Here is a 70,932-nt window from a genome sequence, read left to right on the forward strand (position 1 = left end):
CAGTGCAAGAACATTAAGAGTGTTAAATCTAACGTATAATAATCCCACATGGTAAAGCCCTGTGCACCCTCAGAAACATGTATTTAGTCTCATTGGCGTCTCCAGTTCACTGACCTAGTACACCAGTTTTAATGCTTAAACAATAAATGCAGTATACTCTGTAACTCTGTGATGCATGTTTAGAGACTGGTCAGCTCATACTTACAGCAAAGTGGCCATTGTACAGCACATTGAGGCTTATCAATGTATTTGATCAATTGCAGTGCGTTACCAGCTAGTTCTTGACACTGGTTTTTCAAAACACAGTGACACTTATCAGGCAAATATTTATGGAGTTATTGTATTTAGTGGTTTACCAGTAGTATTGTGCTGAAACGTTGACCCCCAAAACTTTAAAACCATAAATGTCTACTTTTCCACTTTTGGAACGGTCATCATTAAACCATTGGCCAAACTCCAGTCTTTGACCCAGAAGCCCTCAACCACGAAAAACTTTAACAAACATTTGTTAAAGTTTGAGAGTCCTTACGCAAGTGTACGTCTCTCATCTCACAGCTCTTCTACACTTGTTTGGTTAACAGTTAACCTTTCCTGGATCCCTACAGACATCGATTGTGGATACAAACTTCTACACAATAGGATCCTTTCTGAAGATGCTTGCTCAAACTTCCCCTTTTGAGGTTCTTCATGTTCTTGTTCCTTATTTTCATATAACGGCTATACCTTTATGTATATATACACAATTAAAGTGGTAGATTAAATCTATTAAAAGACCAGAGCATTTTGTTACTTTATTAAAAAACAATGACAAGAACAGTGAATCATCGTACAGAGACATGTAATGCATAAATATAAACACTTATAATTTAGGTATCGGGTGCTGAAAAGAAGCCTTTCTAGAAAACGCATGTAGGACATACTACAGGCAAAGAGACGGGCAGCAATTTGTCCGTGGAACCTCAAGCCTAGACAGTTTTTCTCAATTGCTAGGACACAAAAAGTAATACTTATTGAAACCTCAAACTCGTGCGGCCTATTTACTAATCAAGTATGCAAAATTATAAGCACATTGTCCGTTTTACACTGCTTTTCCAAATAACTACACAGCTATTTCCATCAAACACATCATTCAAACGTAAAAAGTCTATGCGTGTTGTTTGCTGAACACTGTCACTGAAATGGAACCAATCAGATAATTTCCTCAATCTCAGCTTCAAAATTATAATTGGATAGGAGCTGGACGTGCATGTGGACAGAGCTATTTAATTGGTGTGTAAAGTTGTGACGCTAAAATACCATTATGAGACAGTTTATATAGTTTGGAGTGAAGATATTTGTATTTTTTGTCTTTTGAAAGCATTTCTGGTTTTTGTGTGTATACCCCAGTTTAGAAAATTGTTTAGAAAAAAGTTTTAGCAATTGCAAAGCAGGCTAAGCTACGTTTTTACATGCAACACCTTCAAAAGCCCATACTGACAAAGCACATTATTGAATAACCGACTGCCAAAATGTTATTGATTAATGGAAGCAGCTACTAGACGTTAGACCTATTTCAGACTTTTCGGAACAGAGTAACCATCAGCATACGCCCACTCAGATGAGCATGCAGACCAACAAAGTCAGTGCTGCTTGCATCTTTGCTGGATTTCTGTTCAATTCCAGTGTGTTTAGTTTGAGCTCTTAACGTCCCACCATGAAGTTTACGAGGAAGCAGACTGCAGTTGACCTTTGTGTGCGTACTCCAGAGCGGTGGCAATAGTCCTCATGTCCATCTCTATGCTGCGGGCCCAGTTTTCCACATCTCCAATTTCCTGTTCAAAACAGTACGGACACAGAATTAGTAACACCACTCTGTCCATCAACCAGTCTAATCTATTACGAGGACCAGCAACAGGCGACATTTCCAGGTTAAACAAAGTTGATAGCAGATTACATAGAAAAGCTTTGTTTTTTGATTAATTTCTTGCAGAGAAAGTGCATCCTACCTTTAGGGCCTGATTGAAACCCTCCACCATACTGATCCACTGAGCAGTTTGTTTGGAGAACTGGCTCGCCTGCACTTGCAGAGTTTTTACCTCATGATCGAGCTTACGCTGGTTTACGTATGCCTGGGCCACTCTAAAGTAAAAAAAGGAAACAATAGTCAGAAGTGCTACAATATCATAAATACATGAAAATATAGCATATTATTTTAGCCATTGTGGTATGTGAGAGCGTATTTAACAGTCTAAAGTATTACCAGTGCTGGAATTTCTCCATTTATACTGAAAAACTATAATGTTCAGACTAAATCTTACAGTCACTCAAGGATTTTGTTCATAATCTTTTTCATAAAGTACCACAACAATGGTCTTTGCATCCCACTCTTGTACTTTAAAGCTGATTGTACTGGTTTCTTTCACAATGTTAACAATCTTAACGTACTATTTGTGGTTGTGTCACACATTAGGCCAAGTCTGCCATGCTAAAAATGGACTGCTTTATTTTATTGGCTGAAATCTATTGTTAGACCATGATACTGATTCAATCTATACCAGTCACTTCAAGGAGCATGTTAATGACAAAGAAGTACATATTTATTACATATCACATGGCTTGTATCAGAACTTCAGAAGTGCAGTACTCATCCATTTTTCTTGACCAACACAATGAGAATTTGCTGTTAACTTATTTTCAGTCGCAAAAATGAAAATGCTGAAATGTATAGTCAATTGAAAAAAATGAAAACAGTGTCTTCAACAGTGTTATCATTAAAGGCACTTGTAAAGCATGTATATGTTAAACATTTGCTGTTACATCTTCTCAAAATTGAGAATTTGCTGTCTTTTCTGTTTATTATTATTATTTTGACTTCAATACCAAACAATTATTAGAAATTCCACTTGGTATTTTTCACTATTGTCAGACATTTTACTGACTACATATATAATCTTAGTAATCTGCAGATTAATCAGTATGATAATATCGATTCATCTATACTAAAAACCTAACAACGCTAGAGTTGACAATATTAGTCTATCAACCGTAGGCAATCAACAGAAAATAAATTGCTAACTATTGTAATAAATGATTTATCATTTTAAATATAATTGTGTAAGCAAAAATATCAAACATTCTCATTGCAGAGTGTCAGAATGTTAGGATTTGCAGGTTTTATGTTATTGTAAGTTAATAGATTTGGGATTTTGGACTATTTGTTGGACAAAGCAAGACATTTGAAGACCTCAACTGGGGCTGCGGGAATAGCAGGATGTCAGGATGTTAACACATTGCAAATCCCAGACCGCCACCACCAAATACTCCACAACTATGAAATGTAACAGCAGCATGTTTGCCAAACCCCAGGAAACAAAAACAGTTTTCATACCCAACGTTGAGGTGGTCTACCAGGGCTTCTGTCAGGCTGGTGGCTGCACATATAGCTTCACGCCTGCGTCTCTCTGTGCAAGTAAAAACAGCAACAAACACAGGTAAATCGTCAGTATCTACGGGGCACACTCAAATAGCTTTGTTTTTAGCATCTCTTAGCACGATAGCTAGCTAGTTGGCCAGTCAGTCACCCTGCTGCTCCTTCCGCTCATTCTGCTTCGCCTGGTGCTCCTTCAGGAGACGAGACAACATTTTCAGTGGTCGGTGAGATTAATTCGCTAAAGTAGTTTTCCCTTTTAACTAACGTTAGCTGAATAACATGGCTTTTATTAACAGAGAGACGTTGGAGATGCTGTCAGCTGACTTGTGGCGCCGCGATCACGAGACCGAGCTCGAGAACTACATGAGTGGGCGTGGCTAAAATGGCGTCTCGCATGCCGCCATTTATCATCATCAATGTAATGTTATTATTATTGTGTAATTCATAAATGCAACACACAAGATATGAATCGGATTAGCGAGTACATTGAATTCCAATAAAGCATTTAAATGCATGTAATCGGACTTAATTTTGTCATTGAATTCTGACTATTAGTTTTATGGTGACGTCATTATCGTCACGTCATGGCGTCTTAGCCTTCAAAATAAAAGTGTAAATAACACTCCTACTACTGCTACTGCTACTACTACTTATAGTACTAATAATATATTAACGCAATATAGTAGTCGAAAGTATAGTAGCGTGTGGATAGTTTATTTGCAAAAAATGGTAATTCAAAAAGTGGGTACTGTCAAGATACTATTCTATTGTGAAAAACTCGCACCGGAAAAGCTGATCCTGTTCTTAGCGGAACGCAGAGCTGTGCTGATGGCAGGCGGCTACCTGTCAACAACCTAGGCTTAGCCGAAACTGAAGTCTGGTTGGCCCTTTATCGTCTGCTCCTGTCAGGTATGGACATCTTATCGCTAGTCTTTAAACGAAGGGAGTGAGATTCCTCGACTGAACGATCGAAGCCGCTCGATGAGCCGGATGGCGTTAGCATTGGTAAACGGTTGTTAACGGTTAGCTCTTACGTGGGTGTTCAGGACGTCGGACAAAGTTGCCCCAGGTGGTGGAACTTCTCAGTTTCTCCTAGTTATTCACAAACATTTCAATTACAGCCAGGAATCCGTGTTGGCAATGTCACGGTCGACACCGTTACCTTACTAAAGGCTAGTGTTTGAAGTTGTCTTGACAACACATCTCCTGCTGGCTGGCTAACTCCCCTGCTAACCTGACAGATAAAGCTATTAAGCTACACTGCCTGTATGTTGTGGGTAGCGTGGAGCACGTCGCCTCTTTGATAACTTTGTGTTACTGTCTGATATAATCAGCTTTCTGTTGAATTATAACATGTTCCCATTGCCTACCACTTAACCTTCTCGTCCTGTAAAAGGATATTGTCAAGATTAGCACGGAGGGTTTAGTGAGACTTGATTTAGCCAAGTTAAGGATGGGATTTTCTGTTATGGAAGGTACGGTGGTTTCTTGAAATAGCTAAGCTAACCATGTCACTGGGTAACATTTGTATTACAGTTGTGAAATCATACTGTATACGATGAGCGAGAGAGTGCAATGGAAACAAATGTCAGCCTGGTCGTAATGGAGAAATAAGACTTGTTGGTGGAAAAGTACAACCTTGCACGTTAAATCACCATCTTGGTATCGATGAAGAACTTGCCTAATTCATTCATTCATCCGAAGACTACACGTCTCCCCACTAGGTCATCCTGTTCTATGACTGTTTTATCAGTCAGCCTGACACTGCGTAGCTCTCTGTACTGTACTGATCCTTTTGCAGAAGGATTATAAACCAAACAAAACACAAAGTCGCTGTAAACATCTTTTATTTTCAGATTTCCAACAGTCAAGCCATAAAGAAATAAAATAATACCATTAAATTGCCTTTCAATGGGACTGTATACAGTCAAAATGTTGTTCAAATGTGTTCACAGTTTAGTTTAAATTCATACTAAACAGCAAATCCACCAGGATTGTCCAGCATACCTTGTAAAGATCAAAAAGTTAGGTTCAATCGCTATAAACATACAATTTTTAATGTCTCCAGATACCCAAACCAGTGATAGATGCCCCTTCCTTTTATTTTAGTTAATCTCATCTATCCATACTTGCTGTTGTGTGTAAAGCCAGGCTATAATTTCCACTGACAGTAGCAGCCTAATAGTCTAATCACTCTGTAAGTAGGTCACCTGTGTCTTCCGTGTTTACATCTGGTGTCAATGGTTGCAGTTGTCACAGGTCCCTTCGGTGCAGCCAGACAAGGCTGCAGTGTTATGGATCAACCATGAAGGCCCAATTACAAGTCACAGGTTAGTTATGAGTTATCATTGCAACATTTGTAAATTTGTCAACAGCCTTGATCATCATTCATGCACATTTAACAAATAAAGTAGTGTTTAGTATTGTTTGATTATGGCAATAGGAAGCTACGGGTAATTGGTTGTTAAGTTCCTGTACTGAAAACAATGCCTTAAGAGCTGTCACAGACCGTTTTTGGGCTTCAGTACAGGGAGTCTACAGGCAATCAAATCTACAGAAAGTAATACCACCTACAATTTTCACTGTGGTGTTTCCCCCCCCCCTACATGTAGTGCTGTCAGCCAAGCTGAAGGAAAACAAAAAGAACTGGTTTGGTCCCAGTCCATATGTTGAGGTCACTGTGGATGGCCAGTCAAAGAGGACGGAGAGGTGCAACAACACACACAGTCCCAAATGGAAGCAGGCTGTCACTGTGTGAGTTCAACTGTTGTGTTTGTCAAAGGAGGGAAAGCGGTGTAACAAATAGCTGATTACTTACTGGATGGTGTGTGAGTTCTTAATATAAATATTCATTTAAATGTAGTCTTAGTACAGAGTGTAAGCATCTATTTTTTTAGGTGCATGTTGTAAGTGTAGAGTCAACGTTTGTTGTCTACATGGTAGATGTCTCAGAACCAGTTAAAGTTACTGAGCTGTGTGATCAGTATCAATAAGGGGCAATTAAATACTTGGGAGGGAATAAATATTTGATGCATCTGTATGAAAATAGCATGCGACTTCACAAAGTTCATACGCCTAACACTTACTGCTTTACTGTGGTTGCTGTGCCATTGAAGTAGGGCCTAGTGTGTTCAAATAAGTTAGTAACTGGTAAAACTAATAACCCACCCAGGGGGCATTCTAGAAGTAAGCATAAATAATTAGAGCACCATATCTCAAAAACATAAGATTGCATCAAATCTTATCTTTAATCCTTTCACCATTAGTGCAGCCTTGAACTCCTTTTCTCTGGTGTTGACTTGTAACTTATAATTTTCTCCCTTATCTCCAGAATTGTTACTCCGGTCAGCCAGCTGATCTTTCGTGTTTGGAGTCACCAGACACTGAAGGCAGACATCCTGTTGGGAATGGCCATGCTGGAGATCAGTGAGAGTCTCAAGGCTAACGACCTGAAAGGTGATTTGACGCTACCTTCTTCCTCCAGAGAGGTTACCTTGTGTTTTCTCTAAGTCAAACAAACAATGTTGTGCTACAGCAAATCGTGTTATAGCTCAAGGCTATTTTGTAGAGTTTACTTAGACTGTTAGAAAATATGTGTTGTCCAAGCAGCAGAGTAAGGAGCTGTAAAATGTCATTTATAATTGGAGCTAATATCTCTGGGCTCTTGGGGTTGATTCCCATTTTTGTGTGTGTTTGTTATGAGAATGGTGGTTTGGGCTTAACAACAACACGCATAGTAGTCACTGGGTTGTCTTCTTCCTGGGATACAGGCCTCAACTAAACTTCTGACCTTCTGCTTGCTTACAGCCTTTATACAATGGGTCACATTCACATGTGCAAACCATGTGACATAAAAGTGTGGTCCACATATTCCTTTTCATCTGGCAGTAATAAACACAATTTAAAAACACTGTAGGTATGGGACAATAGAGGATTTAACCGCGGATCGCAAGGTATGAAAATGTCATGTCACGATTATGACATGACATTTTTGTCATACCTTGCTAATAGCACCTTGAAGATGAAGGCGGGGCCAGTGAAGGAGCCCTCCTTAGGAAAATGTCGCTTCAATTTAATCTCAGATTCTTCTTTAGGAAAAAGTGCATACATTCAGTGGTAAACTTCAGTGCATCTTTTTTTAATTTTCTTGTGACAAGGTGTGATGTCAGTCTTGCAAAGGATGAGCATCAGTTCGACACTGTATTCTGTACCCCCCTCCCCCCCTAGTGTGTGAGGTGGTGCAGACGCTGCAGCTGTGCTCCGACCGAGACCCTCGGGATGTTGTCGGCGACCTGTCGGTCTGTCTGGACGGCATGCAGGTAGACCCAGAAACCTTCGCCCTGGCGGAGAGAGAACATGGTAAGGAACCACACATAGACAGAAATCCACCACAGGAACAATTTGAGAACGCAAACTCTGCATAGATGTGCAATATTCCCTTCCTTTCTTGTCATAGTTTGTCTGATAATCAGTGGTGTGGGTGAAAAAAAGTCAACTGCAACGGCAAATGTTTTCGCTCCTGATCAGAGCTCTTTGTACAACTGATACATCGGCCTACTTCGCTTACCACAGAAATACAGAGATTCATTTATATGTAAGCTGTTGAGTAACAACACATTGTAATGCAGAAATACAGAGTACAATACAAGTATTTTTGAGGTATTCGACAATTATATCCTTAACTTTTCAAGGGCAAAATGGTCCTCTTTGTACATATCTTGGTTACATTTCTTAAATATCCAAATGTTGCAGTAACACGTTATTTTTACATAAATGTTATTATGTTGTTCTCCGTCATTCTAGCTACTGTTCCGAATGGGAAAGCAAGACACAATGGAGACACCGGCAACAGGTTCAGTAAACTTTTATTTATAGGCCTATACATCCCTTTCTCATGCTAATCTTGGGTTAGGGTTTTGTTTTTGGTTTCACATTGATTAATAAAACACTTGCATGGCTTAACTGTCGAAAACATCCTGATCCACAGGTCAAGCAGAGATACGTCTCCCTCCAGTGACTCAGAGGAGTGGGTTATTCTACCTATTGGTCAAACCCTCAATGGTACGGGTTCTCCTTCCCGATCTCCAGGGGGCTCCAACGCCTCGCGTCCTCCCAGACCAGCCCGACCTCCTCCTCCTACGCCCCGCAGACCAACAGCCTCACCAAGTAGGAAAAGCACTATCAAAGACCTTAGAAAACATTAGCCACACTACATTAGCTATTACAACTTGACATACCAGTCATTTCACATTCCCCCCCATCAATTTTCTTTCCCATACGGTGTGTGACTTAAAGGTTTTCTTCTCTGCCTTCCTCCCACTCCTTGCCCTAGCCTCTTCTAGCAGTTCCTCTCCTAGTGAGCTGAGTGAGGGTCCGGCTTCTGAGGGTTCCTCTCAGGCTTCAGCTGGCGGCTGCTCAAATCAGCAGGATGATTCAGGCGCCGGAGCAGCAACAGCAGGTTCTTCACAGACAGCAAGCGGCCCCAAACCAGGGGCCGAGGCCCCAGCAGCCCCGGCCACGGCGACTCCCAGAGTCACACCCATGAGCAACGGTCCCTTACCACCAGGGTAAAAGAGCAAGGCACTACACTCGGTTCTGCAAGGCTTCACAATAGTTACTGCAGCAACAACAATACATATCTGTTTTGTTATTGCCATATTCTTTAGGGATTTTAAAGAATTTTAGTTTTTCAATGACAGACAATCAGTTTGCCTTGTGGGTGACTTCCAACCGGATCCTGTTTCCTGAGCTTTGCCTCTGCTCACTCATGTGTATCGTCTCTGCAGGTGGGAGCAAAGGGCGGACCAAAATGGACGGGTGTACTTTGTGGATCACATCGAGAAAAGGACAACCTGGGAAAGGCCTGATCCTCTGCCTTCAGGGTACCTGCACACCTGATTCATCTGTTCTACTATGAATATATATATAAGGCGATTCTTTCTCTGGTTTGGGTGCAAACTATAAAATGATCTGAAATGACTACAGCCATATTCTACTTGATGTTTGCACAAGTAAAGGCTGCAAATGAATCAGTGTGATCTAGTTCCTTTTTTCACCTCAGCACCTGTTAACTTCCCCTTCCCTTGTAGGTGGGAGCGCAGGGTGGACCCGATGGGTAGGGTGTACTATGTGGACCACATAACCCGGACTACTACGTGGCAACGCCCCACGCAGGAGTCTGTGCGGAACTATGAAGAGTGGCAGAACCAGCGCAGCCAGCTGCAAGGAGCCATGCAGCAGTTTAACCAGAGGTTCATTTATGGGGTGAGAGCATCCGGTCCCAAACTCTATTGTTTCGTGCATTTGTGACTGTCTGTGCATGAATTTGAGTGGTTTATTTGTTTGGATTTACGACTTGCAGAACACACATAAAAATGAAGCCATAACACCTCAAGGGTTTCCCAGGGAGAAACAGCTGCTTATTTTTGTTACTTGACTTCACGTGTGACATCATAACTACTTCTCAGTGCAAGTCTAATTTTATTCTCAGGTCTAATGAGCTCGACTCTGTATGATCATACATGTTTAAGTCACATGTTAACACCCAGTGGGAACAGAAATAGGAATGCATTGAGGTCAATTACACTCGCTAAATGATGCATTTGAACTATACTACAGTTCTGCCTGTATGACAAAAGCAGATTACTAAGATTTCTTTTGTCCCATTTTCTCTCCGGCTCAGCTCCAAGACCAGTTGGCAGCCACGGCCAACAAAGAGTTTGACCCGCTGGGTCCACTGCCACACGGTTGGGGTAAATATAACCGGGCATTTATTTTGCTGTACTGAAATGTTATAAAAAAAACAGTGCATAGAGACTTATACTTAAAATATAATGTTTGATATATGTGTTTTTAATGTCAGAGAAGAGAACAGACACCAATGGCAGAGTGTATTTTGTTCATCACCCGACGCGGGCGACACAGTGGGAGGACCCCAGGACACAAGGGTGAGTGATGCCTGTGTGTTATGTAAAGTGTATTTTTTACATCACCTATTATGTCCTGTCTTTAGGCAGATACAATTCTCATACCCTCCTAATTAAAGGAAAACACCACCGCATTTCTATACTGAACTATGTTCTGCTCTGATCTTAGACGAGGTGATACATACCTCCATCTCCTCTGTGCGTGCACTCAATGGCTCTTGCGCGCACTCCATATATTACTGCGCCGACGTCGAAGTGCTTCCAGTTGTTATTCCGCCATACTATATAGTTATCCTTGTTATCCGCTTAGAAAAATTGGCATGTTTCATTTTGTGTAACCAAACTTGGGTCGTGTAACTACTCACGTAACCGTATTTAAAAAGGGACAACGTGGAAGTGCTTGGTCGCTTCTAACTTCACCCCCCTTTGGATCCTAAGGAATATACTAGGACAAGCTACATGCTAGCAAATTAGCGCTGCGCGGAGTGCGCGCAAGAGCCATTGAGTGCACGCACAGAGGAGAGGGAGGTATGTATCACCTCGTCTAAGATCAGAGCAGAACATAGTTCAGTATGGAAATGCGGTGGTGTTTTCCTTTAAGATGTACATTTAAGTACTTCTGTGTTCTGTTTTCCAAACTTTAAATAGAGACCTTCGTAGAGCAAAATTATTATTCCCAAGCTCTTGAATGATTTATTTTGATACAATATACTGAATATTAATATCAGTCTGAATATCAATCACATATTATCATGTATCAATAGATAAATGTACCATACGTTGTATCTCTTTGGTTTTTTTTTAAATTGATGTATTTAATGTGTATAGTTATGTGTATTTGTATTGTTCAGGCTGCTGAATGACAAGCCCCTGCCAGAGGGTTGGGAGATGAGGTTCACTGTGGATGGTATTCCCTACTTTGTAGACCACAACAGGCGGACCACAACCTACATTGACCCTCGCACGGGGAAATCCTCGCTGTAAGTTTGTGTTTAAATGTAATACATCTTAACACGCTTAAGTTGAAGACGCCTCTGACCGGAGGAAGGCTCATTTCAGGTCATCAGCCTTTTTTTTTTTTTTTTTTTTGTACAAAACCGATATTTCACCAGGAGCTGTCATCCCTAACAGCGACCCCTTATCGTATTTCACAAAGTAATTACATGTAATGTTAATTTAAAAATGTTGATGAATGCATATTTGGATGTTCCTCGTTACAGTCATGGGGAAAATTATTATTATTATTTTTTTTTTCAAATAACCAGTGACGCACAGTCGCACACAACATACTGTACATTAACTAAATGTTCTTCTGTTTTTTCCCCACAGTGAGAACGGGCCACAGATAACCTATGTCAGGGACTTCAAAGCCAAAGTGCAATACTTTAGGTTCTGGTGTCAGGTATGTGCTACTTGAACTTGAATCACGTGCAAAGATCAAAGTTAATGTTGATGCCGTTTAAAGCCTTCAAACTGTCTTTAATGTACGTTTTTGTTTTCCCCATCTCAGCAATTGTCGATGCCTCAGCACATTAAGATTAACGTCTCCCGGAAAACCTTGTTTGAGGATTCATTTCAGCAGGTAATCATTTCAACACGCCGTCTACTTTTTGTCTTGTTAATGTTTGAGGTGCTCTGACTCTTCTAATTCATTGTGTGCGTTCAAAGATCATGAGCTTCCACCCTCAAGACCTGAGGCGGAGGCTGTGGATCATTTTCCCTGGAGAGGAAGGCTTGGATTACGGAGGCGTGGCCAGGTAATGGCAATTTTTTTTCTCATTTGAGTCGGTTTCATGACTCCTCGCGTGTGTTTTGTTGAACAGATGAATCAGGTTTGACACCACCCTTTTCTCACAAAACTCAAAACCTGTTGTAGTACTATATGGGGTCAGTTCAGTCTCATTAATAATGAATGCACAGAGAAGGATTCACAAATGTATTTTGTGCTTTATATATAAATGACTCTCTTTTCACAAATACATTTCGTTTTAAATGAATGTAATATAAATCCATAAATATATGAATTTAAAAAATATTTTCAATTTTCATCAAAAATGTATTTGTATGTTGTTACATTTATATACAAACTGTTAAACTTGAATTTACAAGACGCTTTTCATTTGTGAACTTGTTTGCATTTGTTCGTGAACTGGTCTGTATTTATTTGTGGATTTTTGAGACTCTCCTGACGTGGCTGGATTCACAAATGCATTTTTTTCAACAAGGATCTCTCTGTAGCCAATCAGATGCCTCCCTCGTTTTCAGCCAATCACTTGACTGCATTCCCACGAGGGGTACCTCACCATGGCCAGAGCACAGCTTTTTCTCTGCGCATTTTGCACATTTGCGTTAGCTAACTAGTTAGCCATAATGCTTTTAGACAACGGATCATAAGCTAACTTAACTAGCATAATATGATCCTACTAACATCAGAAAACATAACCGTATCGGTCATTTGCTTGCGAAACCTTACCTGTTGTTAATGCATGCAAAAATAAGTTAGAAGCAAACCATAATAACTAATAGGTAAATTGCTTACTACATTGGTTTCAAAGTGCTGACTATAAGAGCTAGCTAACGTTAGCTAGCTAATGGATTTAGCTAGCTACAAACAAGCTAACGTTGGCTAGAGAGAGAATAAAATCACTTTTTAAAATACTTTTTGTTCTTATTTCTTTTACCGAAAAGCAACGCAAAATGCGCAGAGAAAAAGCTGTGCTCTGGTCATGGTGAGGTACCCCTTGTGGGAATGCAGTCATGTGATTGGCTGAAAACGAGGGAGGCATCTGATTGGTTACAGAGAGTTCCTTGTTGAAAAAAATTCATTTGTGAATCCAGCCACGTCAGGAGAGTCTCTAAATTCTATAAATTCAAGTTTAACAGTTTGTATATAAATGTAACAACATACAAATCCATTTTTGATGAAAATTGCAAGTATTTTTTTAATTCATATATTTAAGGATTTATATTACATTTATTTAAAACGAAATGTATTTGTGAGAAGAGAGTCATTTATATATAAATCACATAATACATTTGTGAATCCTTCTCTGTGCATTCATTATTAATGTGACTGAACTGACCCCATATAGTACAGACCCACTGCAGTAGAACACCACTTCTTTTTTCATGATCTACAAGATTTTGCCTCCCACTTAATATTTTGTCTCTTGTGTGGTTTTATTTTTAGGGAATGGTTCTTCTTGCTGTCTCATGAAGTACTGAACCCCATGTACTGTTTGTTTGAGTATGCTGGCAAGGACAACTACTGTCTGCAGATCAACCCTGCCTCCTACATTAACCCGGACCACCTGAAGTACTTCAAGTTCATCGGACGCTTCATAGCCATGGTACCTACACGATGATTTATTGTGCCATCAGTATTTGGAATGAATGCGATGGCATGATGACTTATTATCTATTTGTTCTGTATTAGTTTTGTTCACCCGGCTGTCCTACATTCTTCCTCGCTAGGCCTTGTTCCATGGAAAATTCATCGACACAGGTTTCTCCCTGCCGTTCTACAAGCGGATTCTAAACAAACCTCTGGCTCTCAAAGACCTGGAGTCCATCGACCCAGAGTTTTACAACTCACTCATCTGGATCAAGTAGGTCTGGGGATACAGGAGATGATGTGTAACTTGGTTGGGGGGAGGTTTGCTAGAGGGGATGGATATTTGTCACTTAAAATTGCATGGTGGTTCTACTGTATACACATTGTTGAATTTGAGTATTTAAGCAGCACATTCTTTACATATAAGATGAATTAGTTGTGCATCTTGGGAAATGTGCTCATTTGCTTTCCTGCGAGGGGGGCTGCACGGTGGTGTAGTGGGTAGCACTCTCGCCTCACAGCAAGAGGGTCCCGGGTTCGATCCCCGGGTCGGCCCGGGTTCCTTCTGTGTGGAGTTTGCATGTTCTCCCCGTGTAAGCGTGGGTTCTCTCCGGGTTCTCCGGCTTCCTCCCACAGTCCAAAGACATGCAGGATGGGGATAGGTAAATTGGTGACTCTAAATTGCCCGTAGGTGTGAATGTGAGTGTGAATGGTTGTTTGTCTCTACATGTCGGCCCTGCGATAGACTGGCGTCCTGTCCAGGGTGTACCCTGCCTTCGCCCAATGACAGCTGGGATCGGCTCCAGCCCCCCCGCGACCCTGAATACTGGATAAGCGGTAGAAAATGGATGGATGGATAGTTGTGCATCTTGGGAAATGTGCTCATTTGCTTTCCTGCGAGGAGTTGAATTTAGATCGATACCGGGTTTATGTGCTAGACTTTTCCTCAGCCCAAACCAGTTGCTAGTTAACCAGACACTCCAAGAAGTTACTGTTACCCTGGAACATAGCCCTCTTGGAAAACGACCACTAATAAGATGGAATACAGTCATGTATTTGGAGTTACCAGTGGGTCGACGTTGTTTTTGTAAATGGTGATAATGACTCTGCCCTGCAGGGATAATAACATCGAGGAATGTGGACTGGAGATGTTCTTCTCCGTCGACAAGGAGATCCTGGGGGAGGTTACCACCCACGAGCTGAAACCAGACGGAGGGAACATCCAAGTAACCGAGGAAAACAAGGAGGAATACATCAGGTACGGCTGCATCCTCCTCAACCTCCATCTGTCTCCAACTACCGCGTTTACATTCCATCTTTATATCTAGCACATTACGCACAACACTGATCCAGGCCAACCTTCCACAGTAGAACACATTGATATTTACTACAGTCAAACTCTGACTCTCTGAGGTAACGGTCATTAATAAACCCAGCTGCGTTGTATATTCACACACTGCATTGAAAGGACCATTAATGTGCATCCTTACTTAAAATATTCCACTTTTTTTATGGCATGTATGATTAAATTCATTGTTTATCTACATTTGTCTGCATGCAGGTTGGTGGCAGAGTGGAGGCTGTCCAGAGGTGTGGAGGAGCAGACTCAAGCCTTCTTTGAGGGCTTCAATGAAGTTTTGCCCCAGCAATACCTTCAATACTTTGATGCTAAGGAATTAGAGGTAATGGAATAAGGAGACCCGTTCTGTACGACCTTTACCAGAGCAGGTAATGGTTTATGTTTGGGGTAGTGTCGTCAACACACTGAAAGAGCTTGCTTCCTTCTCGTCTGTAGGTGATGCTGTGTGGGATGCAGGAGATAGACCTGGTGGACTGGCAGAGAAGCACAATCTATAGGCATTACGCCAGAAGCAGCAAGCAGATCCTCTGGTTCTGGCAGGTTGGTACATACAGTACTGTAATGTTACACACTCAAACTGGACTGTTCAGTCAAACTGGAAGGTCAAAGCACCATTTCTCATTCCTCACTTCGACCTCCGCAGTAGACAAATTACCGCCCAATATTAGTGCAGTTTGATGTCCTCTTAATTTTTGATTTTCCTTGAACTCATAACTTAAAACTTTTTGAATTGGATTGTATCGCTGAGTCCATAAATTTGCCAGAACTGTTAATAAAGCAAAGGAAAAACTCTGGAATTTAGGGGATTTGTATATCATTTTGTCTGGATTTGCTAAATGATAATAAGAGGATGATCTGTCGGCAGTTTGTGAAGGAGATGGACAATGAGAAGAGGATGAGGCTGCTGCAGTTTGTCACAGGAACCTGTCGCCTTCCCGTGGGCGGCTTCGCCGACCTGATGGGTATGCAAAGTAGAGCACGTACACACTGGCACTGTATATCACATCCGAGTGGACGTCTTTGATTCAGTCGTCTTTGTGTTCGATGTTGATTAATGCAGGAAGCAACGGCCCTCAAAAGTTCTGCATTGAGAAGGTGGGCAAAGAGAACTGGCTTCCACGAAGCCACACATGGTAAGGCCATTTATTCTACTTCTGAGTGCTCAGACTTCACGTGTAATTCCAGATATCCAAACTCGTGTAGGATTAAACCTTTGACCAAACCCTCTTAGTCATTTCTGATCCAACCAGTCACCAGCCTTTATTGCTAGGCTTTAATGTGGCAATTGAAGTTCTATAATACTGTGTGAGAATATGTTGTTATGTCATAGAGTTTGTGTTTATATAGCGGATGCTCTTATGCTACATAATGTTGAATTAATGCAAGTCTAAAGAACGCCTATTTTGTTTGCCGTAAGAGAGGGAACCTGAAAGTGTCTCTTTTCTCTGTGTAGCTTTAATCGTCTGGACCTCCCTCCTTACAAGAGCTACGAGCAGCTGAAGGAGAAGCTCATGTTCGCCATAGAGGAGACAGAAGGCTTTGGGCAGGAGTAACGCAGCCAGAGCTGGAGCAGCGGTGGGTTTGGAGGAGCCGCATCCATTTCAGACAAGAGAGACGGATTCTCAGATTCTCCTCCCGGTCGGGAGCTGCTTTTAAACCGGTAGATGGACGTACGGATCTTTATTTTCTATCACGTTTTCATACGCAGTAACAACTGCTTCAAAGCCGCTTTGTCACAAAATCGTTCATCGCAAAAAAAGACCCCCGTGAATCCTCCTCCCCCCTGTTTCACTTCTCGCTAATATGATGGGTTTCACCCTAAACTGGCCGATCTGGCGTAGCCCTGGTCGGTTTACTGTCAGGCGTCAGGAAAGACGCCTGTCTCACCCTTTCATGTCTGCACACGCTGTACGTTGCGCAAGTGCAGTTTCTGCACGTACATCTACATCATAACTTCTGGAGAGCCGCCTGGCGGGTCTATGCAATAGAATTAATGATTTTAGAGAAAGAACCATATTTGTGCATTTGACTTGAAAATAAAAAGGTTCATATCTAAAAAAAAGTAACATCAAAGGCACATATATGGTTTTGGGTCTTTCAGACTCAACTTTTATTTTTTCTTTAGTTTAAATGATTTTTTTATTTGTTTTTTTAACAGCAGACTGACTGGACTGACTCCCGTAGAACATATGCAGTTTCTTTAATAACTTTGATGAATAAGACCCTGCTAAGTGTAATGATAGTCTCTCTTATTTTGACAGGTTGATTTTTTTTTTTAACTTTTAAAATTGAGTTGATCTTTGAACTAGTTTGCACATAGTTACGTGAGCAGGAAGACAGTTGTGATTGTTCTTAAGAGAGGTTGTATTTTTATGTGCAATAGTTTTGTAGAAAACAATTTTTGCCAATGACGGAGCCAAAACGGTGATTTGTTTGATCATTTTATAAACACTTTGGAAAACATTTAGTTTTGATTTAAATTCTCAATATTAACTAGAGGAAATGTGCAAGCTTATATGGTGAAACTGGTTTGGTTGTCATCCGATTTGAAAAGATTTGCCTTCCCAAAATGATCTGTGCTGTATTATAATATCAGGCGGTTTGACCATGAATGGTCCCTCCCGTTACCAGTCATCGAGACAGAGAAGCGTGAAGTCTTTTCTTGAGAAGTGTGTTACTAATGAAGTGGGAGCTCAAGGATAAATTGTGTAATAGATAATGATTTGTCAAATACTGATCTATTCCCACTGAAAGGTAGCCGGCTCTCTGGTAGATGTCCAGAATTAAGTATTATCCCAGATCGATCGTGAAGATTCCGAATCCTAACCGTTTAATGTGTTAAGTGACTAATGCAGTTTATGTAAATATACTTAGAGTTAAAAAAAAAAATGTGTTTAATATCTTAATACATTTAGTTCACCCAAGCAAGTGGAGCCCTTTTTGAGTTTCAGGCATAAGTTAATAATTAAGATTTGAATTAATGTAATATAAGTGGCCCTAGTTTTATAGGGTGTTAGGTATTCAGATTTGTACAGTAGTATATTAGTGTAGGTCTTTCCCCAAAAAAGAGCTCCGCTAACATCAAACTTAAAGTTTCTTTTTAGTATTAGGTAGTAACATTTTAAGGAAATGACTATGGAAACAATCTACCAAAGGATTTTATTTAATTATTTTCTTTTGTAAACCACTTGAGTCTAAGTCACCGAGTGTAATCCGTTCTTAACAAATGGATTACACATTTCACACCAGTTGTCACTATTAAGTTGTCAATTGTCCTTTATTATATTAGTGGGTAACACTGTGACATCCAAAAAAGTAACTCAGCTAATTTCAATCTTAAATACAACAATTTGATCACAATTTCAATCCTTGAGGATTTGTGACGGTCAGAGAATCAAGCTGTCTAGTGCGTGTGTGTAGGCCGTGTGGTATAAATCACGTGGTATAATTTCAATGTATCCCAGATCATTGAGCAATCTTGATCACGCCTGCAGTTTCAGCAAATACATTTTAAGGTCCCAGTAAAATATAAAAAAGATGTTTTGCTCATGAACTTGCCCATGTGTGAACCATGTGTGTGTGTGTATGTTGTTTCATAATGTCAATGCTGGCACTACAGAAAAAAAAGGCTGAAGCTCTCCCTCACTGACCTGACAGGTGTATTGACCCTCAGTCAATACCAGTTACTCACTTTATACTCAATCGTTTCAGATGTTTCACGCTATCTTACATCGATTGCCTGACTGACAGTAAGACGCACATACACCTACCATCTCAATGTGTGTGCAGACTTGTGAAGACGTTATTGTAAAAAATTAAATAAAAAGGAAAAAACGGAGACCTTGATTTAAACAAAGGTTTGTGATTCAAAATGTTCTAATGTTGAATATTTTAACAGATAACTAATAATATAGCACCTTGACACTCCAGACTGGTTGAATTAACCACTTCACTGTTTAATCAATGCTGTGTTCCAGATCATGGAGCAGTTAAATGTATAGAAATATGCAAAGTAGTGTTTTAGCTGTACTGATTGAATTGTAAATCATGTTGATACAGTAATCACTGTTTTTTTAAGCTCTAACTTTTTTGATAAATGGAAGTCAGTGGTTGAATACTATTTATTTGGATGATGGGTTTTCATTTATCAATGGGCTGGATTGATGGAGAGAGAGAAAAACGGAAATAAAATGATTTAAACACTGGGCTCCTGCAGGTAACTTGTGAAGTGTTCATTATTATCACAGGTGCATTTGTTCTACATTAAATGAATTACTTTAGTTTGTGTATTTCTTCCAAACAAACAAAAGGCAACATTTTTTTTGCTGAACTCTTAGTACAATTTCCTTGAAATAGTTAAAACTTGCTTACACATTAATGCAACGGTAGTAATAATTTAAGAGTACAATAACATAAAGCCCCTAAAAGGGGGCTCTATAAATGCTTTTACTTTTTGATATTTTAAGTACATTTTGTTGATTATACTTTTTTTTTAATGCATTACATTTACTTTCTGTTATTACCTGAGTAAAGGATGGGAATACTTCAACGAGCGCCCATCTTACTTACATATGGAAACTTTCTTCTCTGATGATGAAGAAATTAATCAATGTATTTCTTCACCATTGACCTTTAGCTATGAGTGAGGCTTCATCATAATTCTGTTTAATGTGTACGCACGTAGCTGTATTCAACTAATTATGGCCTCTCTTTGGCTCCCATTAAAAAGAATCTACAAAAGGTTAATGACTAATGCAATTACTAAAGTTACTCATGTCTGATATGTCGCTTGAACGCACAAACTTCCACAGATCAGTGTCACAACTGCAATATTGGAATGTGATGACATGTACTCACAGTAATTAAAGGATAAGTAGGTGATTCTATTCGGAGACAAATTAAAATAAAAATGTCATCTGTGGCCGTGGCAGGACTGTAAAAACATGTTTTACCCTTCCTGTCCAGTGAAATGTATCTCCAAAACTGGTGTTTTTAAATATAAATATTCATGAACTGAAAGATGAAGAATTCCTTTGTGTTGAGACATTTATCCTACTTATTCTTTCCTAAAAGTAAAACACAGGGAGAAGTTTACTACACAGTGACTGGTTTTACTTGGTATAATTTAAGTAAGTTCCTAACAAGACTTTTATTTCAGTAAGGTTATAAATGCAGGATTTTTTTTACGTGTAGTGGAGTATCTGGTGTATTAGTACTTTCAGTTCAGTAAAGAATCTGAATCTTCCACCACTGCAAAAGCAGTTATGCAGTCGCCTCTAGCCAACATTATTAAATACGTTCACATGGAGAACCATCCAAACATACCAAAAACTCTTCATAGGGCTTTTCAAAACAACGCTGAAATAACGCGTTTAATGCATTTCGTCGGTTTACAAAAAACGCCACACATGTGCAGCTCTAATGTTGCACTACGACGAACTTTCGCTGTGACACCAGAGTGTGTGTGTGCAACATGGTTCAGTGTCCTGACAACTCTATTGAAAGTCATGGCAGGTCCCGATCTGATAAGAACCCTTCTGTATACTGTCAATAATCTATTGCAGCAAGACAAGTACAAAGCGGCTTTGGCGGTGTTGAAGGGGTTCAGAAACGGCGCCGTGTAAGTGGATATTCATAAACTACCTAGCTAGCTAGCTAGCTGGCTAATCACGTAGCGGTAGCGTTAGCGGTGGCTAGCGGTAGCTAGCGGGGGCTAGTTTTAGCTGCCTGGATCCTACGGACTAGTTTGGATGGGACGATATAGGATTTTTTTTTTTTTATCGCGCATCGAGATAAAAAAACAAAACAATATCGTCACAAGTGACTTTAAAAAGCATTCTAACTTGATATCATGATAGACAAAAAAAAAAATCCTTGATTTAAAAAAAAAAAGATAAAATAAGGATACAAAAATCTATTTAAAATTTTTTTTTTAGCACATTTTGATTTTAATTGGGATATTTTGGGGTGGATAATAATGATATTAAATGTTCTCATTGTCCCATACCTACTACGGAGCCACCATGGTAAAGCAAATATTAGCAGCTGGTTTTATTGACTTTACTAAAAGCACTGAAGATGTTTGACATTGTTGTATTATAGTGTTTTTTTCCTCTCAGATATGGGGCCAAAATCAGAGCACCACATGCTCTGGTAATGACGTTTCTGTTCAGAAGTGGCAGGTACGGGTTTATTTTTGTCATTTTCCTAATATTGCTTGTCACAATACAATGTCTTGAGTCTAAATATGTTTTTCTTCTCTCTGATAGTTTGAAGGACAAGCTCAAAGCCATATTGAACGCCACTTACACCCACTCCCGCAACCTGGCATGCTTTGTGTTCACATACAAAGGACTGCAAGCCTTGCAGGAGAGGTGCCAGGGAAAGAGTTTGCAGTCTCACTCGTTTCTGGCTGCCTGTGTTGGAGGATGGTTAGTCTTCGGAGATAACAACAACATCAACAGCCAGGTACGATACGCCTGTAACCAAAAAGAACTCCCCCCGGTGTCACATGTTTCCTTTTCTTGATCCCATTCTTACATTAACAAGACTGTAATTGCTCAAATTAATGTGCTCAAGCCGCTGAAACTCTCTGCTCTCCTCTAGATCAACATGTACTTGCTGTCGAGGATCCTGTTCGCCCTCTCGCGGTTGGCCGTAGAGAAAGGAATCTTCCCCCAGCCTAAACATGACCCCTTCCCTCTCTTTGCCACGCTGGTGTGGGGCATCGTCCTGTGGCTGTTTGAATATTACCCTCACACCCTCCAGCCCTCACTGCAGTCCTCAATGAACTACCTCTACCATGACAGCAACGTGTGGCATGACATAACGGACTTCCTTGTTTATAATAAGCCAAGGACTGCTGCTTAGAAATTTAGTTATAGTTTTTTTGCACTACGGGCCAACTCTCTTCAATACATTAATTGCATTATTTTGTTAAATTAATCATTATTCATAATAAATATTCCCAATTGTATTGAATGTTCCTATTTTTTAACTATTGCTTGATTATATTGTGTGATTTCTGTTTGTTGTTAATGTTTGATTAATTGACATGTATATATTCTTGTGTACCAATCATATAAAAACTCCAGCTGAAGAGATCAGGATGTCATCATTAGACAAAAGCCGCTTATGGTAAATGTAGTACATTTAAACAATAAATTCCTCATTGGGCGCTATATTAACTGAAACATGTTGAGTTCTCCTGCTTCCCGAGCTGTGCCTGCATGTACCAGGATGCATTGTGTGCAAGCTACATGCAGTGTAGCCCAGTTGCACCTATAATTATGCTGGTAATCAAATAAAAACAGAGAGGCAGTGTACTCTGAACTAGCAATGTATGCATTTGTGAATGTGCAAAAAAGTGTACGTTTAATAAAGCAGCAGCCATGTAACATGAGCATGAGACATGAGAAGGAACACAGACCCCTACTGGCTAGGAGGTGGCATCACAGCCCCCCATGAAAATAATTCCCTACAGGAGTACAGGCAGACAACAACACCAACATACATTTAAAGCAAACTTTCAATATTCAGACCGGTTGTAGGGAATCGCCCAAACAACTTGCCTACCAAACGAACCATAAGTCTCCTGCACTCAGCAGGTTTCAGGCTCTCAGGTTAAAACACCTGCAGCATAACTGGGTCCAACTACCCAGAAACATTGAGCATGAATTGATCACAAAAACCGGAAGTGTATTTGTTTTAAGCTGAAGCTAAAACAGTCTGCAGACAGGTCGTTGGCAGGAAAACCCCAAACCAGAAACAATCGTTTCCCCCCACGAGAGCAAGGTGCATCAGCAGCTTCCAGCTTAGGACCAGCAGCTGATGCAGGACTCCTAATGAACAGCACTTCAGTAATTGGAGCTCCAAAACTTCCTCCACAGAAGCCACAAGGGAGGGAAAAAAACACCACACACTGCAAACCCAAATAAATTCATACAGAATGGATGCTCAACCAGAGCAGCAGATATTAGGCAACCAACCCCATCCCTCCAACTGCCTAACCAGGAAGCAGCTAAGCTACCCCCTAGTCCTCAGGTGCTACTAATGGTGGGTACTTATGCACTTAAACCTGCAATACTGGTAATGTCACACTTAACTGGCAACTAACCAGAATGCACAAGTCGTCACCAAACGAGGTGCAACTGCCAACAAGGCTCAGACCTTAACACACAGGTCAAACAGGTGAATCATGTTAGGACCAGGCCCTGTTTGTTACAGCCGGGCTCAAAGGCAACCGCAACAAATGTGGAAGGTCAGTGATCAGTAATGTGTGGAAGTGTCCAGGTACCTGTGATGAACTTTTATACCTGGAGCCACAATCAGGCTCAGATGTGGCTCATCAGCTGTTAACGTCCTCAAAGACAAGGAAAAGGAACACAGACCCCCTACTGGATGGGAGGGGGTGGCAGAGTTGTGAACCTGCTGCAGACACATATTTATCAATATCAGCAATATCAGGATGTGATTTATAAAAAAAAATACAATTCTGTATAACACAGATTTAATAAAAACTAAAATAATGACTTTTATTTAAAAATTGCAGCTGTTTTGTTTTAGTTTGACCATCAACAATTGATCAAGTGTGGCACTATAGTGGGTAGTAAGTCTACTCTATGGAGTATTCTGTGTTTCATGACGCACTATGACTCATTAGATTATTATTTACTATAAGGCGACTGGCTGCTGGGATACATTGAGCTCCTCGATACACAAGAAATACTGGATGTGCATGTTGATGTTATTGTTAATGTACTGATATTTGTTTAAAAGCTGAAGGTGTGCCATGATTATATATCATTATTCATTGCCTGATCTCCACCTCAGTCATTACCGTTATTGCAGTATAGTCTGAGTATTTAAATGTTATGCTACTACTCCACTTCATTTCAGAGGTCCATCCATCCACCCATTCATTGTCTACCACTTATCCTGTATTCAGGGTCACGGGGAGGCTGGAGTCGATCCCAGCTGACATTGGGCGAAGGCAGGGTTCACCCTGGTTGCCGGTCTATCACAGGACTGACATGTAGACACAGACAACCATTCACGCTCACATTCACACCTACGGGCAATTTAGAGTTATCAATGAACCTGACTTCAGGTCGATATTCATTCTCCACCCACATGCTGCACATACCTGTGTCATTATAAACGGATCAAAGATAGTCAAAGTGTAATTCAACATGTCATGGCAACCAATCGCACATGTAAAACTTGCGTTCTCGCTAAAGGAGTCTGGGAAGTCCGTGCGATTCATCCTCTGGGAACCACGATTTGTCTTTGTAAAATGTCACTGCAATCCATCCAATAGTTGGTGTGATTTCAGTTTGGACCAAACGATCTAGTCTAGTCATCCTTTGTGCTAACTGATTGGTCTCACATTACTTTAAACGTCTTTAAGAAGTGTTCCATGTTAAGAAGTGTTAAGAAGTGACTTAAGGTTAATATTCATTCTCCACCCACATGCTGCACATACCTGTCATTATGAATGGATGAGTGTCGTGCCAATGGAACACGAGTTGCGCAATAAAGATATTTTCTGTTTAAGGCTCGAGTCCAAAAATCAGCAATTCAACACCAACCAGCTCCGTGTGAACGCCCATGTTTCGGTTCTGAGACAGAAGATACTGTGTCATTGGGTGACGATGTCATGGCCGTGGGTGGTGGGATGAAGGGCGTATGTGTGCAGAGAGAAAGGAATGTGTTTGTTTTTACCTTCACACCTACGGGCAGCTTTCAACATCGATATGAATGCATTTTCTGGCGATGGCCGAAAGATTCGCTGCGCGGTGATGTACTGGGTAGCACAGTCGCCTCACAGCGAGAGGGTCCTGGATTCGATTCACGGTTTGGGTTCGGGTTCCTTCTGTGTGGAGTTTGCATGTTCTCCCCGTGTAAGCGTGGGTAAGCGATAGGTTAATTGATGACTCTAAATTGCCTGTAGGTGTGAATGTGAGTGTGAATGGTTGTCTGTCTCTATATGTCGGCCCTGTGATGGACTGGCGACCTGTCCAGGGTGTACCCTGCCTTCGCCCAATGACAGCTGGGATCGGCTCCAGCCCCCCCGCGACCCTGAATACAGGATAAGCGGTAGATGATGGATGGATGGCCGACAGATTAAAAACTACAAGTTGTAAAATTCAAGCAAAACACACAAAATGTAACACGGAAACCGAAATGAGAAGCCTCTGACCCTGATGACCAAAACCTAAACCACCTCACTCTTCAGTTGGAATCTAGCTATTACACAAGGTTGAAAGATCAGATACATGTAACATGATCCCGCCATATAATGGTGTAGAAATATCTGTTCTTCTCTGGAATTGGGTGTGTCTGATAACTGACGTATGGCAAGCAGGAAACACACACATGGCACTTGAGTCAAGAAGGAGGCGCGTCCACTTCGGTGGGTGTTTTCATATGAATGCATTCACACGTGAGATGGTGTTTTCATATGAATGCATTCACACGTGAGATGCTTTGCCACACCCTCTCAGAAGGTGGGGCAGAGGTTTATATGCCAGCACAGAGGTGACAGCAGGCTCATAGCACCTCATCGACAAAAGAGACACCAACAAATGGACGGTGAGAATTTTGTCGTCATTATTTTTCTCTGCTCATTTTGTCATTTTATCTTTTAAATGTCGACTATCCTGCCTTTCTTCTTCTCGACGTCGTTAGATCTTTCATCTTTCTGTATTTATTTCTTCATTTTTCTTCATTTGCAGACTTGAGAATAAGAAATGTCAACTTGGAAAAATCAGAAAACCTGCAGAGACACGGGACAGAGGGCTTCAACGACGCCAAAGCGCTGGTGGTGCGAAGAGGGGCCCCGTTCAGAGTCAGTCTGCATCTGGAGGGCCGAGCCTTCAACCCCCACACTGACTCCCTGAGGATCAAAGTCATGCTAGGTAGTCTACATTCTGATGGCTGTCGAATTCAACCAGTCTGAACCTTAACTCAATAATCCCTTTGCCTGATCGTCCTTCTCTCTTCTCTCCTCAGGCCGCCTCTATGTAGTAATGCCAGTCACCTTCTCCAAAACGGTTCCTTCCAGCAATTGGAACGCCTACATTGAACCGGAGGGCCTGAACCTCCAGAACCCCTCCGTATTCATCCACCCTCCCCCCTTTGCCTCAGTGGGCTGCTACACATTCGAGATGCTCGCGTTCAACGAGGACGGCAGGACGACCCGCGGGTGTGGGAGATTCATCCTGCTCTGCAATCCCTGGTGTCGCGGTGAGTCAACCCAGTGAAGCCTGGAATTTTTGATAGCTTACAATATTGCAGCAAATCATTGTAGTTTTAAAATGTAAACGCATGAGGATGTACCAAATGCCATGTTTATGTTATTTCCTGCAGAGGACGTTGTGTATATTCCCTTCGAGGACCAGAGAGAAGAGTACATCCAGAACGACTCGGGGCTGCTGTTCATCGGGTCGCCTATGAACCTCGTGTCGAGACCGTGGTCCTTTGATCAGGTATGAAAATGATGGTCATCAGAGTCTTTGCACATATGCAGTAATAATACTCCAGAAATCATCAGGTTATTTACAGTGGAAGTGTTCAAATACTGATGTTCTGTGTATCTATCAGCTATATCCTCAATCTTTACTGCATACTGCCTACTAAATGTATGACTATGTATGCACTACAGACTGTTCACACTGTAGTCAACTCAATATAGTTTATCTCTAGTGTAAATTAGACTAGAATTCCTTCATTGTCATTGCACAAAGTTCAATGAAATGAACCTGACGGTGCATACAACAGACATCAAACAGTAATCAAATTAAAGATGTAGTACTTATCGGAGTGCTGTTGTCTTGGATTACATTTCAACTATTCATATAGGCTAATATCACAAATCACACAATTTGTAATTGGAAAATATTACTTCCAACAATCCTTGAATTGGATTCAATATGAATCTTATATGTATCTATTAGAATATGGTCAGAATTGTCGCCAATGTTGATTCTCTCATGTCTTCTCTGTGAAGTTTGAGCCCGGTGTTCTGGATGCGTGCCTGAATCTGCTCCAGGTCAGCCCTCAGCACCAGAACAACAGAACGGAGGACTACCTGCACCGGAACAACCCCATCTACATCAGCCGGGTCGTGTCTGCCATGGTGAGTGTGACACAACAGCACAAGTTGAGCACAAAAACTTCCACGGTATCAATAAATCATAAGCTTTCCAGTGTTCACTTTCACTACTGTTTGATTTAGTCTCTATGCCAACGTGAGTGCTATTCTGTTTATTTAATTAACACATGTCTGGGCTTGAACTGGAACTCTGCAGATAAACACACGCCTCCTGCAGAGGTTTTAAAAACTGAACATCACATGCCGGCACGCTATAATTATTGCAGTGAAAAGGCGATCAAAGTAGTTATTAAACTGCCTCTCTGGAGCCAAAATCATCTGGGGAATGACGCAAGGATTGCTTGCTTTTATGTCTGGGAACTGAAGTGCAATAATGCAATAATAATAATCGACTTTCTCTTTTGTGTCCAGATCAACAGTGAGGACGACCGCGGCGTGCTGAAAGGGAAATGGGCAGGCGACTACGATGAGGGGGTGAACCCCACCTTGTGGACCGGGAGTGGGGACATCCTGACCCAGTGGGCCGAGTCGGGTTACCGCCCAGTCAAGTACGGGCAGTGCTGGGTGTTTGCTGCTGTTATGTGCACAGGTGATGACGTCATGACACTACAGTATGACACACACAACATGCAAATCTTTAATAACCGGTTCGAAATAGGCTCTCCTTATTGATGATGACCCGTTCTTTTTTCCATGACGTAATGTTCATGTTCATCTGTGTGTTCAACGTCTGTGTTTTTTTACATTTTTTATTATGTCTATTAGTCATGAGAGTTCTTGGCATTCCTTGCCGTGTGGTCACAAACTTCAACTCGGCCCACGACACCAACAGCAACCTGGTGATTGAGGAGTACTACAGTGAAACGGGGCAGAAGCTGAAAACCAGCAGAGACAGCATATGGTGAGTGGTGAAAGTGATCCCAGCCTTATTAAAGCAGAAAAAAAGGTGCTTTTTGATGTCTTACTTTGGCATTCTCTCTTTAAAGGAACTTCCATGTGTGGGTGGAGTGCTGGATGAACCGCCCTGATCTGGGCTCTGGAATGGATGGATGGCAGGTTCTGGACCCGACGCCCCAGGAGAGGAGCGGAGGTATGCAAGACTTTTTTTAAATATTGTCTATATAGTCAAGTTTTAACTTGTTTCCTTGAACAAACATCTAACCTCCTTCTCTTCCTGCGTTTTGTCTTAGGAGTGTTCTGCTGCGGCCCGGCCCCAGTCAAAGCAATCAAGGATCGTCAAATCAACCTGTTCTTTGACGTTCCCTTCGTCTACGCCGAGGTCAACGCCGACGTCCACTCCATCGTGGTGAGCCAGGGTCGGGTGGTCAGCCACAACAAGGACACGGAGAGGGTGGGGTCCCTCATCTGCACCAAAGCTGTTGGCATCCCCAGAAACCATAACCTCACCGGAGACTACAAATACATCAAAAGTATGAGCCCCGCCCCCAAAAAAGAAATTCATTCATTTTTCTCACTCTCGCTATTTTAGAGAGGTGAAATAATGTTCGTTCTATGGCAGAAGTCTTCAAAGTTTTTCAGGCCAAGGACCCCTGGGCCTTTAGTGACATGATGGACAGACCCCTATATAGATATCGTATAAAATAGTGTAGTTTAGTAAACCAGTCAATAATAATGTGTAGCGCAGCTTGTAGTGCCAGGTATAAAAGTATGTTAAAATAATAATTGTTGACAGATTAGTATATTTACAGAACATAATTTAATTCTATATTGACATCACAATTTCACCTCATAACATTGAATACATAGGAATATTTATATTTGCTTATTAAAAGAAAAAACATTTTCGGGATCAAATAATTTCGGTGGACCCCCTGCAGTAACTCTGCAGACCCCCCAGGGGTCACAGACCCCTTCTTGAATATCTCTGCTCTAAGTTATTCATACTCATATTTTTCTTTGGTTCCTAACAATATAGGCCCGACTTCCACCCCTTCAATGAGAAGTTCCGCAATGTCAGAGGACTCAACGTTAAGCAGAGGTAATTTAACATTTTGAATACATTAATCAGACCCATCATTGGTTTAAACACATCACCTCATGCGCTAGCTTTCATGTTTATTTCACAGACTCATCCAAGGGGGTGCTCGTCATCCTGACCCTGGATAAAGTGGGCGTCGCCGGGGAGCCCATCCGCTTCACGGTGAAAGTCATCAACAAGCAGAGGGTGGCCAAGATGATGAAGGTGCACCTCAACGCCCAGGCCAAGGAATACAACAACAGCCCCTCTGACACCTTCTGGGAGAGCCACGGTGTCATACAACTGGAACCCCTGGAAGGTACGTTCGCTTTTCACACATCTACATCTACATCTACAAATTTGTCACTTCTGAAAAAAATGTGTGGTTTAAACTTCTCTTTGTCCCTCTGTCGTTCCAGTCAAGTTGATCACCCAGCAGATCCTCCCGGCCCAGTACGAGGACGTGGTGGGAGACGATCTGATCAACCTGGCCGTCGTCCTGGAGGACATGGACAGTGAGGAGCGGGTCCTGGCCTCTGAAGAGTTCAACATCGCCAGCCAAGAGCTCACCATACAGGTAATGTGTTTTAAAGAGTTAAAAAATGTAACTACATTTTGAATTTTAGCAAAAAATCCTAAGTTTTAGATGATTATTTGTCACTAAACAAAGGGATAATTTTTAACCCAAGAACACTTACATTACAGTAAGTAACACCACTAACGTTGGGTATATTTTACCTGATGAAAAATACTTCTCATCAATGTGACCGAGTGCTATTCAATATAAGACCGAGAATAACCTGGAACTAGTGACCTCTTACACAAAAAACACAGAATGAAATCAAGCAAACAAAAAGTGATCTCAGCTGCTGTCACTCTCAGGTGAATCAGTGCAAATTGAAAGGCCCAGGTGAGCTTTCCGCCCCCTTTTATGGACTCTGGCCCTTTGCCTGGGTCCTAGTGCCCAACATGTAAACCTCCCTTCCACGTCAAAATAAAATGACAACAATACAGGCAAATTGAAGTGCTCTTCTTTTATTTTCCCCCTATAAAATGTCTCATAAAAGAAGGTATCAAAGATATAAAAAGGCTCTAAATCATTGCTGAAATCTTCCTAAAAAATAAAGAATTATGGAGCTAGAGGCTTGTTCTTCACTCCACCCGTTCCTGGGACATGTGAGCCCGTTGTCATTGCACACTGTACAATGAAATTCGCTGTGCAGCTCCTAAAATAGTAAATTCCACAATACACACACTTGAGTGTGTGATTTTAACGCCCTGTAACGTCTTTCAGACGGCAGCAGAAAGGAGGAGATGTTGATAGGGTTGAGTTTCATCCTTCAGGATGCTGCTGTCTTCCAGTGGGGAAGTCCACTTGTTTTCTCACTGGATTAAGGATTATTTGAGGGGTAATTTCAGGGGAATTATCAAGGTTTGCTAACTCCTGTGTCCTTCAGGTTGCTAACGAAGACTCCATCGTGCCCTACGAAAAGCAGGCCGCCACAGTGAGCTTCACCAACACATTCTCTCACATGGTCAGTGGAGTGCTGACTGTAACCGGGGCCGGGCTGATCAAGGGCAAGGTGCACTTCAGGTAGGAAAGAACGACTTGATTTCTGATCATGAATGGCTGCACGATGAACAACCTAAGGAATGCTCAAATACAGGCGTGTCACCGTGACACTGTGGTACATGTTGTCTTTGATGCAGGTGTGTGTTTGTGTTTAGGCAGGTGTGGCTCTAGGATAGTCAACAAAAATACTCCACTTGTGTGCAGATCAAGGCTGGTAATCACGGGGTTATTTAAGACTGCTGGAGAAGCAGAGGCGTATCTAGCACGTTTTTAGGGGTGCTTTAGCCCTAAATTGAGTCCCAGCACCCCTAAAAATTTTGCATGGATAAACGCAATATAAAAATAACAGTCATGTTGTTTTTTTGAAACGCAAGTCCGTGTTTGACAAGCTTAAACATGGTAAAAAAAACCCCCATCTACATTACTAATGGTTTACTTTAATCTTAATATTTTAACAACGAAAATACAACAGACCCCCCCAACTGTGTAATGGTATGGTATGATCCACCTTCTCTCTCTCCCCCACCTGCCCCGTTCACCCCCGTTATACCTCATTATCTTTTAATTTGAATACAATTTCATTTGTAGTACTTTGTAAAACCAAGTGATGGCTTTTTTGCTCAACATTAAAGTAAGACAGTCACAGTGATTTCCTCTACCCCAAAAGTCTGATGTTCTTCACACATGTGGGAATGATAGTCCAAAATAACGTTATTTTTTGCATTTAAAAAAAAAAGGGAACATTTTTTTTCTGTTAGAATCGCTCCAGTGGAGAAGTGTGTGTTAGCTATAGGCAAAAACATAATCCCACGTGTGCTAAATTTAGAAATTGTCACAAACATCTGGGGCCAGTGTCAGCCGTTGACAATCACGTCATAGTCGTAGCAGCTGGTGAATTGTATTCATTATATCGTCTCTGCGTCTCTCTGCAGGATGCTCCCATTGAATCCAGGAGCTAACGTGGTGCAGCGCATCAACTTCGTCCCCAGCAAGGTGGGGATCAAGATGCTGCAGGCCAGCCTGTCGCTCTCAAACATCAACTCCACTATCAGGGGCTTCAAGATGGTCTCTGTCAGCAGAGCTTAAACTGTTTTGTGTGCTTCTTCCCCCTCAGATTCAAGTTGTTTTTGCATTTTTCTTTTCTTTACATTGAAACTCAATTGAAGCCAAATATGGCAAACAGGTGGCAGCATCAGTCTTTAGAGTCAACATTCAAACTAATGTCAGTCCTCATGTTTTTATTTGGTTTTGTATGATATGAATGTGAATGTATTTGTGTATGTAATTATGTTAATTTATAGTGATATTCATTTTAGTTCTTTTTTTACAAAGGTTTTTTACATGTATAATTTGCTTTTTTTAAAATAAAGTAATATAAAAAGTGTTTGACTGTCAAACAAAATATAAAGTATCTATGTACAAAAGATTTGTTGTTGCAGTTCCTTTTCTGGCCTGAAGAGGGACACCTTTCCTTAAAAAAGGTCTTGGTAGCTCGGTCTGAATTAAATGGTTCTCAAACGGGAACCATTCATTTTTAGACCTATTTTAGGGGGGCTGGAGCTGGAGCCCCCCCCCCATTTTTTTAGTCTTTATTTTCTTATCTCATACTGATGAAAGGATATACATATAGTTTCAGGATTCTAGCGTCTGTAGAAAGAATATACTTTAGAAAGATTTTTTTTTGCTGGAATAAATACAGAATCAATACAGTTATTTGGCTAACGTTAATATTTAAGTTGACCTGCAGCTTATGTAGAGAGGAATAAGATAGAGTATTTACATAATCAGGGCCTGCCCTAAGCATGCAGCTTTAATGTATCAGAGTAAACATTACAGTAACTGTTGTTCAACAGAAGAAAAAGGAAAAAGACTATGTTTGTTGCTTTTTTACTTGTTACTACTTGGATTTCTGTATTTTTGTATTAAAAAGATGGAAAAGCAAACATTTTGTATGCTTCTCCTCAGGGCTAAGCCCCCCCCCTGTCTTTAAACCCTCGTGATGTCTCTGCTCAAACCTCTTGATAATTAGATGTAATTCACACAAAGGATCATGTGACATGTATTTATTTGTCATTCGGTTCCTCTTGTATCATAGCCGTACAATTAAATGAAACTCGAGTCGCATCTCCCGACAATGCAATTAATTTATTTTTTATTAATCTATTTTTAACTGTCTGTCAAAACAAAATCGACAATAAAGCATTATATACAGATCATAGCTAAGCTGACAGGCAGTGTAATCGGCACATGCACAACCAGTTCATCTATATTACAAACAGGTTATTAGGAAATTAAACAAGGACGGAAAAAGAAGGGTAGTTAAAACATGACAACATGTACAACCCAGAAAAAAAGGGTAAAGGATTCAAGCACCAGCCTATAATACAACATCTTCAAGACAACTTCATATCAAAACATTTTTACAAGAGCATATTTTGGGTCTTTGAAGAGAATATTTTCATGCCGAGCTCCCAAACTGTTTTATACCTCACTTGTGTTGTGAATTTAACCAATAATAAATAGCTCACATTTTAATGGTAAAATACAATCAGACTATTTTAAATAGCCTCTACCTATGAGGAGAATAGTATCTGACGTTTATCTAGCTGATGAATAAAAAAATTCTAAAATAATATAACATCATAACTTTAAGTCTTGTTCCTAATTTTGTCTTTAGAATAGTGGAAAAGTGGAAAATGGTTTTAGTCTCACAACAAATTAAAAAAAGACACAGCAGAACAAACATTTAACAACAATCTGAACCTTTTTTTTTTAAAATCCATGCAGACACTTTGTTCAATAAAGTCAGGATGTACAATGTTGCATTCAGTGCATCACCTTTTGTGTATAAAAGTGGGACACCTTTCATAAAGTTGAGATGGACTGAATTTAAAAAACAGGAAAAAAAGAAAAAAGTGTTTGCAGTATTAATAGTAGTTCCCTTGGGCTACTTATGAAGATTTGGTTCCTTATTTGCCTTTGGTCTTGTATTTTGGTCCAGCACGTTTGAGTTTATGTGTCAAAATCCTTTAGTTCCTTTGGCTTTAAAGTGAAAATCGTCCAGCCCGGGTGTTCGTTAGGGATCAAATGCCCCGTGCCAAACCTGAAGTGAGACTGAATCAGTCAGCTTCACCTACCAGCTGCACTCAGGAGTTCACCATGATCCGGGTGGAAGAGTGGAGCGTGACAGCTGGCCCCCTCTAGAGGTAATCCAGCTCCAGTGCATGGCTCAGAGCCTCGAGGTCGGCCCGACAGGACACCCTCCAGAACGGCATGTTCTTCTGGGAAAACAAAAACAAAAATCTAAATTATATGCAGGTTCAGTGCAAAACATTCAGAGTTAAGGCGAGCGCACTCCAGCCGCAGATGTGATGCAGATGTGAATTATGGACTGTGGTTTGGAGGGGGATTATAGTATGTGACAAAGTACACGTGGATAACATGTTGGCCTATAATGTACAAAAGCTTTGTGTAAAAAAAAGAAATTTGCTCAAACTGCCAAATCTGGGTAAAAAGTCTGACATGTCAGTGAAATGATTATGTATGTAAAGAAAAAACAAGCTGAGAGACAGAAGCTGCAGAAATCGAGTGTGTCTTAAAAGCTAACCGATTAGTTGCGGCCCATTTTTTTGGTCAGTCATAAACCCCCGTACCCCCCCCCCCCCCCCCCAAATAAAAACGATTGAGTTATACCTTCTTGGCCACAGACTCCTCTTCGGCTCCGTCTCCGATCACCACGTACACCGCTCGCCGACCGAACCTCTGAGTGACGCGCTCAAAACAGCTCTCTTTGCCTTTGAAAGGAAGAAAAAAAAAAAAAACAGAGTTGAAAATAGAAAAAATGGTGCATTTGAAGACGACGATTAATCGGGATTCTCCGAACCCTTTCATTTCCCTCACCTGTCTTGGTGGCGCTGTATATGTTCTCTATGGGGAAAGCCGAGCCCAGGCCGTACAGTAACACCTTAGACAGAGCCGGGATCAGCTGGGTGGTGGTCACCAACACATTCACACAGTTTAGCCTGGAACGGAACAAGACCAACACATTCAAGTTAGGACACCTTCCAAAAAGACCCATCAGGAGCTGACATTCCAAACCAAACACTACTGGCTAATCGACCTGCCGGTGTAAATCACGCCGCGGCGGCGCGGACTGACCTCGAGTTGATGAGAGCCAGGGCTTTGAGTGCTTGAGTCAGCCACAGGTCCGTCAGGACCTCCATCTCCCTCCTCAGCTGCAACCACTCGTCTCGCTTGGGGCTGCCCAGCAAACCTGCCAGTCAAGGAGAGAAGCACAGGCTTGATGGCCATGTCTTCTTGAAAACCAAACAGGGAGGACATGACCTCGCGCAGCTCCAGTGCATGAAGAAATCTAATTTATTGAGACGTTGCAAAACCTTATTTTGACAAGGAGGACTGTCTGCAGTCTCTGGTTGGACGATTCTCACACAACATCCTCTTGCCAAAACCTCAGACATATGGTTTCCAGCAAAAGGTGAAGCAGCCAGCTGTAATCAGCAGCGCAGAAGGGTCCGCGCCGAACAACAACAACAACTTCTGACTCATTATCCTGGCCGACAAACAAACCTGCCGACTTTCATCCAGTTTGTTTTCATCGTGATCTAATTCATTTAATAGAAATTGCATCACCCAATTATTAGAATTATTTTACAAATGTTCCTTATGTAAGGAGCAGGTGTTTATCATGATCATGCAACTAGAGATTTTGGTCGATGTGCACGTTGGTTGGCGCTTCGAATAATACAAAATGTACTTTGAAGCAGGAAGCTTGTATAACTCGATACAGTACGAGCAAAAGCAGAGAGAAAACCCAGACAAATCACTGTGGTCTGAGCTATGTTCAAATTGAACTCTTGGTTGTCTCTCAGAAGGGATATATTTATGTCTCTAGAGGGATATTAAAGGCAACATTATTTACTGTTAATTTCTCATTAAAAATTAAAATTTTGTTGCTAGAAAACCACACGGTCTCCTTCTTTTACACCTCAGAGAAAATAAGCCGATCTAAATATCTCTGCAGTTTTACGTAAAATGGAAGCGGGTCTTACCCCCAACATTATTCTTGTACGTGTTGTAGATCTCCTTGACTCTGCGGTATCGGAACGCCAGTTTCCTCATCCAGTCCACCCCTCCGTGGACCCCTGACCCCAGGCAAAGAGAGCCGGCCCCCGCTGGGCTCTGGAAGCCGTCCGACCCAAAGTTGTAAGTGCTGCAGGATCACGATACAGGAAACAGTCAGGATATAGATCATAAAGAGGCCAAACTGCATTTTTCCAGAGCATCTTAAAGTAGCACTATCATTGGTGTTTGAGGGGGGGGGGGGGGGTATAAGAACTGGTACAACTATGACGGCGGATAGAGTTTCTTGCTCTAGGAATTGATTCAAGCCATTCAGGTTCTGAACAAGAAAGCAGCGCTCGAACCATTCATCAAATTTAGGGAGTGTGCCAGTGCAACCACAAAAATTTCAGGGACAAGAAAACGCTGTAAAATAGAAAAATTGTAGACACCGACTTTCAGCCGTGAATGAAAAAGCTTTGTCAGTAAGAAATCATGAAGTATATACATTCGGCACAGCTCGGATAAATATAAAAACATCTTCGAGAATGAAAAGGGCCAAGTCCACTAAAAATAAATAGTAAAAAAAAAAAAAGAAAAAGAAAAAAAAGGACTTTGGTACAGCCGGCTCGTTCTCAAATCACTCCTAAAAGTATCCTAAAGTGCTTCAACAAGTTTATGCTATAAAACGTCTGGACTGAGGGAGACAGAGGGGATGATAAAGAGATATTTTGATGAGAAATGAAAGCGGTGGATAATCCTGTGACATATTATATGGCTGTGGAAGTTGGTAAAATAAAAGACATGCACATGCTTGCATGCATGAACACACACATGCACACACTCTTTGTCTCATCTCCCTGCTTTTCCCCCTCCTGTGCACTAAAAACCCCCCGAGGGCAAGTCTGGTTCACAAACCACAGTGGAACCATCTAAAGTACAGTAACACAGTAGACGCTCTACCTCAGGTCCTGTCCGTTGTCGTCTGATGCCACGTCATCAATGTGAACCTGGTCACATTCCTGGGAAATGAAAAGGAGAGCGGATATATCAAGAGATCCATTTCAGAGTGGAGCTCTGCACAGACAGGTCTCTCCTCTTTCCGGGGGAGCCTGCGGGAGTGATAGCAAGTACAATAAAAAAAAAAAAAAAAAAAAGCTAAAATAAAAAAGACAAGGAAGGAGGAAATAAGACGTCAGGACGCGGGACAGCGAGGCGCCAGAGGTGCAGGACAGTAGTAATCCTTGCGTGACCGCGTAATGAATTAAAATAAAAGTGAAAATCGGCATTTATTTTTATAGGTCGTCCGACAAAACCCTCTGAAGAAAGGCCCATTGTCTTTGACAAGCACAGTGGTGTGCACGTCGCTCCTCTCTATTGGACATTAAAGCAACCGACCAAACCACAGGGATTTAAAACCACACCGCAGCTCCAACATGTGGCTCAAGCCAAAAACACCTTCGGCAGCGTGTTCTTCAATCAGGAACCTGAACGATCTATTAAGATTGAATATGTAGGAGGAAAATATTCTTAATAATCTTTCTTATTTGCTTGTCTTTGTCTTCAACCTCCAACCCCAACGTTAAACACATTCATGAACACACCAGAGTCTAAAAAGTGAGTCCTAGTCCAGCACGACAGACACAGGGTGTCCCTATCACCTTCCAGCCATCTTGAGCCTCCTCTTCCCTCCATCTCCACATAACTCAACTCCCACGGGGCTGCGACCCCCCCTCCCCCACTCAGGTGCCATCCACCCCCCCATACAATACAACATACCCAGATTTAACAGTGGAACCCAGAGCAGCATTTAAAGCCAGCTTAAGGAATTAAGTGAAATACATCCATAATAATCTATTTATATCAGGGGTTTCCCCCCCATATGACAATATCAACAGGAAGCTCTGACTTTGATCAATCATCCTGATAACAATTATGTGATCTTGTGTTGGTTTTAGGTTTTTGACAGCAGAGATGACACTCATTGCCACTGATGTAGCTACTGCCATAGGAAGGACAAGATAATTGTACCTCAAGATTTAACAGCCAGTTGTCAGCCGGCTGCGGCCGACTGCTTGGGAGATTTATTGAGCCCCGACAACAAAAGGAGGGGATAAGAACCGGGTTTGCAAATGGCTTTGTTGGCTCCCTTCCCTCCCTCCCCCTCCGACTGTTCCTCCTCCCATCTGACTAATTTTCCTCTCGGATGCTCAGACACACACCTTTAATTACGGCACAAAGTGTACTTGTTCTCTCTCACCGTACCCTCGCTAATCTTTTTCTTTGCTTTGTCAGAACAAGGTCGAGGAATTCAGGATTTAAAAACAAAAAAAACAAAACATAAAAACCTCCGTCAGTCGCTAGCAAGTAGTAAAACGGCATTTTAATGACCACTCGAGGAGTCATCGTTTTTTTAAAGAGGTGGCACCGATGTCCACGTTAACTTTAGTGCTTCTTCCTTTAAGAGCACTTATGCCAGCAGTTAACAACCCTTCCTTTTAATAATCCTGCTCCACTGAGGAGGGCAAATTGTTTGGAAAATGCTGTAGTAAGAATTAATACAGGATAGAAGTGTATGAGGGGCGTTTCTACAATGAGTGCTACTGTGCTTTATGCCAGGTAAGAAAAACAGCACCCAAATGTCAAAACCTCTCGCTTTGGCTGTTGCAGGTTTTTTCTGCTCCGCCGGTTTACACTGTTGGATCGTGTTCTCACCGCTGCTATTTTCCATCTTTCTGGAAATAAATCTTGTTTAAAAAAAAAAAGTACAAAATACATTACAGCTCCGAGGGGAATATAAAATAAGTATGTGGTGAGGTTTTTTTTGTGTGAAGTAAGGCATAATGTCCAAAATTAAAATTTGCACATTACATGCTCCGCTTTTTAATGAGCCGGCACCCAAAATGTAAAAACTCACCTCCAAGTCGTTGAAGAAGAGTCTCGAGTCGGCCAGGTTGAAGATCATCTCCTCCATCCACAAACCAAGAGACACCGCCTTCGAGGAGTCCTGAAGACACACACACACACACACACTGAATAACTTGCTTAAAAACACACACGGTTACACTAATGCATCTGTTATTTGTATCTAATCACAAATTTCTGATTATATATATATATATATATATACTGAACACATATATATATATACACACACACACTTTTCCCCTAACTTAAATGAGAATGAAATGAAAACTGGTCCGTGGACTACAGCTTATGGTTTAAAAAAAGAAAAGAAAAGATGTCTAACAACATCTCTCTAACACTTTTTAAGTGGCTGCACCTTAATTAGTGAATAAACAATAACGTGGTGAGCTCGGGTTGAGTTTGACAGCATATATGTTTTTAGGATTATTTAACACCATTACTCTTGTCAGCACGGCCGCCTGCTTGTCTCACTGAACAGCTTTCGGCTTCAATTCCTCTGCAAACCCATCAACCGGGTTGACACAAACAGGTTTCGGGGAGAGGCGAGTCTGAATATGCATCTGTCAATCAAACATCTCTGCCGATTCTTATCTTGGCAAACTTTGTTTTGGCACAAGCCCGACACATTCATTTTATTCACGGCCGGCTAAAAATAAGTCAAAAACCATTAAAACACTTTTTTTTTTATTTAACTTGTACAGTCATCTCAATGATTAACCAACCAGTTTTCCAAAGACTATGATTTTTTTCGCTGAGTAATGCTTTTTAATCCGTTTAGCATCTGTTTAATGTGTTCACACGACGAATGGACACAGCAGAAGGCCACGCCAGCTAACATCGCTAACACGTAGCACGCTAACATCCTCACGAATGACAATCGACATGTTTAGCAGGTATCGTGTTTACCGAGATAAGCATCTCGGTTCACAGCTGAACACAAAGTACAACTGATGGGAATCTGGATAACGATAAGGTATTTGGAAATAAACAAAGTATCGGACTAATGAAGGGGAATGTGTTTGCCAGATTACATGTTTATAAGCCTTTTTCATGTGATTGCACCGTAAACACAGGTGAAATGAATGAATCATCATCAATCATTAGTGAATGACTTGCGTGTTTTTCTCTGGAACTGTGCATGCTGGTTCATGGGAATGTCGGTGTTATTAAATATAATGATATAATGGGACCATCATTAATTTGATCAATTACACCTGTGTGGCGGACTACTATAACATGAGTGATTCCAGTCTGGACCACGTAGACCAACCATCAGACTGATGGATGACAATGAATGCACACTTGATGTTCGCTGTGATCGATGGACACAATTCAATACGATCTCCTACTTGACTTTCACATAGCCTGTCACATAAATTAATGGACTGAATGATGGGGGAAAAAATACATAAGGAAACAAAAACACTAAAGCAAATATTTCATCTTGTTCTCTTCCTGCTCTATCAACACCCAGCCTACGTCCCTCTGTTCTTGCAAATCATACAACATCACCAAAGAAATGCATTAATCCTCAATCAGCAAAGGGCGTGTTGTTGTTCGCGACTACAAAAGCAGGTGTGTGTGTGTGTGTGGGTGTACGTATGCATGGCACATTGTGTCTATGGCACCGTAGGCTCATCTTTGGCAGTGAGACAGGAGAAGTGGAGGGGTGTCAGCCAAAGGTGAGTGTGAGATTAGTGCTTCTGGAATGACAGGCGGAGCTGCCTTCTGGCTCAAAATGGTAGAAAAATGGGCTTGATGACAAAAAGCGGGGTAAATAATGACAATTACAAAATACCCCCCCTCGGAAAAATAGGGTGTAAAGAAGGGGAAAAAAACGGTAATTGAGGACGAAGGGCGGGAAAAGTTCAGAAGGAGGATGACAGGGAGAACATGACGAAGGGGAGGACTGAGAACCACCGGGCAGAAGAGGAAGAGATGAATGGGATGAAGAAGGAGGGGTTAAAGGCTTAAGGAAGGATTGTTCTGCTCGTCTAATCGCTAAAATAATTATCTATAATCAACTTCCTCCAAAAGAAAACCAGGGCTGCTCCATACAGAGGGACAAGTTAGAGCTTTTTTCTGATAATCCCAGAGAAGAATTTAAGAAGACAAAAACAAAACAAAAAACCCCACCTTCAAAAATTCAGTTCCCACCTTTACTCCTATGTCTGATATTGAAAACACACTCAGGACGGAGAGGGGTGACGCGTGATAGACGAGATAATGGAAGAGCTGTTACAGAAGGGGTGGGGGGGGGGGGGGGGGGGGCAATCAGCTCCTCATGTGGCTCTCCATTCACCTCCGGCTCACCACGCCGGTGAAAACAACTGTCTTTCAACACACCCATTAGTCTTCCCTGCATGCTGGGCCCAGACATGCCTTCACTTAAAGGTCCAAAACATTTGTTTATGATAAGAGTTTAATAGGGTGACCCTAATGGGAAGAGCCTGGGCTGTTAAAAAGGAGACAGAAAGAGGGACACAAAAGCGGTGAAGTGGAGATAATTCATGCCAGAAAAAAAAATAAATGCATGCTTGAAAGAGTAGGAGGAGTTAGCTGCAAATCTGTGAGGAAGGAGGGAGGGGAAAAAAGGAGAAAGCGTTAGCTAGCTTGTAAGCCGTCTTGACACTTTGGATTGTTAATCTGTTTTTCCGCTGTCACTTGTTTAATTCCTCAGCTGCATGTGTGAGTTTTTGATGCCAGACTCGGTCCAACGGAGCTCCAGCAGTGGGGTGTTTGGACGGTGGGAGGAATCAGGAATTTCTGGCACATGAGTCACATTTCAACACATCCACTCTCTCTCTCAGTCATTTCTTCCTCCCTTTTTCTTTTCACCCGCACACCACCCGCCCCCCACTCCCTCTCCATTTGCAGAAAAAAAAGAAAAAGAAACAACGGCATGCATGGCCTGCCGGGGGCCGAGTCCGATCAGAAACACTGCGCTCAAACTCCCATCAGCCTTGTGTCAACCCGCAGGGGGACCGTGAGAATTCACAACACGCAGGCCCCGGCCAAAAGCAAGAAAACGCACCACAGTCCGCCCCGTCGTCAGCTGCCCGCCTGTTACATAAAGGTCCCGACCGGCTGTCAATCACTCCGCGGGATGGCGGGGTAGCTAAACAGCCCCGGTGCATTATGAAAAGAAACAAAGAGGGCAGAAAGGCAAAAACAGCCAGCGTGTGAAAATGCTCGGGGATGAGACCGTAAGGTCGTGGACTCGAGGCCAAACCTTCAAACTGTTTGTCAAATAAGCACTCGGTCGACTGAGACAATGGGATGACCCGACTAAAACAAGATTGGTTTATTGTCGCCAGGGTTTCTGTGCTTATCGAGGGTAAAAGTAATGAGCTACAGTAAAGGACACAAAGGGAGGGGTCGTATCACCGTACCTTGCCAAATCGTGAGGAGAAGGTTCCCGTGAGGAGCGAATGGAAAATGATGATGGTTTCATCCAGGTCCCAGATAAACACACGCTGCAGCGAAATAACAGATATGTAATGTTAACCTCATGAACGTTTATGTGTCTGTGTGTGAGGGAGAGAAAGATAAATACTGGAGAGAAGCGACCGATCGTATTCTACACTGTGTGTTTACCTCGATATCGGAGTCCAGAGGTGGTGCGGGGTCGCTGGCTCTTTTCCTCCCCCTCAACTTCCCATCGGACCCCCTTCGTGCCGGGACCTCCTCTTTACCTGGTGTGGGGGGGCTGGGCGGCGGGTGGTACTCTCCTACAACACACACGCACACACACATTGTGAGATTTATTATAATACAAAAGATGTGATTATGGGAAGTGTATATATATATATATACGATGGTCTATTAGGGCCACTGTAGGAAAAAAAAATAAAAAAAACGGAGCAGAGAGTGATGGGCAATATTCAGAGAAAAAAAGGCGCAAATTTGCGAGTTTATGAAGTCGCAGATTTGCTACTTTATTATTAATGCATCACAACGTGTGACAAGCAGTCGTGGTTGCTGGCGGTAGCTTTCACTTGATGTCAGAGCAACGGCAAACATCTGGTCAAGCAACTTGTTTACTTCCTCTATGACAAGTGAAAGCTATCGCTAGCAAGTTAGCCCAACTGCCCGATCAATAAACACCCATAAAATTGTACATTCATGGGAATTCAAATACAATTGAAATAAAATATATTTAAATAAACAACAACTCAACTTAATAAAAACCACACTCCTTACCTGTGTGTGACTCTGGGCTGTGATTGGGCAACATGACCGGGTGCTCGGGATGCTGATAGGCTAGCGGAGCCGTGATGGCGGCGGGGCTGATGTTGCTGCCCGTTAGGTAGGGGCTGTTGTAGTGGTGTGAGTTATAATACGGAGAGTACTGACTCTGACTGTAGCTCGAGTATGTTGAAAACTCCTGTAAAAATGGAAACAATTACTTAGCGTTCATTAATTATAATTATTAGTTGACATTCCGAAATATTTTAAGACAATACTGACAGACGCTCAATTAAGTTGCTATTTGTCAAGGTCGGTGTAATTACCAGCTGCGGTAGTTTGCAGCCGGTAATTGCCTTACGAGTGTATGCGTGAGTCATAATGGCAAAATGTGGTCCTGGTGACACCTGTGGCAGAGGGAGCCGGTTTGGAGTCCTTCGCTAGGTCTTCACATGTTCGTCTCCAGTATTAAATTCTATCCCGGAAACTCTTGAAAAGGTCTTGTAGAAGATACATCACTCACTTGTTGGGTAGAGTTGAATGGCGTTGAACTTGAGATCGCATGGGTGCCTTGAAAGATTCCAGGTGATATACCGCCGCCTGAGAAATAACATGAAGTCAAAAGGTCAAACTAATATAATTCATCACGCAGGATGGAGAGCAATTACAACCTGGTGGGAGATCTGACTGCTCTTGTATTGATGACTCAAACTCGGGATATCATTTCACAACATCCGATCTGATCTGCAAAGAAGTAATGAGCAGTAAACTCTGTGACAGCTCAGTGCTGCAGGAGCTGGGAGGGAGATTTACGTTTGACACAACAATACAGGTGGGAAAGTCTGCTGCTGCTGCTGCTGCTCTGGGAAGCTTCTCAGTCTAATCAAGCCAGGACAGGAATGTCTTCCTCCAAGCAATCCCCCCTCTCACCCTGCATCTTTACTGTCAACTCTCTCCACGTTGTTTGCTGTTCTGATTAATTATTTCTCTCTGCATATCTCTATGGTTACCAACGGTTACGGTGGTTCAGTTTAATGAGACTATTAACAGCTCTTAGAGGGGAGTACTTTAGCACAGCAGTGGCGCAACATGCTGATGGTTAGCGGCTGTAATGTTTACCTAACGTTCGCTGATTAAAGTGTAACGTTTGCTAATTAAAGTGCAGCTGGCGTTGAGAGGTGTTTGGTAAAGAGTTTGGAAAATTAAGAGTTTGGAATTGATTATGAACCACCTTTAATGGCAATCTGGTTGTCAATACATTCAATTTAAAAACCACAACTTTCAGCCTCCTAGTGGTGCTTAAAATACATTCATCCTCTAGGAATTGCAAATTGCTGAATAGAGTTTTGCCCCAATCCATAGATGTTAAGATATTTCATTAGATGAGTGGGTTTCCTCTGGGTTCTCCTGCCTCGGTCTAAAGATATGCAGGTTAGGCTAATAGGTGGCCATCATTAATGCTTTAGTTTAAGTTCTTAGAGGAAATTGTTTGAAGGTAGGAACAATACAGATTCATGGCCTGAAATATATTTTCAAAAGATTCACTTCCTCGTCTATCTTCCATCATTTCTTCAGTCTGCCACCCCTCTCGCTCCCCATTTCTTCTCCTCCACGCCGCAGTGCATGATAAACAGGAGGAAAGTGACTCAGAGGAAGAACCACACTGAAAGCTCCCCGGACAACACAACAAACTTCAAAGCAACTAAAGGGAAAAAAAATACAGGAGGTCTCTGGAGTAAACCCAAAAAAAGGCTCCCATCGTCCCCATTTGGTTTCAGTTGTATGCACAGTGAACAGTACGTGTTTCAATGTGGTGTTTGTGCGTGTCTGTGTGTGTGTGTGCCTGTCTTTGTGTGTGTGTGTGTGTGTGTGTGTGTGTGCGTGCTAGTCCGTTGTGTACAGCATAATGGATGACATGGAAACATTCTGAAATCCTGCAAACATTTGGTTGCTGTGGCAGTTTATTACCGTTTGAAGTTTGCAGTTAATGATTTATGCATAAAAATATTCAAACAAATGTATTTTGTTTGGGAACAGTGTCTTTCAAACTCAAACTTGAAAAAAAACAACAAAAAAAAACAACAACCCCAATTGTTGGTTGAACAGTCAGACGGTCACTGAGGGCTTCGCAGTTTGGAAGCGGTTTCGTCAAAAGCGTGTTTACATGAATATTTACATTCCCGTATAATGTCTGACATATGAAGAGGCCGAGGTTTCCGATCTTCAGCTCATGTACGGGTAACATTATCAAGTTAGGCATCTCCATGACAACGGACTAAGCCACTAGGGATGAACAATAGTACGACTTGAGTCTCGTTTTTTTGTAACTTTGGCCCTCGTGTCTATCAGGAGACCTGATAACACTCGAGACCTGAACCAGATCAAGTCTGACATCCGGTCCCAGGATGTGACAGGTCGTTAACAAACCAACCGTTTTGGTTATCTGAACCACTTTATTTGGAGGTAAAACCGCAAGTGTCGCTTTGTAAATGTGACACGTTTTTAATTATCGCTGTCCATCTTTGATTTCTCTTCCAAATACGTTTGCTAACCTATGTGTTACTTTTTCTGGCCCCATCTGAATTCAACTTTGACCTTCCGTGCTCGGCTCCAATTTGTGAGCAGACTTTGAGAAAAGAGGAACTTTGTTTTCATGCTCATGTTCCCTGTTATAACTGCAAAACCTACAAAAAAAATAAGCAAATGTAGGAACGCAATATTGGATCACAAACGATATGCGAGAGATGAACTCATATTCCGGTTATTACGGTACCCGGGGCTGCGACATACAGCGTGTGCAGCACCCGACCTCTCATTTACCGTTTGATGCCGGTATTTTAGTCTGGTTCATACAGTGGAACAGGGTCATCCCCCCAGACTGCAACATTAAACCCGTACTCATCCCTCCGTATAACGCACCTTAACCTCTCCGCTCTCACACACAAGGTCAATTTCATGCTGCTTTCAAAGCCATAAAGTCGCACTGAGCGAGTCATGCTTTGGGCGCCGGACGACTGAGGAATGTGCACAGATACGCACGAACAGTACACACACACACACACACACACACACACACACACACACAGGGCCAATGCATGGACAGAGAGCTGCACGCACTTCATTGAGTTTTTGTTTTTCTACCCGTCTTTAGTTGTTATTCCTGTTTTCTTTTGTTTTTTCTCCCTTTCTTCCATCGCCTCTGCCTATGTTTTCTCACTGTCTCTCTCACTCTCTCATTCTCTCGCTCTCTCTCTCTCTCTCTCTCTAACAGACACAAGGGCTCGCATGCTGTGTTGTTGGTCTGAGTGGAGAAAGGGGGCCTGACCCCGAGAAAAGAGGAGGGGTGGGGAGACTTTTGACGCCAGGAGTCCAGACCGCAGCTAATGGAGAACAGGTGTGGCGGAGAGAGAGAGAGAGGGAGAGAGAGAGAAGAAAAGAGGGGAAAGATGAGGAGAGGAGAGGAGAAAAATGGGGAGTATGAGAGCCGAGAGGAAAGCAGCCCAAGGATGGGAGCTCCTTCCGATAAGGTTGAAGTCACAGATGGTGTGTGTATTAGGTTCGTGTGTGTGTGATAGCGTTTCCACACTTTCAGGAGGCTTGCAGACGTACCGTGTGTGTGTGAGTAGCTGTAGAGACTCTGACTGGGAGGAGTGCCGCTGAAGTTCGAGTAGCCCAGTATTCCCGTCTGGCCCGGAGAGTGACTCAGGCCGTCTTCCGTTTTAATGTCTAAGTACGGAGAGAATCCGTCAAAATGGTGCAAAAATTAAAGCTAGTGAGCATGCGGTTTAAGAAGGAAAAACATTTGTAAATAACTTAGATTTTCTATTTAACTAAGTTGGTATTGTGAATGGATTAACCACAATGACTGCTGTAGGGAGCACACTGAATAACAATCTGTCTCTGTAACACAATGTGCTTGTTACTTGTTATTCATTACAAAACTGTCTCGTTCCTCCTAGTGTCCCCCTCCCACCTCGCCTTGCTTTTCTATTGTGTTGTAATGCTGTGAGTTAGTTTGTTGCTTCCACGTTGAAATCACAGAATCGGATGTAAATAATCTGGAGATATTTGTCATTACATGACCAAAAAAAATAAAAAATAACGCATGCATCTCTACAGGTTTGTACTCACTGTAAGACGGCATGCTGTAGCCCTGTGTGTGGTGGGTGTACGGCGCGTACGGCCCTGCAGGCTGGAGGGCGGGGCTGTACTGAGTCTGTCCATACGCAGCCATGACGACCCGTCAGCTGATCTTAAAGGAGGAAGAAGCAATGAGGGAACGTTCAGTTGCAGGTTCTCTTTCGATAGAACATCTTTTTTTTTTGTCACAGCTGGAGCGTGAGGAAGAATATGCTAAACACGTTCTTTTAATGCCTCAAACAGTTAAAAGGAAGAGAAAACATTGCACGTCTTGGTCCAATGAACTTTGATGAGAGGATAATTAACATCACACGGTTGATTTCATTCAACAGATATAAATAGCCCCATATTTTTAGCTTCCTACAATTATAAACCGGAGACATACATACAAAAGGAGCAACGCGATGTCAGTGAGAGATAATAATAGTAATAATAAGTGATGAAAAGCTCACCTGCAGTACGAGGACTTTGAAATGGATGACAAGAAGCCCTGAGAATGAGGAAAAGAATGGTCAGAAAATCCTCAGTCAAACCAGTTAGGGAATGAACAATGGGTTTTTAATATACATATAAACAAGTGTGTCTCACATATTTGCATGGCAATAAAACAGGATAATAATCTGTTTGTTGACTGCACAGGCAGAAAGACAGGACGATTCCAGCGAGAAGCCACTCTTCACCTAAAAAGCACTTCACTCTTTTTTTTCCTTTTCTCTTTGTAGTTTTGCCCTCTCACCTGGCTCTGTGGAGAGAGCTTTATCCTTTTATCCCGTCACACTGCCGTTAGTCAGGTTCCTCTCAAGCCGTCAACTCTCCTGCGGAGACAATAGCCAACACACACACACACCATCAGGACACAGGTATGCAGGTGACTGACACATGGCGACGCGCCTCGGGGCCGAGTTGCAGCAGGATGAGGATGGAGGGAGGAGGGGGGGGGGGGTGTTTTCTCCGAGCACACGGTTCAAAAGGTGAATAGATTTAAGTTTAGACAGAGAGAAAGGGGACACAGTGAATGTGGCATTGATGTGAAGAGGTCGGTCATTAGAGACTGACAGTCAAATGACGAGTTACAGGAACCTGACAGGTAGCATTGTTTCCAGGGAAAATGTTGTCAACTAATGCTGACTAATGCTGACTCACTCTGCTGCTTGGCTCCGGCTCTGAATGTTACGTGGGTGTGTGGCTGTCAGGAGGAAATAAACCAGGAAGGCTACAAAATAATATTCAAAATTCTCGGTTGTATTTGTTCCTCTGGTTGTGTTTGTTCCTCATAAACATTAGTACGGAAGGATTAAGGAGCGTTAAAAAGGTGACAACAGGAGAGAGAGAGAGAGAGAGAGAGAGAGAGAGGGAAGTTTCAGCTCAGTAAGCTGGAGGTCAGAAAAGGTCAATGTCACATGAATTAGCCTGAGCAGGAAGCTGAATGAGGTCAGTCTATTTGACAGCGAGCTCCTAAAGCTAACTCACACAAGGTGCCAGTCATCCTGAGGCATGTGTGCATCGTTGGGTGACTGAAGTTGTACTGGGGAAACTTTGAATCAAGTGATCGAGCGCTATGTGGACAATATTCACACTCTTTGTTGCATTTCCTTTCATATGAAATAAGAGCCAATGTTTAACAGTGTGTTTTGTATGAAAGAATATCTTACAGACACGTGTAAAGTCCCACCGTCCACATACTTTCGGCCATGTAGTCCCATCGAGTGCTTTGCTTTCAGGTTCAGCAATATTAGGACTATGACCGTTTTCTATTTATTGCTGTCTTTCTTTCTTTCTGCGTCGGTCTCTCTCTCTCTTTGCCTCCGGGCCATTCCAATCTGGCCAAGCTGCAGCTAACTGCCTGACCTCTGACCTCGCTGACAACACAACGACAGAGACAGATGACAGTCATGAATTATAGGGGCAGCAGGGTTTTTTCTTTTTCTTACAGCAGCAGAGAAGATGAAGGTGAGGCGAAAACAAATCATAAAATAAAGTTCAAGTTGTCTGAGAAAAGTGAGAGAAATGGGGACGGGCTGCTGAAGAGGACTCACGGTACCTCCTGTGTTCTCGTGTCATTAACTAGGACGCTTTCTGACAGAACGGCAGCGAAAACACACCTCATGTTGCGTCACCTCCAGCTGATGGAGGAACCCCGCGCTTCAAAAACACCTTTTACCACTCAGTGTTTTCTGAGCAAATAAGTGGATTTCAACCAGAGCAGCAACACGCTACAGATGATACTCCACCTGCACGTCTGAGTTACCGACCACGAAATAAACAAACAAAACAGACTGTAAATGTGACATCAGGAGCCATTTTACCGTTTGTCGTGTCAATAATATCTTTGTGTAAAAAGGACAAAGGCATAAACAATATAAAAATGAGAGATACTTCTAATCTTCAGAGTGTACCCATATCACCCTGTTGAGTTATATATTTCATATTATTCCTGCACCCTTTGCTCTCAGTTTAACCAAAACTTATACTTGACCAAAATTTGAAATCTGTACTTTTATTCTCAACCATGTTTTGTTGCTGTTTTTTCTATACTTCTATGACCCTCAGGCCACGAGAGATCCTGATCTGACCTTTATCGCTGGCGGACCGCGGAGCTCGAGAGACTAACACTGATCCGGCAGCACAGAGGGAAAATAAGGAAAGTGCTGCTGCGCTTTGCATTTCCTCGCACTTTCCAGGGATCAAAAGTGAAAGCGACGCCTGTTCGGAGTCCTCTTGACTTCAGCTGCATCCCTGCAACAATCCCGTGTGCACGTACACACAAAGAACTGCGTGTGATAGGGAAGGCACTTCCTGGTTCAGGGTGAGGCCTGGGAGGAGGGCGCACAAGGCCATGGGAACTACAGGACACCGGAGGGAAGATGAGCGGAGCTCAGCAGAGATGTGGAGAGCCGAGAGCTGAAACTAAAGCTAAAACAAACCAAGCGGGGCCACGGGGGGCCAACGGGGCCACGAGGCCGGGTCCCACCAGCTTCACCTGGGTCCCAGGGTTCTGCTAGACCACTGCTTCTTTCACGGGTATCAAATTCGAGCCTTTGTGCTGACGGATTACATCACAGGATGGCGTATTGTGCTTTAAGATGAAACGTCATTCGATACAGTTCAAGGACGACGCCGGGCTTATGCAGATTTACCTGTAGCGCAGCTAAACTTAGATGACAGACATGAAGCTGATCCATGTGGACCCACTAGACCGATATCAGTCCAACCAGACCTTTGAATATCATCTGTCAAAAGCATTCAGTGTTGCAATTGTTAAGTTGTGGAAGAAGTTGTCAAATTTTGATCAGACATGGCGCCACCTCAGTACTTAGGAGGATGTAAGATGATACAAAAACACAATAGAGTTGATCGACCGATGATTTCCAAAATTCATTTCCACGATTAAAAATGCATCACATGTTGAATGCTGAGCTGAAATAATTCCCCAACTAAACCTGGCTTTTACTAATATTTAATAGAACCTTTGACGCAAACAATCTTGGAATTATAAATCGTTTATTAAATATTCATTTCAGTAAATACAAAACCCTGCTTCACGCAGTATTTCATATTTGAAAGAATAAAATTCAATAACAAGGTCACTTTTCAACTTCTGTCATCATTTTTAAACACTTCATTAAAAAGCCGTGTATTATGGGTCGCTGAATTTCCTATGAAGTGTGTTTACGTGTTCACGGCCACATTAGTCAAAAGTGATTCGGTCATTCTGTCAGGCGTTTGATGTGTGTGTGTGTGTGTGTGTGTGTGAGTGTGTGTGTTTACAGTGTCAATATGTGTGCTGTGTCAGTGTCTGAGTGTGGATTCGGGATGGGAGAGTCTGGTCGCCGTGACCCCCCCCCCCCCCCCCCCCTGATGGTTTGACCTTTTATTGAAACGTTGTGCTTCTCAAGACAAGGTGACTCGCCGGGCTGTAACCGTGCCATATGGGACCCCACCTGGAGCCCTCCATTTGGACAGTCTGCCGAAGTGCCCCGAGGCAACGTTGGGGGTTGATTCACCGCCGCACACAAACCCTCTCTCTCTCTCTCTCTCTTTCTCTGATAAAAGGCACAGAACAAGGGCCCAGTATTTGAGTTTGCGTGACGTTGCGTGCGTGGCGGAGATCTGTGCCATCTGCCGGCTACGGTCCACTTTAACCACCTTCGGCACACAGCAGTGTTATTAGTTATAGCATGATATTGAAATATTTAATGTTACACCCACATTCAGGAAGTAAAAATAACCCCAACACCTCTGAAGATGAATTAAAAAGCTGATGATTAATCTGTCAGCTAGTGAGCAAACACCTGGTGCCCTCATAAACCTGATAATCCCTATAAACTGTATACAGACTGCATTTAATATCCATGCTAATCTGTCAAGTCACACAACATTTTTTATATAAACATACTCAAACAAAGCTGCTTGCTGACTGAACTCTGACATGTTTCATTAATAAATGCAAAGAGCCATGTAGTGGTTATTTTTTTTATCTATTATCTTGATTAATCTTGATTATTTGATACTACTGATACTTCCAAAACCCGAGGTGATGTCTTTAAATGGTTTGTTTCTGATCAAGAGTCCACGGTGACCTCGGCAACCAGCGACGATGAACCAATGACATGACAGGCATTAACGATGAAAATGGTGGGGAAGAAAACGAAAGTTATAGAAGGTTCTATGAATTCTTGATGAAATACAGTAAGGATGAAATAGAACGACATTTAAGAAACTATTTAATCAAGCGTCATTCTGACACTCATACTCTATACTCTATTTATTCAGTGGAAGGCACCCAAAGTACTACTACTTAACATACAAAATGCATGACCGTTAGCTCTCAACCTGCAATGCCTGAGGCTGCGGCTCGTAGCTAACGGCTCTAACGGTACGGGCTACGGCAAACACAGGTGCCATGATTCGGCAACTAAGCTGTTGGTCGGGACGCCGTTATCAGCTGTAACATATGACAGCAATGCAGATGGGCGGCCTTGAGCTAGCACATGCGCCCACAAACTCAAACAACAAACATGGCCGACCCTACAATTTAAAGTCAGGAGAAACCGGGATAACAACACACAAAGAGGGAGAGCGGTTTCATTCTCTGCTCAGGTACATTGTTCTCCATTACACCTTTATATAGCGAATAGTTGTGAATGTCGTATGTTTCTCCTCTAAGCATGAAGCATATTGAGTACAATATTGATCATCTCAACCCACCACGACCTCAGCAGCCCAAGAATTCATTAAGAGGCAAATATGTTTGTGCATATCTTAGCATCACACCGGATCATGGATGAGCTGAAGGCGTGTCATCGCTGCCACCAACATCCCCAAAAAATCAGGAAATCAGCTGTATTGTAATTGAGGTTGTTTTTTTTTACTAATCTGTTTATACTTAAAACACTACGATTTGGTGTTGTTGCAACAGTGGGTTAGTTTTGGACGTTGGGAAAAAAATGCCAATGTCAACAGTAACCTGACATGTTTTTGTTGACTCCAATGACATTTAGCTGAGTCAGATGTTTCCATGTTTCTGTCACCTGCTCACTATCGCAGCCACCCATCTCGGTGAGGTTTCACACAGACGTGCATGCAGGCGTCCCCCCTCTTACCACTTCCTCAGCGTTTATGTTAACATTATCAAGCTAAATAAAATTAAAAACTTGAGCAACCAGTTTAAAAACCAGCCGTAAGCCATTTATCCCTTTATTGACAGGTTCAACCGTCAGGGGTAGACTCTGCGTTAAATAACAGAAAAAAGACATGCACGAATAGTGAAGTCCTTTAAATGAAAAGTGAAGTCGCACAGCGAAGCGGGAGTAATTCCACGAGAGGCTCCATTTAATCTCTGGCAGCGGTGAACCTGTTGCCGACTCTTGTCTGCACTCTGTAACTTTACCTCGCAGACTTGGTGGCCTTTTCTTTTCCACTTGACTGACTCCCTGCAGAAGGACCGCTCTAATGCCAGAAGCCCCCCTTCTGTCCCTCAGTAATCAAAACCTCTTTATTCAACAATGCAAGTGTCTTTATACCTGGTTCTCTCCAACTCTCTACTCCTTACTAAATAATAAAACAAAATCGGCCTCCTTTTTTTTATGCTTCCTCTGTCGCTTTCACTGCCCATGACCTTGTCACTCGCACTCTTATAATATCCCTAACAAATTTTCCCCTCCGGTAATATTGCCAAATCCGAGAAGGACCACCTACCCTTAAGGCCCAGACTCTTGACTCCCCCCCCAGAACCAGTGCCCCGGGACGGGGGGTCAAAGCGAGGGACAGCTGGCAGACCTCCCAGCAGCCCGAAGGAGTGTTGGGTTGGAGGACTGGGCTGACCCCAGTCAGATGGTGGTCTGGCTCCCAGGTAAAAAAAAAAAAAAAAACATCTGGTCCAGTGATGGGAGGGCGGTCTCACACACACACACACACACACTCAGAACTGACACACGCCTGACTGCATGACTGCTCCTGCGTTCTAATGAACTCGCACACACACACAACACACACACACACACACACACACACACACACACACACACACACACACACACACACACACACACACACACACACACACAGGCTGCTTTATTAGTCATTAGGGCGAAAAGCTTTTGCCCCCGATCAGCCTCCTCAGCAGATGAAGGCTAGCGGCCGCCATAGTTGCTAACAGCTGGCCGGACAGACCTCGCTGGTAGCCGCAGCTCACAGGCGTTACAGACAGGCCGAGGTCCAATTACTTATTTACCATTAGATTTACTGTGTAAGTGTGTGTGTGAGACAGAGAAAGTGAGAAAAAAGAGAGAAAGCGAGAGAGTGATTTATTTTATTTTTTTGGGGAGAGTTGAGAGAAAAAAAAAATCACGTGAGATATGATAAAATATGAGTGGGAGTTTAAGATGGAAAAGAGTGTGAGAGAAAACTAGATTCAATGAAGAAACAATTCCGACACCTAAAAAAAAAAGAAAAAAATATATTCCCAGAGTTACAGAGAATTATTAAATTCTCTTTTTGGTGGAAAGCACCCAAACCCATTATTAAGCACGGAAAAATGAAATACGGTCACTGCAGGCTCAACGCTGCGATGTGTGTGGCTCCTCCGTTCTCAAGATGAGATAAGGAGAGTGGAGATAGCCAGAGAGACAGCTGCTGTGTGCTGACAGCCCAGGACACACACACACACACACACACACACACACACACACACACGTCAACACAAAGCCTCCTCGGGTCTCCGGGGGCTTTAAGGGAATTAAAAAGGGGGAGGGAAGGCGGGAGAGGAGAAGACATTTAGGGGGAAGTGTGATAACTTCGAGCGATAGAATCACCGCCATCTCTTTTCAATCCGGAGCTTTGGTTTCACTTAAACATATTGATGTGTACGTGCAGATTTACGTGCATGTCCGAGGTCTCACAACACAACAGACTACTTCTCAATGGATTGTATATGAGAGCGTCTCACACACATCCACATCCAAAACATCAAGGATTACAAAAAAAATGGTATAATACTTAAAAATAAAGAGAAATATCTGTTCCAACTTCTGCTGCTTTAATACTTTACTTTTAGGAAGAATAGTCGGGAGAGTTTGGATTCGGCCGGGCTTTCTGTTTGTGCAGACAGCTGAACGTATCAGGCTACATTCACCAGGACTTCTTCTGAAGTTGTATAAAGTTCAGATGCATTCGTTCCATGAAAACCTAGAAGACCTCAAACTTTCCTTTATTCCACAGTGACCCCCCCTCAAGGAGATGTATAGTTTACATGGGTTGACCCAAATAACTAAAGAAACAAAAAAAGTTTTAAAAGTGCATGCTAAGTAATGGGGGAAATGCAATAGAATAGTAAGTAAATAAACAAATGCAAAACAAATGCACTGTGGAAATAAACAGTGCTTATTTACTGTAAGAGTAGACATTATTATTATGAAAAATAAGAAAATTCTTTGGGGATCTTTTCACCAGCATCCTCTAAGAAATCACACAAACTAGTCTATGATAAAACGCCTCGATCGCCCATCTGTACAGAGTCACAGAAATATATATGTTCTTTGAATTGCCAGATTCCAGAAAAACACAAAGACGGCATCGAACTAAAAAACATTTCTGCACCAAAAAGTCAGACTCACAAAATGAAGCAAAATGAAAATGATCGGTCTACGTTTTAGGACTAGGATGACACCTTCATTTCAGACTGAGATGAGAATTGAAAATATTTTCAAAGTTTAATGAGAGCCCTGGTGTAACCTTGAGTTCAAGTCAGTTTGACTCCCAAGGAGAGGAAGAGGAGGAAGAGGAGGAGGAAGAGGAGGAGTAGAGGGGATGCACAGAAGCTAAAAGACATCAAGCACTGTGCGGCTGTGAAGAAATATAATGAAATTGGTGCAGATAAAGTCAGGAAGAGCCGAGCTTCCTATGAAAATATTTATCATTCCGCAAAAACGTTTGGCTTCAGAGGGGTTCGGAATTAATTTGTGTTTTCTTAAGAGGGGGTGCCTTGCGCTACAGGATGGGGAATTCTCCACAGCTCGGGACTTTTTAGGGCTGCTGCTTATTCACAATTTATTAGAGCAAGTAATAGGAACCATGAAGGCTGAGGAGGGAGAGAGAGAGAGAGAGAGGGAGAGAGAGAGGGAGGGAGGGAGAGAGAGAGGGAGAGAGGGAGAGAGAGGGGGAGAGGGACCGAGAGGGACCCGGCCCAGCCGGGGGAGAGGGAGTCCAGAAATGAGGCCTAATGTTATTAAGAGACGAACCGCAGTGTTAAATCTAACACGGCCGAGCACACACCTTCGGTATGTGGTGTGTGAGCACACACACACACACACACACACACACACACACACACACACACACACACACACACACACACACACACACACACACACACACACACACACCTCCATCAAGACCCTTGGATGGTTTGTGCATATTAAGGAGATTTAGTGTGATTTACAATCCGTCACTGAACTGAATCTGATAGCCTACTATCTAAACTAAAAGTCCTACTTTGACTGGTCATTACCTCTATTGGTTGATTTGAGATAATGGATGCGAACATACGTGTCCAGTTTATTTTATAAAATGCAGAAATGTGAGCTGGTATATGAGGAATAACACTCTGGTCAATGAAAACCAAAAGCTCTGATGTCCAACGATGAAGATGCAAACCGCAAAACGTTGCAGTTCAAACAATAATAATTCAAATTCAATTTAAAGAAGGAGTATCCTTCATAACCAATATTAAATTCCATGACATGTCCTGAAAATCCAACCAGGTTCTACACGAGAAAATGTCAGATTTCTAAATCCATTTATTTACATTTTCAAAAACCAGGGAGCCCCCGTCAAATCGCTGCTCCTCCAACTGTGCGGCCGAAAGTCGTGTTTAAAGGGAGATTTAAACGGTTGGAAAAACAGTGAATGAGGTTCTAGTCTGGAGCCATGAAGGGGTCCTTGAAAAATATGAATACCAGCCTTTGAAAAATGCTTAGCGAGGCTCCCCTAATTTAGTTAATGAGGGTCCCTGTGGCTGCTGAGGGGGTGTCAGTGATTTCAGTGTAATCTTCTGTACTTAAGTGGAGCAAAGAGTGTTCCACCGATTCAACCGGCACCAAGAAAAACAAAGGAGCTCAATCTAACACAAGGTGCCTCACACACGGTCTCCCCCCTCATCTTCTAAAAGGCTCAGTGAGACACTAATAACTCACATTTGTTGATGGTAGATTTGGGTTTTTTTCTGCTCTTATTAATTAATATCTCAATGAAATGGAATGAATTAAAGAAATTAAAGCTAAATAGTGCAAAGGAAAATGACTTTACTTTTACATGTGGCACACCCTTTTCTACATTACAATATAATTTGTTTATAGATAAAATCCAAATGGTGTTCAACAAGCATTTGGTGTTTGTTTATGAGGCCTTTAAGATAATGTAAGGTGACAATTAAAAAAATGCTTTCTCAAATAATCCTTTTCAAATGTGGTAATTATCTTACTTACCTAATTAGGTGGAGTTATTAAAATCAATTGGAAAATATTTGGTAATTAAATTAAGTCAGTCCGGTGTTTATTTTATTTTCCAAACGTATACGAGTTGATGTTTGATGGGATGATGCATTTAATTATAATTAAACATACAGGAGTGGCGCGGGTTTATTTACAGGCAATTGTTCTGAAATAAATGAGTTGTTTATCTCACGTGAACACCAACAGAATTGAATTTCTTCGTTTTAAACAGAAAACATTTCCCCAGACAGAAAGATTCACATCGTAAAGGATATTTTCTTAAATAAAATGCTATATAGAAAAACATTAAGAGGTTTAAATATCTCACACTTACCATTATTCAGAAAGAATAACGTGAAGGGGAAGAAATCCGATTATCAGTCAGAGCAGTCGTCTCTCCATACCGGGAGGACTCCGCACACTTCTTTACAAGTGTCCCGGCAAAATCAGCGAAGTGAGCGCTCCGAGGACTCGCGCTGCCCGACAATAAAAGACGGCGAAGAAGAAGAAGAAGAAGCACACGCTGTTGGTCAAGAGGCTCCGGGTGCTGGCAGCGCTCCGCAGACAGATATCACGTCTCTCCCCCTGAAGCTCCAGGAGCGTGTTTGCTTTACCGGCGGTGGGGAAGTGATGTTAAGTAAATGAGCGAAGATTTCTGGTTCCTCCTCCTCCTTGCGCGCGCTACTTGCAGCCTGGAACGCGTGTGTGCGGGCGGGCGCGCGCGTGAGAGGCAGAGCGCGCTCCCTTATTCCAACCACTTCTTCTTCTACCTGTAAATCTTTGTTTGGTCAATGGCTCTTCTGCTTTGTTTACACAACGACCTGCAGACCATTCAGTCCGCCTCCCCGGAGCAGCGGACTCTCTGTATGCACTCCAGATAGGAGGATTTGTTAGTTTGTGGTAAATAACTGCAGGCTATTGACAGTTTTTATCAGGAGTGTTTGTTATCTTTTAGTGTGTGTGCGTGTGTGGGAGAGGATCTATTATTCCCATTCTCCTCCACTTTAAAGACCTATTCCTTTAAATCATATCTAAGGGTGATGCTAGGTTTGATTATAAAGCTTCAGTCACTTTTTGCAGACATTTGTTTTACATTGTCATACAAATAAAAACAACATGATTGCCTTCAGTAATTTAATTTTAAAAGTAACGTGCACAAAAGGGACAGAATTCAGAATAATGTATGAAAGTAGAAGTACTAGGGATGCAGAATAACCCCTTTCAAAGTGTTCTGTTATTATTGGTGATTCAATAAAACATCTATTCAATAAAATAAAATATTTTAATAAATTTGCACTGCTTATCATTTATTGTTAAAATAGAAAAGCAAAATACATCGCTTGACTAAAAGCCGTATCCTGTTTCAAATATCACAATATTGTAAAATTGATCCCAAATGCTTATGTTTCATATCCATTATAATAAATGTTCACATGATACGACTTGTAAATCTAAAATCAGTAAACTATTAAGTTTAATCCACAGCCCAAAACCTGTTGGGAAGCTGTACTAATAGTTCAAATCTGTAAAAATCATAATACTGACACCTCGACTCTCAGTTTAAACCCAAAGCCTAGAGCACATCACCTGCTCCTGGTTGTTTGTATGGGAAATGTCAAAGATCTTTCAAGGTCACCAAAACAGGCCACGTGGATGTGTAGTCTTAACAACACCTGCTGAACTCAAGAGAGCAAAAGCAATATTTGACAGTTTTGTGTGCCCCAACCATCATAATTTCCCCCCTGAAAAAAGGAGGAGGCGGCACAGCAATGCAGGTGTCTCATCCTCTGTTTGTTTTATAAATGAGAATACATGTGCGTTTGTGCTCGCTTTTATATGTGCCCGACTCGTGTGCCATTGTCTCCGTGTGTATTCTGTAACACGAGGAAGAGAGTGTCGGAGCTGGGAGCCGTGAGTCGGGAGGAAACAGGTTCTCCTGAGATGGGGGGGCAACAGGATGCCCTCTCCGACATCATCTCAACACCCGCAGACATGGATACGCCAGGGCACCTGGGGGAAACTCATGCTCCTTCGCATCTGGGTTAGTGTCAGCATCGCTGACCTTTCCAAATAAAAGAAAAGAACATCCTCGACGGGAATAGGGCTTTAAAAAAAAAAAGCTGGATAACAACGTGACCTGGGTGACAAGGTGTTTGATTTTTTTTGTCAACACTGTGTAAGATGAGGACAAAAAGGGGAAAAAGCAGGAGATAGATAGAGGAACTATGTTGCTTCCACATCCTAGTTCTTAATATATAAATCACAAAAAAGACACAGACATGAGAGGACATCCTGAATGTTAAATATCCATATTACAATTAGTATAAAGAGGGAGACCTTTCAATGGAACAAATCCACCCTTTTATACAAAAAAGTACTCCCTTGGATGAATTCTATAAATTCCTACTTTACAGATACTTGCTTCCAAAATGTGCCTCAACCTGTTGCCTTTGCCGTATGTCAACTGTACGAGCGAGAGTGACAGCAATAAGAACGAGAGAACATTTTCTAGTTGAGAAAATTAATTATGGCACTCACTCAACACGCAGCATGGCTCGCAGCAACAACTGATGCATTGTGGTCTATTGAGGCTACTGGCATTCTGCAGCAGTGAAATGTGTGCAGTGACAACCACGCAGGAAGTAGTGAGGTGTTACAATGCAGCACATGTACGATCACTTTTATTAGGATTATTTGTTGTTGTTGGAACAAACTGTAATTTACAAAAATGCCCAAAACCACATGGTTAATTCTTTTCTTACACATTTGTATTTCACCTATACTGCACATGTAAATTCTCATAATTTTTAGACATTATGTCACATGATCATGTGCACTGACAAATTGCGATTTTTATTCAATAAATAAAGCACTCTCCAGCTATCTCTTAACATCACAGCGTCACAAAAACACATACGTTTGATCATATGGGACAAAGCTATGCCATAAAATAAAAATGCACCCAGAAAATCAAGGTCCATTTGACGGTAGCTGTTTTGGCTTATTGTCTGTTATGGACAAAGAAATCAAAAAATTCTGAAACATAGAGGCCATTGTTTTTTTTTTATTGGTGTTTTTAATATCCACAGCTGTGACTTTATGAACTCGGTTTCAGTGACATAGTAAGCAGTGTGACGCAAGAGCACTGTCACTAACCAATACCCAACATGTTACACTTCGCCTCAAAGTCAATTCTAATGATGACACCTCTGAGGTGAAATATGTTGCGTATGGGAGGGGAAGAAAATACACAGACATGCTGGAAAAATCCTTCCTTGTGACAACACAGCGCCGAGGCACAGAATGACAATGGCTCTGGGAAGTACCGTGACCCAGACACGCTGAACTAGTCTGCCTCAGGTTCAAACAGCAGGCAAGGCAGGCCAACTTCTCTCTTCCACTGGAATGTGCGGTGGAGAAATAAAAGCTGCCATTGTCTCTCTCTTCCTCTAATGGGCCCAGTTGGCTGTCTGTCTATCCTCTTGCCAGCTGGCGGGATCCGCTGACACTGAGTTACTGTCACAATGTGTCATCGGAGTTCCTCCTGTCAGGATGCAGGAAAAATGTTTCACGAGGTGCGTTTTCATTACGGAGAAGAGCCGTGTTTTTTTTTTAATTAAATCAATGAGGATGATCTGTAAGTGTAACTTTTTGCTGAAGAAGTTTCATTTCGGTTGTGTGGAGCGCTGATGTGAATGTCAGCATTATTATTCCCATGCTGAGGGGAAGAGGGAGGGAGAACGATTATAAACACGAGGAGCGAATGAATGTAATATTATACTTTGCAGGGCTCATGTGAAAAGGAAGCAAGGGCGCTATAACCGCCACATCTGCTTTTAGATTCCCTCTATATCCATCCACAAAATGCATAAACCTTTGCGTGGGCAAACACAGATGGGGTATCTGCCCCTACGGCATCACATCCACCTTCAAAATCATACACCTCCCTCTGCAGAAAGCCTCCCGAAAATCAGATAAACCTTCACAACATTCCTCAACATCTGTCCACTTGTTCCTCTTAAGTCTCCCTCATTCTCCCATTACTTTACATTTCAGCCAATCGCATCCCCTGCTTTTGTTGACAAACGTATGAGGAGCACTCACTAAAGAATTGGTCAGCCTTTTGTCTATTTTCATTATGTAGGAAAAAGGAACAACATTTCCGCGGTGACCATAGCGATGGTCCGCTCATCATTTTGACTGCTTGATCAAAAGCTACAAGTTTAAACCCCCACATTTTTGGAAGGTGTTGAAAGTAATTCTGGGAAATGTGGTTTAAGCCTGACTGGCAGGCAGACGTGGCACTTACAGTCGGGTTATGTTTGTACGATGTGTTGTCCAACCACGTCTTCTGAACGCCCACACTCAAAGGCTCGATGACAAACCTGCCGCCGCGGAGACGAGCGCGGCACAATATAATTTCTAATACGCTGACACGATGCCACGAACAGCTCGGTTGGAGTGTACTGGTGCCGTCAAGATGGTTAAAGCTTTGACTGTTGTGAAGACGTTTGGACCCTTCACTCATTGTACTGCCGTTTTGCCGTAGCCATCTTGGTTTTTGCCCACAATCAGAAGTGACACAAGAGGGCGGAGCTAAGTCAAACCAAAACCAGAGTAGCCTAAGACACTTTTAGGAGACCAAAACGGTACATTTCACAAACTGGAAAACACACTTTGAAGATGTAAAAGGAAGACATGGACATATTCCAGACCAGACAACGCCGTCGTAGCGATCTGTCAACCACAAGGGAGCCACGCCTTAAAGCATAGCCTCCTTGATCACCTGTTTGACTGTAAATGCAAACATAATTTACTATAAGAACATGAAGAGGAGTTCAGACCATAAACTTATGTTTATATTGTTTACTGAGGTAATAAATCAAGTGAGAAATATCCCTTTCTCATAGATTTCTATACATTTGCATTTCTTTTTGCAACCAGATGAGACGCCCTCTGGTGGCTATTAGAAAGGATGCAAGTTTGAGGCGTATTGGCTTCACTTTTCAAAATTGGAGGTTGCACTTGGGTTTAAGATAATTGGTCACGTTACTTTGACAAAAATGTATTGGACATTTATTCTTTTACAGTATTCTCCAATGGATTAGACTCCAGCATGACATATCACTGTTGTATTAACGTTGATTTTTAATCCAAAAAGAGAAATATAAATAAAAATGAAACCCAAACATCCAGTACAAGTACAGACTTAAAGTTGATGGAAAGGGAGACAAATCCCCCCTCCGCTCTTCTAAAAAAGCATTTCCCTCCCTCTGTCTCTAATAAACACACCCAGCACCCCTCCATTCCTCCCCACTGGGACCAGTGATGGAGCAGCCTTCCCTCCCAGTGAGACAGCTCTCACCCAGGTTGGTTATATGCTGTGCGTGTTATTTAACTGACCCTGGCCTCTAACCGTACAGCGAGGAGGCCCATCAGGAACACACACATGTGCCGGGGTTGGGAAGGGGTTGTTTTTCAAATATAGTATATTGCAGATCTCTAGCGGATAAAACAAACCAAAAAGAGAACATGTGATCCCATGTTTGAGCTCACAGACATTTAACTCCAACGTGTAATATGGGAACACAACTGGTAGCCTATTCACACCTATCTTTTAATTACATTTTTTTTTACAGATAATTAAAGTTTTTGTCTTTCAAAACAACATTGTACATTTATTACATGTAATCCATTCCCACTCTGCACAGGAATCTACCCATGAGGAAGCTCAGGTACTGCACACACACACACAGAGGCTACTCCCCCTTCATAGCTGCTATGCACCTCTCTTTGCCCTCCTTAGTGCCCCCCATGTCTCAGGAATGTGGGAATGATTGCCTTAATTTTATAAAGCGCACGGCTTCCTTTGGTTCAATTTTCACCAACACCATAAAAAAGAAGCAGTTGTAAGGTCAGCAAGAACCCATCTGGTTTTACCATTGCCTCGGCTTTAATGGCCAGGTAATAAAAGTTCAATTTGACAGAAATTACAACAGATGTTTCGGGCTTTAAGCCTCAGACAGAGTTGGTTCCACAGCGGGATGAAACCTCAGCCTGCAGGAGCTGCTCCACTGATGTGATATACTGTACAAAACGGCTAAAATGTTGATGCGGCATGAGAAATATAAATTAGAAGTGCACATTTAACATTGCGGCGTGGAAGGTTCCCAGCTTTGTACGCATTTAATAGACGCTGGATGCTCAATCTGTAGTAATTTATTATGAAACATGGATATGAGAGTGTAGGAATGCAACTCTATTGATGCCTAACTCAATAACATAAATAATGCTATCCATCAAAACAGCCCTGCAATAAGTACAACCTTTGTCTCGGGGAGGTGATGATTCATCAGGGTAATTTGGGAGAGTGTGGTTTGTGGTGTCGGTGTGTCGGACGGCATCATTCTGTACTGAAAGTTGTTCATTGGTATTTTGTCTCTGTCTGAACAAACACCACAAAGTATGACTGAAAAAACTGCCATCAATGGATGACTCGGCACATTTGACTTTCAACAATGGCTGAACACAACCGTCGATTCACAAATGTAGTAAACAATGATGTATTGTGCGAGAAAATGGGACATGTTAGAAAATGGATTGAAACTTCTAATCATAGTAGCTCATGCAAAAGTCATTAGTCAATCAATTGATGGAAAATGAATCTGCAGCTGCCCTCGTAATTGATCATTGATGATTTAGGTAATTTTTCAAGCATACATCCGAAAACATCTATTCCTGTTTTCTCAGCTGGAAAGATTTTGTTATTTTATTTGTTTCATTTTTACTGTAAATAACTTTGAGGTTTGGCCCGTTGGCTGGACGAAAACAAGACATTTGAAAATGTTAATTTGGGCTATGATAAATTGTTATCAGCATTTTTCACAATTAAAACCAAATGACAATAAATGAATTAGCTGGTGAATTGATAACAAATGAACAAATTTAATATTTTAAAAAGAGAATCCCTATCGTCATTTAAAGTATTTTTTTTCTTTTTTTTTTCAATTGTTCCTCAGCTATAGTTGGCTGAAACGTGACTTATATATCACCGCATTAATAAATGGGTTAATTAATGCCATTGATGTCTTTTTTTGAGGTACAATAAGTCACACCCATCGTCCGTGCCAGCCACCGGGTTCACCGCTGAACCGTGAGAAAGTGTTTTCTCAACAAACCCAAGAACTGCAACAGCACAACATTAGACTTAAAAGAATGTCTCAGCGGATACGTGAAATTGAACATCCTCGGGGCAGATATTCACCTGACTCTTCTGTATGTTTTCCCATGCTGACAAACACAAGTGGCGTGGCTGTGTCAACCTGAGTGAAAATAGCTTATGTTTCTGCTGCGTGCATTACAGGGGGATGAGATCAACAAGATGTCACTCTTAACAGGAAGACACTAAAGCAACCAAGTAGCTATAAACTCAGACGAAATGTCTCGAAAAAAAACAACGCTGCCGTTCACGTAACAGCTCAGACGATTGACACTTGTTCTCACTTCTCGGTGATTTATAATTCCCCCTTGAATGCAAATAAAGCAAAACCTCAGCCAGTCTCCTACTCGCATAATGATGGATGATCTCCTGAGAGAATTCCAAAACTTTTTTTGAAACCCTCCACCCGCACCCGACCGTACGCACAAAAACACACTTTCAACTCCTCCATTTCCTGCGCACAGGCCCAGAGGTGAGACAGATACGTTCACACGTAGCTTTACAAGTTCCCACGACGGAGTCCTAAGACTCCAGGATCCAGTGTTTGAAAGCGTGAGGGGGGTTTTCAAACTCTCCTCTCTGACAAAGACGAGGTGTGTCGAGTGTATTGTGTTTCTGCGCTGCCCTGTGTGACTCGAGGAATGGTGTGAAAGAGTTTCACAACAACACGGCCTATTGTATTGTCGACAATATACAAGATTTTTTTGTAGGATTTTGTAAGTTGGTGGCGACGGAGGAGTGACATTGCTTGAAATTGATGATACTGAATAGTTTTCCTTCGGGTAATAGTTTATTTTTTAAGAGGAACAGGGAAAAAGGAAGAGTTTTGAGTCAAGTACAGGTTGTTCGTTTACAGAGGGTTCATGCTCTGGGGACCATGAATGTTGGCAACCCATGCATTGGTTTTTGGGTTTGTTCAGTCTGGACCAAAGTGGTGGCTACATTTTAAGCACATCTTGGCCATGATGAATCAAAACGTGTAGTACTAGTAATACTGAACTTTCAGCCCATAAGCATTTCCGTGTAGTGCAGTAAAGGAAGGATCTTTGGGACAAAAACGGTAGTTCATTAATGTTTTTTCATCAGTAAATATCAGAATCAGAATCAGAAAAATGTTTTAATTGCACAGGAAATTGTACAGCTGTAATTGCTCCAAGAGAGTTAGTTAGAAAGAGAAAATATGTGCTCATAAATAAAGAGCCCATAAACATGATGTGACAAGACCTATACACACGAGTAGTCAAAGTATAAAAGAATAAATCTGAATAATGACACCAATGAGTTATATAAGGTCGCCCATAAAGTTGGAATAACTTACAAATGTCTCATCTTTTATAGAGCCAACCAAATGTTATGCATGAATTCATTTCATCTGGGTAATTGGGATACAATGTAATCATTGCACCAGGTCAAATGTGATTACTGATGCATTTTAACAGGAATAAACAGAGGACTGTGTACAAAATATTCCAACTTTATGGGCAACAGTGCATCTGTACAATGTAAAACAACAACACTATATGGTGTGTTTGTGTATTTCTATTGTATAAAGTGAAGACAAGGATAGTTCTCATCCTTGTGAAGTCGTATCTCACAAATATTACATTTCATGACGTAGCGTTTTTAGAATCACACTTAAATCCGCTGCCCTGTGGCAGTTGCACTGAATATGACGACTGTTTTCTTTATTGGATATTCTCCGTCTTAGTCATCGCATCATAATACAGTGTAAAGTATTGCCAAGTGCAATCACGTAGCATCTGCTTTATTAAAAAAATAAAGAAATACGACCATTGTCAAAGAGGGTACCACCCGGCTGTCTAGTTGCGCAACACAATAGAACAAAGCAATCAGTGACATGACTAACAGTAGACCTAAAATGACCAATCTTGAACAGAACAAGTGTTCTTTTAGACAACTGAGATTGAAACCAGAAATAATTAAATCTGTTTGTTATTTGCTAGTTATTTTTCTTATATAGTCTCTAGGCTGCATAAGTTCCTGATCAATCACCAACAGATTTAAAACAAAACCCTTTCGGTTATTATAACGATAAAGGTTTACCCTTGACCTCTGAGGGAATTAGCATGATGTCATCTCTGCCTCTTTTGTGCTGAATTCCCATGGATGGAAGGCTGGAGGTAGCAAGAGTTCATCGCATGACATGTATGTGCACGTCTGCCTGACTCCTGCCTCTCTATCGGAAGGCAAGATGAAGTTTTAATCACTTTCAGCAGAAGGAAGTGAGTTGTAGGGAATCAGAATCTGAATACTTCTTTTTAATCCCTCAGGAAATTGTAGGAATAAAGAGTATTAAGAGTGAGGAAGAAGGCGCGACAGAAACAAAATACGTTTCCAGTTGTAAAGTGAAAACATCGTGTGCTCCAAGATACTGACGTAAGAATACGGATTCTCTGATATTGGTGTCACCTGCTCTTTGCAAGATCACCAGCAGTTCTCATCGATCGGGAACTGAAGCATTTTCCCTTATAAATCCTGCTCATGAGACCCCGAACAAAGACTGAAAACAACCGAGTAGGAGGGGAATGGTTAAGAATAACAGAGAATAACATTGAAAGCTTACATGCACAAGGAGGTAGGGCATCTTTTTTTTTTTTTTTTGTAAAAAAGGGATGTTATTAAATATTTCTCACGACTTCCTGAGTTGAAGAAGCCCCGCTGCTTCGCAATCCGAAACAGGTTTGAGCTTTAGAAGAGAGAGAAAACCAGACGGTGATTGCTCTCTCTCCAGTGGATCAAACTGTACCGAGGTCAAAGGGCAGGGAAATAATAAAAAAAAACATAGGTCAATAATAATACCAACACTAAGACTCATATACTGTAAGCAGTCACGAGACACACCCTCATTACATTTACATACTTGTAAGATGTTTCCGATCCAACATGCTGAGGTTTCACGTAAAAAAAAAATATATATATATATATATATATATATATATATTGTTCTTTCAAGCTCATGCTCATCAACATACTGTTTCTAGCTTGTGGTTGTGAGTTGAAATTCATTTCACCCACAGGACAATCAAAAAGTGAAAAACTAACATCCCATTTATTTTCATAACCCCTTGTGTTCATTGGAGCCGCGTATAATGAACTGTGCTTTTACAGCGTGTCTGTCTGAAAAATATGGAAACTAGACTATTTAAATGAGGGTAATATAAGACCCTGAAATGTCTGAGTCAGAGAGGCTGCAGCCTTCATCTCAGATGCACTAAAAGTTGAAGACTTCATTTCGTACATAAAACTGTGGTTTGCAACATAACTTTGCCGCTGCGTGTTTTAAGTCTGATGCTATTCGAAGACGTCGTTCCAGTGACGAACAACGCCTTCCAATGCATTATTGATGGTAAAACCAAACTGGACAAATCGCTGTCCCTGTTTCAACCCGTCTGCTGATCATATTGATGAGTCCAAATGAAATGTGGGATGGTGGCCTACCCTTGACCTTTTGACCTTTTCGTCCCTCCCAGCTAAAGCTTACACAAAGCGACAGAATTTATCGCTGCAAATCAATGACTTGAAAAGTGATAGCTGCTAATGGAACGAAGGAGAGACACTGTTAAGTTGTCCCTTTTTAAAGAAATATTAGTTACAAGGAAGGAAGTGTCAAAACGAGAAAGGTTGAACAGCAGCGAGCCGGTGTGTGTCGTTTACATGCATTCCATTATTTGCTCCTATTTTTCCTCTTGGTATCATTTGATGTGAAGAACCACAGATAATAGCACTTTACACTACCTGACTATGTGGAAGGTACGAGGTCAAAACTATAAACTCACTCTCACTCGAGCTTGTTTTGCGTGAAGCGGATGTCAAATGTCTGCGACTGCAAACTTAATGTATATTTACCTCCAAACTATACTCACCCGATGTATTTTGGAACACGTATTTACTGTAAACGTGTTCTGTTGTGACATTAAACTGCACTTCACCTTGTAACACTTCATGTTGACTGTTTGACGCCTGTGTGTTTAGTTGCGTTAGCTGTTAGCTCTGTTAGCTCTGTTAGCTCTGTTAGCTCGATTAGCCCCCGCCCGTTCTTATCTCACTACATTTCGAGATATCAGGGTTTTAAGGAGTATATTGAACTGTGTTTCAACTTCTAAATCACCTTGTTACCTCCTTTATGTAGTTAAGAGTTTCACCGAACAAGGAAATGATGTGGGAGAAAAAAAATTGCGACGGGAAGAGGAGACACTTGTTGGACCCCCAGAGCGTTACCTGCCCTGGGTGAACAACACTGAAACTCCCTCTGGCTTGTTTTGTATTTTTTCCCCCATTGTGGAGGAGAAAGGGAAGGGAGGGGCGAGAGAAGGAGGCCACAGGTGACCTTTGGGATTATCAGTTCGATGCCTGGGGGTGAATGAGTAAGAGAGAAAGAGGAAGGAGGGAGGGAGAGGTAAAAGGTAAAGGTGTGAAAAAAAAAGGAGCGATGTGTTCATTTCCTCTCCCGTCTGCTTGGTGGCTCCAGGCAGTGGATTTTCACCGAAGCCTCACCTTGTTGCACATCGCCTTGTCACTGCAAACTGTGTGAAAACTCCGCCCACAAGACGCCGAGAGAAAAGAGGAGGAAGGCGCCGCGTTAAGACGTACACAATATACCGAGTGGCTGCCAAAGAACGAGAATCAGCAACCAACTGCTTATTAATGGAGCATCGGTTTACTGCACAACTATGCACTCACGTTACTCATGTAAAGAATAAAAAAGATGTTATTTTGTCCCATGCCCTGATTGAGCTCATAAAAGGTACAATATGTTACATTTGTTGGCTTTGTAAACACACAGCACTCAAATTTGGCCACATCTAAGATTTGCACTAATGTAATATTCTTATTTAATTCGGTTTTGTTTTCAAAAGAAACCATGAAATTCCAAAACGGGACAAAAATTCCCTCAACTTCTTAGAGAAAATAGAAATGGAAAACATTTCCATGGCAACGTGGTAAAATTTGTGATGATGAAGATCATGTGATGTGATCAAAAGCTTCAGAACAGTGAATAATGGAAGATGAGGTGAGAATGTTTGGCCAATATTAAGTACATTTCATCACATTTTAAGCTTGAAACTTAACTTATGAAGGTATTTATGATTTTGTATCTAAAGCATGTATCATTCTGTTGCTTAAGTATCTACTGTGTGATATATTAACTGTATTATGTATACCCTTAGTCCTTGATTCAGAGCAGTTCAAGTGAGCCATTCATTACAGTAAGTGTGAGTTTCACGAACGACCCCTCAGGACTCTGAGATAATAATAACACGGGGGATAACTAAGATGTCTTTATTTTACTTTATATATCCTGTAAGCACTGACATGTGAGGATGTAACCAATGCTTTATGGGTGTAAACCAAACATTTGCCGAGGGCAGTTTGTCAATGTGTCAGTTCAAAGCTTCAGTCCAGTGCATCACTTTGTCATTTGGCAGACCACACAGAAAACCAAAACCAGTCAGTGCGATACCACAGATTGCGCCGGGACACCAGTTAGTGGCCATAATTGAGGACCGGTTGGAGAAAATTACTGTCATTTCTTAAACGTACATCTTTTGCACGGCCTGCAGATAAGGAAAAAAAATGAAGGATTTTCCTCCTCAAGGTTTTCTTGGAAGAGCGGTTTCTTCCGATTCTGTGTAAACAAGAAATAAGTTACCACACACCAACTTGGAGCAGAAAGATAAATCAGTAGAAACACGTGGACTTCTTTGATCGGAAACAGAATACTACGACTGCTGCACTCCCTCTGTCTTCTACTCTTTTATTCTTGCGTTCCCTCGTGAGTCTTGTGTTTTCGTTCCTTTCCTCTCAGAAAGAAAACACAGGAGGAAAAAGGTCTTATTGGATCCATCCCCTGTCCCGCGGACTTTGAATCCGCGGAGTGCCGAGGCCCGAAACGTGTTTATGGTCATGTCTGTGAGTCAGTCGACAGGCGCTGGAGCGCCGAGCACAACCACACCTAATTAGAACAAGACTGCTCGACTTACTGCATTACCCTGCTATTACTCCGACTGGGTGGTGGAGGACACGAGGCCGACTTTTTAATAACTCTGCGCACAACAGAGGGAAAAACAGTTGAGCAATCAAAGTCAGATGATCAGTTCATCGTGATGCGGTGCTGCACTTTGGCTTTTCCCCAATTGTCACTGCTGCTTTTGGTGCTACTGAAGGTTCTGAAGAGTGTCGAAGAGATGGATGGGAATGGTGGATCAATTAACACACACACACACACACACACATTAATCCAGATGGAGCGCATCAATTATTAATAATCCCCCAGGGTCCCTATAAAAGATTCCATCGGCTCATTATTAATGCATATATCTGATCAGGAGCAGATTCACTCTTTGGCTGATTTAATTATCTGACAAGTAAAGAGGCTTTTAACAGGCACTGCTCTTTCTATTAAGGTAATCACTTTATTGATAAACCAACAGGATGGAAAGTGACCCGACTGTCTTGGGAAAACAGCTGATGGATGCTGAGTGTTTTTTCTTTTCTTTAACATTGTGACTGGCCATTCTGACCATCCCCCCCCCCCCCCCTCCCCTCTCTTTTTTTTTGGGTTTTAACCAAGTCTAGTTTGACCACCATTGTGGTGAAGGAGAAAGAAAGCATGCTCTGTTCGGAAAATGAAACATTCTTGGCATTCAATGGCGTTCATAAAAAAGTCAAGCTA

General features: G+C 41.9%; 5 protein-coding genes across 5 annotated transcripts; 3 read left to right on the forward strand and 2 right to left on the reverse strand.

Moving 5' to 3' along the window:
• Positions 1-778: 778 nt before the first annotated feature.
• Positions 779-3,745, reverse strand: bloc1s1 (biogenesis of lysosomal organelles complex-1, subunit 1). Its single transcript, XM_084023260.1, has 4 exons — positions 3,561-3,745; positions 3,368-3,440; positions 1,986-2,118; positions 779-1,811 (listed from the first exon to the last, which is right to left on the reverse strand). The coding sequence occupies exons 1-4, from the start codon at positions 3,619-3,621 to the stop codon at positions 1,701-1,703; spliced, it is 378 nt and encodes a 125-aa protein (XP_083879386.1). The 5' UTR covers positions 3,622-3,745; the 3' UTR covers positions 779-1,700.
• A 460-nt stretch (positions 3,746-4,205) lies between these two features.
• On the forward strand, positions 4,206-19,236 carry itcha (itchy E3 ubiquitin protein ligase a). Its single transcript, XM_084020051.1, has 24 exons — positions 4,206-4,318; positions 5,660-5,739; positions 6,022-6,163; positions 6,741-6,865; positions 7,637-7,768; positions 8,213-8,261; positions 8,397-8,575; positions 8,742-8,976; positions 9,196-9,291; positions 9,499-9,673; positions 10,092-10,161; positions 10,272-10,356; positions 11,187-11,315; positions 11,665-11,737; positions 11,846-11,917; positions 12,004-12,092; positions 13,526-13,685; positions 13,810-13,943; positions 14,787-14,927; positions 15,231-15,351; positions 15,465-15,569; positions 15,895-15,991; positions 16,090-16,162; positions 16,483-19,236. Exons 2-24 carry the CDS (start codon positions 5,715-5,717, stop codon positions 16,580-16,582), a joined length of 2,607 nt encoding a protein of 868 aa, XP_083876177.1. The 5' UTR covers positions 4,206-4,318; positions 5,660-5,714; the 3' UTR covers positions 16,583-19,236.
• Positions 19,237-20,495: 1,259 nt separating this feature from the next.
• Positions 20,496-22,222, forward strand: pxmp4 (peroxisomal membrane protein 4). Its single transcript, XM_084027387.1, has 4 exons — positions 20,496-20,649; positions 21,149-21,211; positions 21,299-21,497; positions 21,636-22,222. The coding sequence occupies exons 1-4, from the start codon at positions 20,537-20,539 to the stop codon at positions 21,897-21,899; spliced, it is 639 nt and encodes a 212-aa protein (XP_083883513.1). The 5' UTR covers positions 20,496-20,536; the 3' UTR covers positions 21,900-22,222.
• Positions 22,223-25,553: 3,331 nt separating this feature from the next.
• tgm5l (transglutaminase 5, like) lies at positions 25,554-32,079 on the forward strand. The gene is made up of 14 exons (XM_084029535.1): positions 25,554-25,622; positions 25,766-25,948; positions 26,043-26,276; positions 26,400-26,518; positions 27,040-27,168; positions 27,556-27,733; positions 27,910-28,045; positions 28,131-28,234; positions 28,335-28,574; positions 29,081-29,143; positions 29,232-29,441; positions 29,542-29,699; positions 30,580-30,716; positions 31,628-32,079. The coding sequence occupies exons 1-14, from the start codon at positions 25,616-25,618 to the stop codon at positions 31,779-31,781; spliced, it is 2,052 nt and encodes a 683-aa protein (XP_083885661.1). The 5' UTR covers positions 25,554-25,615; the 3' UTR covers positions 31,782-32,079.
• Positions 32,080-32,830: 751 nt separating this feature from the next.
• eya2 (EYA transcriptional coactivator and phosphatase 2) lies at positions 32,831-57,618 on the reverse strand. Its single transcript, XM_084037005.1, has 16 exons — positions 57,354-57,618; positions 47,767-47,845; positions 47,483-47,520; positions 47,022-47,142; positions 46,500-46,616; positions 43,414-43,490; positions 42,906-43,089; positions 42,300-42,433; positions 42,095-42,178; positions 38,692-38,781; positions 36,738-36,796; positions 35,765-35,925; positions 34,854-34,968; positions 34,596-34,717; positions 34,389-34,489; positions 32,831-33,976 (listed from the first exon to the last, which is right to left on the reverse strand). The coding sequence occupies exons 4-16, from the start codon at positions 47,122-47,124 to the stop codon at positions 33,896-33,898; spliced, it is 1,428 nt and encodes a 475-aa protein (XP_083893131.1). The 5' UTR covers positions 47,125-47,142; positions 47,483-47,520; positions 47,767-47,845; positions 57,354-57,618; the 3' UTR covers positions 32,831-33,895.
• Positions 57,619-70,932: the final 13,314 nt, after the last annotated feature.

This window comes from Eutrigla gurnardus (assembly GCF_963514095.1).
Source record: "Eutrigla gurnardus genome assembly, chromosome: 2".
Taxonomy (NCBI): domain Eukaryota; kingdom Metazoa; phylum Chordata; class Actinopteri; order Perciformes; family Triglidae; genus Eutrigla; species Eutrigla gurnardus.

Coding starts and splice junctions, on each gene's coding strand:
- bloc1s1 (XM_084023260.1), bottom strand. CDS start 3,621: ATGTTGTCTCGTCTCCTGAAGGAGCACCAGGCGAAGCAGAATGAGCGG. Junction 3,441..3,560: donor TGAGCGGAAGGAGCAGCAGG/GTGACTGACTGG, acceptor TTACTTGCACAG/AGAGACGCAGGCGTGAAGCT. Junction 1,812..1,985: donor GTTTCAATCAGGCCCTAAAG/GTAGGATGCACT, acceptor TGTTTTGAACAG/GAAATTGGAGATGTGGAAAA.
- itcha (XM_084020051.1), top strand. CDS start 5,715: ATGAAGGCCCAATTACAAGTCACAG. Junction 6,866..7,636: donor CAAGGCTAACGACCTGAAAG/GTGATTTGACGC, acceptor CTCCCCCCCTAG/TGTGTGAGGTGGTGCAGACG. Junction 15,352..15,464: donor TTGATGCTAAGGAATTAGAG/GTAATGGAATAA, acceptor TCTCGTCTGTAG/GTGATGCTGTGTGGGATGCA.
- pxmp4 (XM_084027387.1), top strand. CDS start 20,537: ATGGCAGGTCCCGATCTGATAAGAACCCTTCTGTATACTGTCAATAAT. Junction 20,650..21,148: donor GGGTTCAGAAACGGCGCCGT/GTAAGTGGATAT, acceptor TTTTCCTCTCAG/ATATGGGGCCAAAATCAGAG. Junction 21,212..21,298: donor TTTCTGTTCAGAAGTGGCAG/GTACGGGTTTAT, acceptor TCTCTCTGATAG/TTTGAAGGACAAGCTCAAAG.
- tgm5l (XM_084029535.1), top strand. Junction 28,046..28,130: donor ACCAGCAGAGACAGCATATG/GTGAGTGGTGAA, acceptor CTCTCTTTAAAG/GAACTTCCATGTGTGGGTGG. Junction 28,235..28,334: donor GCCCCAGGAGAGGAGCGGAG/GTATGCAAGACT, acceptor GTTTTGTCTTAG/GAGTGTTCTGCTGCGGCCCG.
- eya2 (XM_084037005.1), bottom strand. CDS start 47,124: ATGGCTGCGTATGGACAGACTCAGTACAGCCCCGCCCTCCAGCCTGCA. Junction 43,491..46,499: donor CAGCTACTCACACACACACG/GTACGTCTGCAA, acceptor GTTATTTCTCAG/GCGGCGGTATATCACCTGGA. Junction 36,797..38,691: donor TCTTCTTCAACGACTTGGAG/GTGAGTTTTTAC, acceptor TTCATTTCCCAG/GAATGTGACCAGGTTCACAT.